The 67,391-nt window shown below is 34.7% G+C and overlaps 2 protein-coding genes across 4 annotated transcripts in view; one reads left to right on the top strand and one right to left on the bottom strand.

The window, feature by feature from the left end:
* The first annotated feature begins 13,686 nt into the window (after positions 1-13,686).
* Rad23 (UV excision repair protein Rad23) lies at positions 13,687-49,412 on the top strand. Its single transcript, XM_089100647.1, has 8 exons — positions 13,687-13,816; positions 20,931-21,012; positions 21,958-22,168; positions 31,625-31,739; positions 36,325-36,457; positions 37,492-37,680; positions 43,184-43,290; positions 49,074-49,412. The coding sequence occupies exons 1-8, from the start codon at positions 13,751-13,753 to the stop codon at positions 49,182-49,184; spliced, it is 1,014 nt and encodes a 337-aa protein (XP_088956773.1). The 5' UTR covers positions 13,687-13,750; the 3' UTR covers positions 49,185-49,412.
* Positions 49,413-56,144: 6,732 nt separating this feature from the next.
* The window catches only part of Sec71 (ADP ribosylation factor guanine nucleotide exchange factor Sec71), a 201,612-nt gene continuing 190,365 nt past the window's right edge, over positions 56,145-67,391 (bottom strand). For all 3 annotated transcript variants that reach the window (XM_089100054.1, XM_089100055.1, XM_089100056.1), the window contains one exon: positions 56,145-58,351. In XM_089100054.1, coding sequence (XP_088956180.1) covers positions 58,172-58,351 — 180 coding nt within the window. In that variant the 3' untranslated portion in view covers positions 56,145-58,171. The remainder of the gene's footprint in view (positions 58,352-67,391) is intronic.

Raw genomic sequence — 67,391 nt, 5'->3', positions numbered from 1 at the left:
CTTCTCACTCTCTTCCGAATAACCAGATCACTCGAACCTACTGCAGCAGTCTCACTTGTTTGTCTTCCTTGACTTTCATGTTCTGCGGGGGGGGGCTCCACTAATGGTCCAACACCTTGTCTTTCTTGACTTTCATGTTCTGCGGGGGGGGGGGGGGCTCCCCTGATGGTTCAACACCTTGTCTTTCTTGACTTTCATGTTCTGTGGGAGGGGGGGCAGCTGCACTATTGGTTCAACGTCTTCGATGCAGCTACCGTATGTCATCTGATCGAGAACTATTTGGTGCTCCTGGAATACAGCAACACTTGCAGCAATCAATTCAGCTTCAATTTCGTCTGGGCACAAGGAAATTTTCATATCGCCAAGGAAAGGATCAATGTTATTACGCAATATTTGGTGTGTCTCCAGTGGCTTTGAGATTAAATCAGACACAACACTAAAAAATGATGGAAAATCTGCATCATTGGAAGCATATTTGACTTGGCTTACAACAGACATTGGTTCGAGCTTACTATATTTCTTTGGCCTAGCCGTATCCTCACTCTCACTAGTGCTTCTGCTGTCGTTGCCATAGTCAGCATAGTCGGTATTCTGTCTGATCTTCATAGCTGAGTACTTATTATCCCTTGGGGTACGCTAGGGAGACTGAGCAGCCAAATCAGCAGCTGATACTTCGTCAGTCCTAGAAATTTGAAACCATTAAGTTTGGTCTTAAGAAGTGTCGATTTTTACAGTGGTTTTGCCTACTAGCCTATAACAGTTATTCTTACTAGTTACTCCACCAGACCAGCAGCTCTTATTAGGTTAAATAGTTTCAGCAGTGTTTCCGTTGAGAAAACCTTAAATGTTTGCTGTCTGTTTATAAAAAATCTGCAACAAATTTAACATTTTTAGAAGTAAGCTTATCTTTTGCTAGAGTAACTAAATCAGTGGCTAGCACTTCGTTGTTTCTGGAAAGTAACACCCACACTAGGCTGCTGTTCAGAAATGTTGCTTTTATACCAGTAATTTTACTTTTTATACCAAGTTGTTTTTACCAATTATATCACTAAAGCAGCAGGTATCTTAGGTAGTTTAGTGTAGGCTAAGTGTAGTTAAAATAGGCTTAGACATATTAGGACACACACAAGTACCTCCTATGATATAGGCTACTCCAGCTTCCAGTGTAGCCTACCTGATCAAATGAAACTCAGTGAACACTAAACTTCCTTGGTAAAATTTAGTCCTCTGTTCCTAGCAAGAAAGTGTGCGTTCAGTGTTTCCAAACCTATCAGAGACAGAAAAAATTGAAAAAGTGTTCATTAATGGAAATTTTTGAACCTCAAAGGGAAGTTTAGACAGCCTTTTACCTTCCTAAGATTTGTTCTTTCCTCTCTTTTTCTTTCTCTTTGCTACAAGTTCTAGTATCCGAATAGTATATAATCATCAGGTTACTCAAATAGGGTCGTAGGTGAATCATCTTTAAGTGTGTGCAATCATAATACTATACTTTCGTGTTAATTTAAATTGAGGTACTGAACAAATTCTCACACAATTTGTAAATAGACTTATTTTAGCAACTCAAAACCATTTATAGGGTCAAAAAATTTCCCACACTTAGAGTTGGAAAGAATAGAATCATCATAAGTTCAAATAAAAACAAAATTAAAGAGTTTGAAATTGCACTACAACAAGCACAGCCTAGAATAAACGCTCTAGAAGGGCAATATAGAGATGCCACAGTCACAAGTAGGCTTCCAAACTTATTTGTGGAGCAACCACCTCCCATCTCGTTACTGACATATCCAAATGAAATCCATTCGTGGATTACTACCCTTAAACAAATACAAAAGAGTTTAGGAAAAAAGACATTGCTAGAATTAATCAAACTATTTGTTATACAGGCGGAGAAATACAAGGATTCGCAACGAGCTTAGACATTCCTAAAATGAAAGATAAGTCAAGACCAACTAAGGATATTTATTCCATGTCTAAATTTAGTGAAAGAAAAAACTCTCGCATAAAATGCTGGACTTGCGGGGGTCCATAGACAATCGGAATGTAAAAATCTCCAACTTGTATCCGCTGTGGTGAAACAGGCCACAAAGTAAAATATTTTTTAGCCCCAGCCCTTATAAACCATCCCCCAAAAAATTTTTAGGGCAATTTTGCCTAAAGTACTGTAGCCTCGGAGCAATGGTCAGGGACCCACCGGAAGGCACAGGCCCAGATTCCGTAGTTTTGTAGATATAGGTTAACCGTTAGGAGTAGACCTAGCGTGACTAGGAGTCACAGACATGTCATGATATGGATTAATGTACTTCAGAGGGAGGTTGGGAGGACACCTCTTAAGGATGCAAAAAATGGTTGCGTCTACCTCTTAAGGAAGCGAAAAAGGTTTGCATCCATAGGGATACAAAAAAACTTGTATCCTAGCGCGCAAACGGAGCCTATTACCACTTTTGGGACAAACGATAGGGTGCGTTGCTAGACTAGCAACGAAATGAGATGTAAAAAAAAATCTTCATGAATTAGATTATTTAACAGAAAAAAAAAAGAAAGGTTAATACACATATCGGACCGATCTATATCATTAGTGAGTGACCTCGACAGGGAATTAAGAATGGAAAGAAACAAAAGTTTAGAAATTTTAGGAAGAACATCCAAGCGAATTATCGAATATATATCCAGAGGGATTAATGAGATAAATTTTCTAAAATTACAAATAATCAAGGAAGTGACAAAATGTTCGGAAGGGTAAATACTTCCGAACAAGTGTTAGCTTATGGAAGGTCATTTGTTTTTTTTGTGTTGTGTTGTTTTCGGAATAAACCCTTATCTTATCTTATCTTATCCGAATAAAAAAGTTTGTAAAGAAAATAGAAACAGTAATTCTTTTTACTCTTCAAGCAGATAATGAAAGTTTCCCATTTAAAATAATGAAATGAAAGTTTCCCATCAATTTTCGAAATTGAAAATTCACTACCAATAAGCTATAGAATATCGATTAATTATAGACGCTATGGCTTACTGGAACTTTATAAATCGACTAGCTGCAATGTGGCGACACAACAATTGAAATTGTTAGTTATCTGTGATTTCTCTATATCAAATAAACAATGGGTTCAGAATGTACGAAATGTTCAGCATTCCATTCCCAGTTTCAAACACTTCGTATTTCTTTCAAATTGAAAACGAGTTTAAATTTTTTGGGTAGAGTAAAGATCAAACTAGATATTTCTTAGAAGATTACAATATAGAAAAGGAATGTAACTTAAAGATTGTGCCACTATTATGCAACCACCAATTTCTTATTAGAAACATACAAATGATTTCCTGCAGTTTAGCAAACTACATGGAAAAGAGTGCATTAATTGCACTGCAAGACGGTGTGTGCAACCAAAATTATAAAGGAAAATCTTAATCCAAAGAATTGGAAGGGCAAAGTATATAATCACATCTACTTTCAAAGAAGAAATAACAATACATTTCGAATGTAAAACAGAGAAAAACAGTAAATTCACGTATATAAAGGGCATCTCAATAGTGGAATTGCCAGAAGAATGTTCTCTAACTGCAGAAGTGTTAAAGATAAACGGAATACATAGGGGACACATTACAAAAGAAATGGCACCTTCAAACATATCTATAACTAGCCTAAAGGGGAACCTCTCCCTAGCTGGGATAAAGAATGACTGGGACAATGAATTTGAAGATTTAATCTCTATATATTTCCGGAACAACTGCAAGACGCAGATTGGCATAGATGAACTGAGGAAAATGCATAAGACAGAGGAAAGACTTACGATAAGACAGAGGAAATAATATAGCTAATTATTGGACATTTACTTTCAATATTTTTAATCTACTTATCTCTTTAGTTGGACTAGTTTCTATAGGAATAATATTTAAAAAAATTAAGAAAACTATGGCCTCTTTTTCGGTAAACATTTGTGGATTGAACAAGCAGACCCATAGAATATTAGACAACAGGCCTAGAAGAGGATTAGAAGTATTCAAAATAATTAGAGTTAGAATATTTTCCTTTTATTTCCTTATAAAATAAATATCAGTTGTCACTGGATTCTGGGTACCGATCGTTACCCAAGCCTCAGTCATAAAACGCTACCAAAATTTTCATCCCAGATAAGTAGGGGCAACCTTACATAGGCACAAAATTGGCCAGCTCTCCATTTGTGATGCTGGACTTCCACAAGAGGTTTATACGTTCCCAGATAGAATAAGCTCTAGAAGTATTGGGAGGCTGCTGCAAGATAATTCTGGCAAAGCTGAAAACTATTCAGAAAATGGCAATAAAGTTGGCAATGGGCCTTCCAAATCATAAACCAAGTTATAAACTTAGAATTCTGTCTGGAATGCCTAAAATACAAGAAAGAAGAAATATTTTGATTGTTAAATATTTAATAAAGATCCAAGCAATTGGCTATAATCATCCAGTTTTTGAAATAACTTTTGCCTCTAGTCCTTTGGAAAAAGCAGATGTCCAAAGTAGGTCTTGGGTGCTCTTTACTGATCTATATTTGACATAGATATATGAGGTCATCCAATTTAACCATTTTCAGGAGCCCCCCAAATGGAAGTTTGCACTAGTTGATCTTGCTTGGAGCTTATTCCAGGCAAAAAGTGAAGCTTCCCAGTCAATCTTCCCAGTCAAGTGAAAGCTATTTTCAAGCAAAAAATGACAATCTTCTTCAGGAATTTCATACCAATATTTACAGATGGGTCACTTAAAAGAGGCAGGGCAGCGTCAGCTGCGGTGATTCCTGAATATTGCTTAAATATATCAACTAGGCTTCCAAATGACACATCCATCCTTACGGTTGAGCTAAAGGCTATATTTGAAGATCTAAATGCCATTAATAAAATGCCCTCTGAATCTATGAAGGTGATCTTGCTATCAGACTCTAAGTCTGCCTTACAGCTAATGAGCCAAGTCCATAGACCAGTAATGCACTCTGATATAGCAAGTTTCAAGAAATTAACATGGAGCATTCAAGAAAGAAATATCGAGCTTTATTTCTTGAATGCTCCATGTTAATTTCTTGAAACTTGCTATATCAGAGTGCATTACTGGTCCATGGACTTGGCTCATTAGCTGTAAGGCAGACTTAGAGTCTGATAGCAAGATCACCTTCATAGATTCAGAGGGCATTTTATTAATGGCATTTAGATCTTCAAATATAGCCATTAGCTCAACCGTAAGGATGGATGTGTCATTTGGAAGCCTAGTTGATGCTTCCAAATTGTCATTTGGAAGCCTAGTTGAGTGATTGTATACTTTGCCCTTCCAATTCTTTGGATTAAGATTTTCCTTTATAATTTTGGTTGCACACACCGTCTTGCAGTGCAATTAATGCACTCTTTTCCATGTAGTTTGCTAAACTGCAGGAAATCATTTGTATTTTTCTAATAAGAAATTGGTGGTTGCATAATAGTGGCACAATCTTTAAGTCACATTCGTTTTCTATATTGTAATCTTCTAACAAATATCTAGTTTGATCTTTACTCTACCAAAAAAATTTAAACTCGTTTTCAATTTGTAAGAAATATGAAGTGTTTGACACTGGGAATGGAATGCTGAACATTTCGTACATTCTGAACCCATTGTTTATTTGATATAGAGAAATCACAGATAACTAACAATTTCAATTGTTGTGTCGCCACATTGCAGCTAGTCGATTTATAAAGTTCCAGTAAGCCTATAATTAAAAGTCTATAATTAATCGATATTCTATAGCTTATTGGTAGTGAATTTTCAATTTCGAAAATTGATGGGAAACTTTCATTTCATTATTTTAAATGGGAAACTTTCATTATCTGCTTGAAGAATAAAAAGAATTACTGTTTCTATTTTCTTTACAAACTTTTTTATTCGGATAAGATAAGATAAGATAAGATAAGGGTTTATTCCAAAAACAACACAACACAAAAAAAAACAAATGACCTTCCATAAGCTAACACTTGTTCGGAAGTATTTACCCTTCCGAACATTTTGTCACTTCCTTGATTATTTGTAATTTTAGAAAATTTATCTCATTAATCCCTCTGGATATATATTCGATAATTCGCTTGGATGTTCTTCCTAAAATTTCTAAACTTTTGTTTCTTTCCATTCTTAATTCCCTGTCGAGGTCACTCACTAATGATATAGATCGGTCCGATATGTGTATTAACCTTTCATTTTTTTTTTCTGTTAAATAATCTAATTCATGAAGATTTTTTTTTTACATCTCATTTCGTTGCTAGTCTAGCAACCCACCCTATCGTTTGTCCCAAAAGTGGTAATAGGCTCCGTTTGCGCGCTAGGATACAAGTTTTTTTGTATCCCTATGGATGCAAACCTTTTTTGCTTCCTTAAGAGGTAGACGCAACCATTTTTTGCATCCTTAAGAGGTGTCCTCTCAGCCTCCCTCTGAATTTCATGAATCCCTGTCATGACATGTCCGTGACTCCTAGTCACACTAGGTCTACTCCTAACGGTTAACCTATATCTACACAAACTACGGAATCTGGGCCTGTGCCTTCCGGTGGTTCCCTAACCATTCCTCGGAGGCCGCAGTACTTTCGGCAAAATTGTCCTAAAAATTTTCTTGGGGTTGGTTTATAAGGGCTGGGGCTAAAAAATATTTTACTTTGTGGCCTGTTTCACCACAGCGGATACAAGTTGGAGATTTTTACATTCCGATTGTCTATGGACCCCCGCAAGTCCAGCATTTTATGCGAGCATTTTTTCTTTCACTAAATTTATACCTGGAATAATTACCCCTAGTTGGTCTTGACATATCTTTCTTTTTAGGAATCTCTAAGCTCGTTGCGAATCTTTGTATTTCTCCCCGTGTATAACAAATAGCTTGATTAATCCTAGCAATGTCTTTTTTCCTAAACTCTTTTGTATTTGTTTAAGGGTAGTAATCCACGAATGGATTTCATTTGGATATGTCAGTAACGAGATGGGAGGTGGTTGCTCCACAAATAAGTTTGGAAGCCTACTTGTGACTGTGGCATCTCTATATTGCCCTTCTAGAGCGTTTATTCTAGGCTGTGCTTGTTGTAGTGCAATTTCAAAATCTTTGATTTTGTTTTTATTTGAACTCATGATGATTCTATTCTTTCCAACTCTAAGTGTGGGAAAATTTTTGACCCTATAAATTGTTTTAAATTGCTAAAATAAGTATATTTACAAATTGTGTGAGAATTTTCTCAGTACCTCGATTTAAATTTACCCTCAAATTTAGTATTATAATTACACACACTTAAGAATGATTAACCTACTGATTAACCTGATGATTAATATACGATTCGGATACTAGAACTTGTAGCAAAGAGAAAGAAAAAGAGAGGAAAGAACAAATCTTAGGAAGGTAAAAGGCTGTCTAAACTTCCCTTTGAGGTTCAAAAATTTCCATCAATGAACACTTTTTCAATTTTTTCTGTCTCTGATAGGTTTGGAAACACTGAACGCACACTTTCTTGCTAGGAACAGAGGACTAAATTTTACCAAGGAAGTTTAGTGTTCACTGAGTTTCATTTGGTCAGGTAGGCTACACTGGAAGCTGGAGTATATCATAGGAGGTACTTGTGTGTGTCTTACTATGTCTAAGCCTACATTAACTACACTTAGCCTACACTAAACTACCTAAGATACCTGCTGCTTTAGTGATATAACTGGTAAAAACAACTTGGTATAAAAAGTAAAATTACTGGTATAAAAGCAACATTTCTGAACAGCAACCTAGTGTGGGTGTTACTTTCCAGAAACAACGAAGTGCTAGCCACTGATTTAGTTACTCTAGCAAAAGATAAGCTTACTTCTAAAAAGGTTAAATTTGTTGCAGATTATGTATAAACAGACAGCAAACATTTAAGTTTCTCATAACGGGAAACACTCCTGAAACCATTTAACGTAATAAGAGCTGCTGGTCTGGTGGAGTAACTAGTAAGAATAACTGGTATAGGCTATTAAGTAAAACCACTGTAAAAATCGACTTCTTAAGACCAATCTAATGGTTTCAACTTTCCAGGACTGACGAAGTATCAGCTGCTGATTTAGTTGCTCAGTCTCCCCAGCGTACCCCAATGGATAATAAGTACTCAGCTATGAAGATCAGACAGAATACCGACTATGCTGACTATGGCAACGACAGCAGTAGCACTAGTGAGAGTGAGGATACGGCTAGGCCAAAGATATATAGTAAGCTCAAACCAACGTCTGTTGCAAGCCAAGTCGAATATGCCTCCAATGATGCAGATTTTCTATCATGTTTTAGTGTTGTGTCTAATTTAATCTCAAAGCCACTGGAGACACACCAAATATTGTGTGATAACATTGATCCTTTTCTTGGCGATATGAACATTTCCTTGTGCCCAGACGAAATCGAAGCTGAATCGAGTGTAACATTCAAAGTATTAGATGTTTGACAAAGGTTCAGCAATATAAAATCATCCGCAAATTTAAAAGAGTTGTCAAAACCCGGTAAAACATTATTTAAAACTATTAAAAATGCTAAAGGACCTAACTTAGTCCCTTGAGGTGCTCCAGAGAAAATCGAGGAAAAACCCGATGAATCCCCGTTAGGAAGGACTACACATTGCTCACGGCCAGACAAAAAGCTAGCTAACATACGTAAAACAAAATCTCTTGCACCTAAAGCCCTTGCATTCAAAAAAGGCTAAAGCCTCAGCATTGCCTAAAGCCCTTGCCTTGCATACTTCACGGAACGCACGTTCCAGTTTGCTATCTTCAGGCTTTCCCTAGGTAATTTCACTGAAGCATCATTGGCTTGCTGATTTTTCATCAAGGTCACCACTTTCCATGGCGCGTCACCTATCGGGAACGCCGTAGCATGATTTGATCTCTTTTGGTCCAGTTTTTGTATGATATTTAATAGGAATTTGGTTAACCGATGGTTCCCCAGGTTTTCGGTCACCCTAGTGCGTCAGAACATTTTGAACTGGATGTAGGCAGTTCGCAGGGCGGTTCACCGTTCCACCGGTTTGATGTGTACTTAGGGTAATCCCTGTTGAAGAACAGAGACGGGGACAGTACGCTTGTGCCCAGCCACGTGGCCCCACATTCGCCACCTTTGCTAGGAATATGACTTGCCACAAGATCCAGTCTATCTCTGAAGGGTTAAGAAGGGTTAGGATCTATCCCCGAAAGGTTAGGAACATCATAGAGAGATGCTTAAGAGCCCATTCAAAAGCTATTTCTTATATGTACGTGGTTTATATAGATTCTGCCGTCTGCAAGTGCCATATGGCACGAAAAAAGACACTTTTTATGCCGTTCCTCGAGAGCTGGGGCTACCAGAACATCTTAGATAGTTTTTGATAGCTCATATTAAAAAAATTGCTCATACCTACTTTCTTTCTATAAATTCCACCACTGCAAGTTTCAAACGGCACTTAAAAAACACTTTTGGTGCCATGTCTCCAGTGGAAAAGTTTGTTCTAGTGGGCCGCCAGAACTTGTCAGAGTGATGTTTAATGGCTCATTTGGAAACTTTTGCAGTACTTGTATGTTATATAAAACAGACTCGAGAAGTGAAGTTTTGTGAAAATAGAATATGATGAAAAGAGAATACTTTATTAGCAAAATTGTGAAGGTCATTTGTGAATAGTTAAATTGGGAGCTTCGGCGTCGGCTGACAGTCTCAAAGACAAAGGAAAGTTCATTATTAACGCAATTCTTGACCTAGTTCAATTTAGTTCAATACCAACGTGATTCCTGAGGACACCAGTTAGTTTTCTATGACTTTTGATAGAACATAGTGTCTCACCATGGATGTTCAAGGATCATTTAAGATTGTTGGAAGGACTACAACATAACTGAACTGGAACAAGGAGGTTTCACTCATTTGAAAGTGAACCACAAAAATAATTTTGTCTACCCAGAAACCGGTTCCTCTACCCAAAAAGTAGAGAGAATGTGTGGTCCTGCAAAGTAGAGGAACAAACGACACCGAGGTACATCCCACCATCGTTTACATTCATACTTAGTAGGGCACATGTGGCGGGCGGCAGTAAAGGCAGAAGGCAAAGTTCATTTTGATGCGATTCTTGAAGACATTTCTGCGGTCTGGGAGCATATTTCCAAGTTGTAGTTTTTTCAATTTTGCTAATAAAGTATTCTATTTTCATCATATTTTTTTTTCATTACGCTAAACAGGATTGGTTTGGTTAAAATAAGTTTGTTTAGGTTACGTATTTAATTTATGCTCTGCTTTACCCCCCCCCCCCTCAAACGTACAATTATATAGCCCAAATTTGTTTCTAAAGTATTATATTTTCATCATAATTTTGTTTTATTTCATTAGCATTCACCAAACTTCACTTCTTGAGTGTGTTTTATATAATGAACAAGTACCCCTCTTGCTCATATCTACGTGTTTTTTTTTTCAATTCTAACAGTCGTAAGTTAGATATAGCACTGAAAACAACACTTCTGGTGCCACTTCTTAAATGGAAAATCTTTGAAGCATAAAATGGTATCTTTGAAATAGTTATGGTCCATAAACACTTAACTGGAGGTGTAAGACCGCATTTTAAGAACCAGCAAATTCCTCCTCAAGGTCCCCTTAATAAACTACGCAATTAAAGTCCTACAAAGACCAATATATTAAATTACATTACTAGAGGCGTGGTTCTACTAATACAACGCTGGACTTCAAATGAGATTATTAGGCGTTCGATTCCAGCTTGTTTTTTTTCAATCATGGTTGTCCCTTCTTATGATTACTTTTCAGATAATCCACTATTTTTGCAAATGTGATGCACTCGTTTTTTAAAGCATATCCCGGCAAGGCTCATTTTAAATCTATTTCTCATATCTAAGTGCTTTTATTAATGTTGTCATCCAAAAGTGCCATATAGCACTAAAAACGGCACTTTTGGTCCCAGTTCTTAAGCGGAAAAGTTTGGAAGCATAAAATGGTACCATTGCAATAACTATGGTCCAAAGCCCTGAACTGGAGGTTTATAAAGCCCCTCACACAAACTCCCCCTCCAGACCCTCTTATTAAGTTCCATAAATCACCTACTCATCTTAAAAGTAAAAGATTATTGCGAAAAAAAAATGAACTAAAACTAAAAACTTTTCAACTGAAAATCTACCAAAAATTAAGCTTGAATGATAAACAGTTTTGAATTTAACCTTCAAACTTCACTCTGCGATGAAGCCTGTGTGAGTAGTGGGACCATACTACATTCTACGGGACCAATACGGACTACTCCTATCTTCCATTGGTTTGACAGCTCAAGAGAGGTTTAACGGCGATTTAACGACTCAAGAGTAGGTTTAACGGCGATTTCCTCTATTGGCGAGTTTGATGTTTATGTTGTTTGGTGGTTGTGTTTGTTGGTTTCGGATATTGCTGATGGTTTTGGTTGTTGGTTATGTTTGTTGGTTATGTTGTTTGATGTGGTTTGTTGGTTATGTGATCTGATGGTTATGTTGTTTGATGTTTGTTGGTTATGTTTTGTTGGTTATGTGATTTGATGGTTATGTTGGTTATGTTGTTTATTGGTTATGATGGTTATGTGGTTTGATGGTTATGTTATGATGGTTAAGTTGGTTGTTGTTTGTTGGTTATGTTTTCAGGATATATTTGAAATAAATGCAATTACTAGCCAATGCCACCCCCTTTTCCGATCACCTCTTTTGTTTTTTTTCTGTGGCATCACGACAGCCTTAGGATTGGATTTCTAACGGTATCCTATGACACACCCCCTTCGTTTTTCTGTGAAATCCTGACAGCCATAGTATTGGATTTCTAACGGTACCCTATGACACACCCCCTTGTTTTTCTATGACAAGCCATCTGATGTCATGTGACACACCCCAGTTTGAAGCGCACGTTATATCACGCGACACACCCTCGCCTTTAAAGGGTCAGATAAGTGGAGCTACTAATCCCTCATGCCGTCACACTTACGCAATGCGGTTACCGGTTCTATGAAAGGGAACACAGTTGCTAAATGTCTGCATACTTTTTTTTCGCCCAAAAGCCTCAAGATATTTTCTGTTTCGGTGTTTCATTTTTCTACTCGAAACCCCTTTCATGTTTTTTCTTTCTTTTTCTTTTTCTATAGTCCTTGACCCCACCACAACTATAAATGTTATTCCCTTTCAATCGAACACGCTCTAACTGAAAGAACTAAAAAAACATTCCTAATGTTCTGTATTAGAGAAATACTTTCAGTGATTAACACAAGCCCCTTCGACATCTTGGAGGCCATAGCATGCGCCGTAATTTCTCAATGCATCTGCATCTTTAGACGTGAATCCCGGAGAGTATTGATTTTCAGAGACAATTTCTGACGAGGTGTTTATACAAAGGTGAAATACATCCTTTCTTCATGCGGGATATTAGATTTCACACTATCGTGACAATACGCCCCCCTTCCTAGCATGCAATACTGGGGGAACAAGCTTGATATTAGGTGCAAGTTTAGAACACATTAAGAGCCCTTAACAAGAATGCATTTTTTTCATACAGGACAATGCAAGTGCGAAAAACATGAAATGGCTTATAAAAGGATAAAATATAAACAATAACACGCGAAATTTAAGGAAAGAGGATGGGAGAGGACTCCAGGGGAGGAGACAGTCTGTGGAGGGGGGAGGGCCGTTTTTTCCGTCGCCAGCTCAGCACTGCCCTTTTTATAATTTTTATTTCGCTACGCAAAGCAGTAATTTTAAAATGTATATTTATTGTTATCCAGCCTCCGTCCACTAGGGTACCGGCCCAGTCTGCTGTTGCATATTTGCCTAAAATGAAAAAAACAATTAATGAAAAAGCAAAAATTTAATTTCAGTTTAAAAATGTAAACATAAATGATGAAAATAGTGGAACTTGACACATTCTGATTGGCTGTAATCGAAAATCCTATACATTGAGTTCTAGAGTGTAGAGCTCAATGTCTAGCCAAGTGCCTTGTCTAGCATGTCTAGCTAAACGTCGAATTTTATTTGTGAACGGTCGTTGCCTAGACATTTAATTCTGGCTAGACACGTGTCTAGACATAGAATTCTAGCTAGACACGCTTATGAACGCCACTTTACCAAACCAAAATAAAATCTGTCCCCGCTTCTGAGAATAGCCAACAGTTTTAGCTTGGCAGAAACTTAGTTGTTGGGAATATTGGTAGCTACATCTTGGCTCATACTCTTGAGTTTCCACGCTAAAACATTTGTTAAAACAGATGTTTTGCGACATCTGTCAAATTTCATTTCGACTACAGGCTAATTTGTCATAACGGTTCAACGGCTGCGTTGAAATGTTGCTAGCGAGGTGTTAAAAAACGCACTTGTTTTGGCTAGGCTGTCTAAATGTCTTTCTGACTTCAATTTTTCCCATGAGCCTTTTTTGGCGTGAATATTTTCTGATCATTTTTGCAATTTTCCAGGACCCATTATCCCTAAGCCGATTTGCATTAAAAAAAAAGGTCGTATCTGTGTAAAGTGTGAACCAAAGGTAAGAGTTTTGTTTGGACAGCGGAAAAAGGCACTAGGCAGACAATATTACATAGAAATAAGAAAATAATTAGAAAAATTGTTTAGTGAGCAAAAAAAAAAGAAATAATACATTTTTGACACCATTTCAAAATTAAATTATTGAAATATATTATTTCAATGAATTAATTTGTAACTCATCTTTAGGTTTATTTTACATACATTTTAGAATTTAAATTGCCATCTATCTTAACTTATTTATAGTAAAACTTCATGTAATTTAACCATATTTTAAAAATGAAAATAACAGTCAAGACTCTCCAAAATCAAACATTTCAATTAGAAGTAGACACATCAGTCACCGTAAGTATGACCAGCCCACAAGTCACCATGCATATCGAGATAGTATGTAAATAGACTGGCTAGGCCTAGGTTACTTTGCAAAAATAAGTTAAGATGAAATATCAGTGGGAGCATAATTATGTTGAAGAAGCATCACATCAAGTTGGTCTCTTGGGTAAGATTTTAGTTTAGGAGCTTTTTGCTATCTTAGAAAATAGTTGAGCAAGGTGAATTCAACTCTTGTGAATGTAGGCTAGCTTATCCAGAATCTTAATGGTCTCCTTCAGTGATATTTTGAAGCACCCTTTTCTGCTCCCTTTCTCTTAAGAGGGCATGACCTTTAACAATTTTGGTAAATATTGAGCAGTTCATATTATTGACATACAAATAGGCTAAAGTGAACATAGGCCTGCCACTAGATGCCACTTTTTATGTTCTTTCTAAATATAGCCTAATAATCACTTTCCCTGCCAATTCAGTTTTAAGCCTTTTTTGGACCTTTGAAAATGATAATTTCTTTCTATGTTTTTGGTATAAAAAGGGTTGAAACATTGTGTTCAAACTTATTATTTTGTTATCAAATCCATTTTGTCAAAGTTATAGAATCTGCAAGCATTGATTTGTCAGAATTGACTTGGATAAGAAATTCAAAATAATTTCTCCACTTTTCCATCTGTCATGTTTCTTCTGTTGACTTAGATATGTTTTTACATATATGTGAAACAGCAGTTTTTAAGCAGCCTAACAGAATAAGAAGAAAATATGGCTTGACAAATCAATGTTTATGAATTATACAACATTTGCTAAATTGATTTATAATAAAATAGTAAGTTTGAAACAAATGTTAGCCTATAACTAATTTTTATGATCAAAAAATATAGAATGAAACTATTAGTTTCAAGGGTCCTAAAAGGGCTTAAAACTGAATTTGTAAGAAAAGTGATTATTATATTAAAAAAGAACATAAAAAATGGATTCTAGTCATATTTTCACATTATTTGTAGTTCAATAATATGAACTGCTCAAATTTATCACAATTATTGTGCTAAAAAAGTGAAACTGGTAGGAAACCATTAAATATTCAGCAGTTCAAATAAATAACTTAGAAATAAGTGAACATACAACTTGATACCTTTTTTTGCTCTTTCTGAATATAATAATTATTTTTGCTGCAAATTGAATTTAACCTAATATGTAGCCCATATTATATATTCCCAGTGTGTTTTTTTTGTTCCCAATTTTGTCACCATTAATGCAGTTTACAGGTCAACTGAAGAAACATGGTGGATAGAAAACTGGCAGAACTGTTTTGACTTTTTTTTTGTTTGAATTGTTGTGAGTTGTTGCCTTTGAATTGCATAATTTTAACAAACTGGATTTATAATCAAACAGTCCTAAGTTTGAAACTAATATTTTAATTCTTTTTAACTCAAAAACTATAAATAAAAATTATCATTTTCAAGGGTCCAAAAGGGCTTAAAACCTTTGAATTATATAATTTTAACAAACTGGATTTATAATCAAACAGTCCTAAGTTTGAAACTAATATTTTAACCCTTTTTAACTCAAAAACTATAAATAAAAATTATCATTTTTAAGGGTCCAAAGGGGCTTAAAATTGAATTTGCCACAAAAGCCATTATTATACTCAGAAAGAGCATAAAAAAACATTGAGTGTTATGTTCTCTTTATTTGTCCTTTAAAAGTGATGATTATATCAGTGATTTTAGTATCATTATCCCTAATCAATTGAAGTTCAATAAACAAGCATCAGCTGTGTTGCTAGACCAGTCTCCAATTTTTTGCACCAAAAGACTTCAAATGATTTAACCTGCAAAGCTTCAGTTCATTGTATGAGGCATTAATACAACCTTTTTTGAATACTGCTTGTCTTTGCTGTATCCAACAGGAAAATTTGAGTCACAACTCTTTGAGAAAGCTTAAAGACAAGCATCTAAATTTATCCCCTACTTGATACATTTACCTTATGAGCAAAGGTTATGCAGTCTTAGCCTACCATGTCTGTAACTCAGAAGAGATTAGATTTGGTTAACCCTTTTTGAATTGTTAAATGTACTGATGTAGTTCATCTTGTGATTTTATTTCAGTTTAGTAGTTATTAACCTACACAGCAGATTTCAATAAAATTGTGCCAGCCATAAGTTTTAAGGAAACTTAGACGTTTTCTTTTGTAAATTATTCCAACAAATCATAAACTTTGCCAAAGGTCAAGGCCAAGTCCATTGATTTTTGAATTAAAATCAACTTGGGGAAAGTGGATGAAAGACTCAAGAGTTATGGCTAATTGGAGTAAAGCCAAGACAGATAGTCTCAGTGAGGAGCAAAGCTGGCATAACCCTTTTTTAGAATTATGTAAAAATTATGTAATTTCACCAGTTGGTAGATAGTCTATGATCCATCCTAGGGCAGAACTAAGGTATATAGGCATAGAGTAAGGGTAATTCAAATGAGCTTTGCCTCATATATCCAGGGATTAGAAGAGCAAAGGGCATGGATACAATTTCAGTGGTAGGGGTTATTCTGTTTGAAAGATTTGCTTTTAATTTATAAGGATAGTCTTTTCCACTGTTACCCAAATTAGATCTTAGAAACATGTTTTTAGCAGTCAGTCCTCTCCATGACTTTGACAAAATCCACCAATTAAGAGGAGAGGGAGAGGGGTTGTAACTGAACACAGCAAAGAGTGATTTATTGGGCTTGATGTCATGAAGTGTTTGTTCCAATGTTTGCTCCAGCATTTGGTCCCTGCATCTGTCCCTTTATTTGTTGCTATGCTCCTTTACTCTTTCCTTCCTGTGTTGTTTTGAAATTCTAAACAGAAGCTTTTGAGCCCACCAGCTCTTTTTGTAAATGGAAATGATCCACAGCATCCCACAGGACTTCAGAGATAGAACAATGGACACCACACAGATAATGGAGTAGTACAACTGCTTCAAAGGCAGTCACACATCTTTGGAGAATGAATCACATTTGGGTAGGCCCTCAACATTCAGAAATGAGATAATTATTGAGCAAGTGAGGACCCTGGTGATGTAGGATTGTCAAAGCACAATCAGAGAACTTACAAATAAGGTGCCCCTGGTATTGGATCTGTTCACCTCATTTTGACAAGGATTTTGGCCTCAAGAGAAATCTGAGCAAAGTTTGTGCCATAGTTGCTAACCATCACACTGAAGCAACACCATTTTGAGATTGCATAGGACATGCTAGGGACTCAAACAATGATCCCAATTTCTTCAACACAGTGATCACTGATGAGGACACCTTGGTTTATGGGTATGACCCTGAAGCCAAGTTGCTGTCATCACAATGGAAGCATCCAACATCTTCAAGACCAAAAAAGCAAGTCAGGTCTGGAGCAATGACAAAGTCATTCTGACTGTCTTCTTTGATTCCAGTGCTATGGTTCATCACCAGTATGCTCCATGCAGCACAGCCATCACCAAAGGATTTACCAAGAGGGTTCTTGTTGCCTTTGTGAGGCTCTAAGATGCAAATGGCCAGACCTGTGGGCAGCAGGCAATTGACAGCTCCATCACAAAAACACCCTTGTCCATTTTTCTTGGCTAAACACCAACATACCTGCACTTAATCAGGCTCCCTGCTCTCCCAACATGGTTCTTTATAACTTCTGGCTTTTCCCCAAGCTGAAAATGGCAATAAAAAGAACAAGATTTCAGTCCAGAGATATCATGCACAGTTTGGCAGACCAGATTAACATCATCTTAAAAGAGGTATTTCAGTGCTGCTTCTGACTCCAGTGGAACTGTTGGGAGAAGTCCTTGGCAGCCCAAGAGGACTACTCTAAAGTAGATTAGTATGAAAATGTTGTATCTAATTAAGAGTTTGTTTAATGAATAAGTGTTGGATACTTTGTTAAAGAATCTCAGAGCTCACAAAATAGCCTTTGAGTTTTCTTTTTTAGCTGGAACCTTGTAAAAAAGGTTCTGTCGCAATAGTACTCACCATCAATAGTAGCCAAGCTGCCAAAAATGCAGTTTCTGTAAAAAATTTGTTTCTGTTTTTGCTCCAGTTTTCAACCCTGTTCCTGTTTTTGCTCCTGTATTCCTTTGCTCATTCTTTCCTATATCTTTTCATATTTAGTTCCTGTTTTTGTTCTGAATTTCTTATTCTGTTATGATGGGTATTAAAAATTTTAATATTTATTGACTTGCTGAAATATTTTGGTTTTGATAATCTGAAATTTCATGGAATAATTCTTGAGTGTGTTTCTGCAAACAATCTTGTGTGTTTTCCTTTGCTCTTCTTCTGTGTTACTTTTAAAGTTTTCGAAACACCTTGTGCTGCATCATTTTATATGAAGAGGCACAAAAGAAAGACAGAAAAAAATATTCTTTTCTTAGAAAATGTGTCTTACTTTCCTCCAATCATTTACATCTCTTGAAAAGAGACTAGTACTTTCAATTTTCTATCAAAGGAGGCCTCTCCTAAGTTTTCTATGACCACCCTTTTATGTAAACCTGCTGAGAAAAAAAGTTGTGCATAGAGGCCACATTTTTTTATTATTTTTTTTTTGCTAAAGTTTCTTTTGATTGTCACTTTGATTGGTTGGCTAACTGCTGCAGAGTCCATTTCATGCTTTAGAGTTTAATCTGTATGCTGAAGAGCTACTTTGTAAGATGGGGGCAGGGGCTAAACCTTCTGGTTAAAGTTTTAGGCTGTAAAAATTTTATTATTTATCTTAGAATATCCATTTCCTAGGCTTTTTACCCTCTTCAAACTGCATAAATACCAAAAAGTGTAGTTTTCTGTGAAAGATTGCAGCTCATTTTAATGCATTTACTCTTTAAAAAAGCATTACAGCTTTCAATTTCCAATTGAATGAGCCCTCTCCTAAAATTGTTTTATCACTCCTTGTGTAAAGTAGCAGGAAGAGAAAAAAAAATACATAGAGATCACTTTGACGTTATTCTTAATATGGTCCTGAGTCTGTTTGGCAGAGAGAATGATTGAGAAGAGTTCTATTAAAAAGGAAAAATTCAAGATTACCTTAATTGTAGGCTTGAGAAAATATAAGGGTATCCATGGTTAGGAAGACTTCTATATCTTCCCACAAAATGGTATCATGCCATTTAAAGTTTTAAAAATGACACTGGTATCTAGTCTGAAAAGCATCGACTTTGTGTAGCTGTGCCTGAGTTTTCAAACCAATGTTACAAGACAATATTTTTTTTTGCAATAAATTGTGGCAGAAGAGAGTAGGAGCAGACAAGAAGTGCCATATTGTTACCAGCTTGACATCACTTCTTGAACTGTTGGGGAAAGGTGACCCAAGTACCCACCCTTACCACAAGCTTAACTATTCTGGTGGTTTTCTAGTATTCATTGGACAGGCACAAGTCTGAAATTTTCTGTGAAAATGGCAAAACAATACCCTAAGAATGTTTAATCATGGGTAGCACAATAGCGCTGCGTTAGAGGAGGCTCATTTGAATGGAATATAAAGTTATAGTTCCCTTTTAAGAGTTGAAACTGACGGAGGGCAACAACCAGGGGCAAGGGTTGTAAGCTATGCCCCAGGGTATGCAAAAATTTTTATGTAACAGGTGGTTGTATAAACTTTGGATTGGATGGGGCTCAATTCATTGGAAGTCGGAATTTCTAGTGCCCTTTTTAAGAGTAAAAAATGAATAGAGGGCAACCAGCCTCCTCTACAAGCCTATGATTCCCCAAAACACATCTGATCAAAATTTTAAGAGTGCTATTTTGTTCAGTATTTTTAAAAGGTCCAGTAATTATGTCTTTGGGGATATCAACCTCCCCACAGGACAAGGACTGTTAAGTCAAGCAATTTGTTCATTGTTTACATATACTATTTGTTATTGAGAAAGGTATGCATGTATGAACTTTACTTTCAAAAAACACAAAAGGCATTCAGGTGGAGCCTTTCAGAGAATGTTGAGGGAAGTGTTGAACTAAATCAAAGCATGTTATGTGTATTTGGATTGTCAAAAGGTCGTAAATTAGGAATGACTGAGTATATTAAGTTGAAACTTTCAGGAAATGGTAAGGGAGATGATCAAAAAGGCAATATTTGCATGCTACTACTACAACTACCACCACTACTACTACTACCACACTACTTCATTTACAATATTCTGAAAGTATGGAATAAAATTTACGCTGAGATGAGGTAATATTAAGGTTTCAGGTGGTGATGCTTGAGGCAACAAATGTTTTCTCTTTATTTGATCACTCAGAATATACCTCAAAACTGTCAGGGAAATGATTAGAATTTTTCTTGTTGAACATTATTTGTACTTCCTCAAGAAAGTAATATGATTTGCCTTATGGCAATAGGTGGAGATTGCAATGAAGTTTGTGCATCCCCAAAGTGTTGGTTATGTAAAAAGGTAGCTGTTGTAGTAACCATGTATCCAATTTGAAAATGCTGATCAGAAGCTTTCTCAAGCAGAAGGAAAATATTGACAGGTGTACAACTTTTTTCTGATATTTGTTCAAAAGCAATTTTATGCTGTCCTGTAGTAAAACAAATGGTAATGCATTTCAGTAGTACTCGTTCTTAAGTAGGAAATATCCATGTCATTTCATTTTTGAATCTAAAATAGGTCCAAGAAATTTTGGGATGTGAGTGATTGGATTCCTGGTCCACGTGTAGGCAATTCAGAAGACTTTGTAATCTAACTGAAAGACAAAGCTAATGTCCAGGTATTTTACTGCTCATGAAATATCTAAACTTGTGCTAACTACTAGAGCATGTTTTTTTACTTTCGGTTTTTTTGGAACTTGGATTTTGCTTCTTTTTTTAGAGAAGGAGGGGGTTAAATTATTGAAAGCTTTTGCCTTTAAGGTTGTTGAGTTCTTGCACCTTTATTTGATTGTTTAAAATATTGCCTTATTCTCTAATAAGCAAAAATAAATCCATGAAATTCTCCTGCAAACCTGAATTGAAAGTAATTTGCTTTTCAGAAAACACAACTGAATTTAGCTAAGATATAGAATATTTTTTCTCAATCAAACAAAAGCTCTTGCAAAAAGCTGAGACGTTTTTGTGCTGTTATCCTATCTTGTATTAGACTATGTCTGTGCTTAATTATATATATATGTATATTTGCCTTTTTTGTGTTTGTAGGTGCGTGAATTTAAGCAACAAATTGAAAAAGAAAAAGGGCCAAGTGATTATCCAGCTGCAGGACAGAAGTTAATCTATGCGGGTATGCTCTCATTTATTGTTATGCAATCTATTGTTTTTGGATAAAGGCTTGATTATGTTAACAAATGCACAAATGAGTTTAATGCTTCCCCTTCCGCCTTTCAAGGTTAGTCAAAGGTATCCTAGTAAATTAATACATATTACACATAAAAAGAAATGTTTTTTTTTCAGTTTATGTTTCAATCAATATCTGATTTAAGTGACAAGTATGATGAAAAAAAAATAATGGATCAAAATGTGTCTGGTGCTATTACATTGCGAAAAAACTAGATATTTTAGAATACTTTATCAACAACGTCAATATTGTAGATATTGCACTATTCTAATTTAATGCATAAATATACCAGAGAAAAATCAAAATTCAGCTGTATTGGGGCAATAGTAGCTTGATAGTTTCAAAATTGACCTGGTTTCCTTGTATATATATATATATATATATATATATATATATATATATATATATATGTGTATATATATATATATATATATGTGTATGTGTGTGTATATATATATATATATATATATATATATATATATATATATATATATATATATATATATATATATATATATATATATATATATATATATATATATATATATATATATATATATATTTATATATATATATGTTTTAAGTTTTGTAGTCTTGTGCAAGTCCTGTAAATTAAATAGTTACCAGCCGTGTGTATGCATAACTTCTACTAGAGCCCCTCTTATTCAAAGCATAATGTACAAAAATAATAAAGAGAAAATGTGGATAAGGGATTTGGGGAGATAGGATTCTTCAAGGATTCATTGAACCAGGATTTATTGCTCTTGTAGGAATAACATATGTTGTGCAATATACGGAAATCGGAAAGTATTTAATAAATTAAGGTGAGTAATTGTTACTTAATTTTTCATTAGACAAAAGATTGTTTAATTGTTATAATTACGTTTCTAGGTAAGATATTGAATGATGATAACAAACTTAGCGATTATGAAATAGACGAAAATAAATTTATTGTTATAATGGTAACAAAGCCCAAGGTTGTGCCATCAGAAGCACATGTCATGGCTCCAGCAGAAGCAACTGTGTCTGCTGAACCCACACCAAAACCAGCAGAAGCTGAACAAAAATCTGAAACAACAGTTACAGATACAAGGCAGGAAGCGTAAGTGTTTTAATCCTTGTCTAGTATTAATCTAGCTGTTATCTGAGTTTTCTTCATTTGCCATGATAAACGTCTTTAAGAGGGATTGTCTGAGGACGATTTTGGGAATGCGGGTTAGTGCTGAGGCCCCAAATATCTACTCTAAATAAAATGGTTTAATCCCATTTAGTCTGTCTACAATGGCTTTGGCTTGGATATGTCCTCCGAATGCATTGAAAAAATCTTCAGACTAGTCCTGTATCTAACCTGTGAGGAGATTAGCCTACTCTGTAGGTTAGGCTGGGATGGGATCAAACAGTTTAAGTAAGGAGTAATTTGTCGAAAATCTGAAAAGAAGTTGTGGTAACAGTTTTTGCATTAAGAGAATTGGATTTCTATGGTGATTCATTAAAAAAAAACTGTTTCCACAAAATAAGTTTTTCAGAAAAAAAGTAAAGAACTCCATTAAACCAAAAATGAACCAAAATAGAATCAAATAATCTACCAAGCATACAACTACCACAAATCAGTATCACTAAATAAATAAAGCCCAAAACAAACAGAAATTAAGATATGCCCTCTGATCACTTTGACTCTTAAAAAGAGTACTGGAGCGTCTGATTACCAATCCAATGAGCCCCCTCCGAAGTTTATATGACCACGCTTTCTATAAAAACCTTATATGGCCCCAGGGCTGAACTTACAACCCTTGCCCTGTGGGCTGAGTGGATTTGTTATCCTCAAAGACATAATTTCCAGACCTTTCTGAAACTTTAATTAAAATTATTATCTCATAATTCGGACTGGAAGCATCTGAGGTTACTATGGGCGTGGGGCGGGGTCATAGGGCTTTTAATCACTTTTTCCTAAATAAAAAAGACCCTAGTCCATTTCATTTCCAATCGAATGAGCCCCTTTTGAAACTTTTACAACAAAACTTTCTATAAAAACCTTATATGCCCCAAGGGCATAACTTACGACCCTTGTCCTGAGGGCTGTGGGGGGAAGGTTGTCGTCCTCAGAGAGATAATTTGCAGACCTTTCAACTACGTTTAACAAGAAGGCCATTTCAAAATGCTGATCGGAAATGTTTGGAGAAATGATGTGCGTGGGGGGTGATTCTCCCTCCGATTACTTTCGACTATTGAAAAGGGCAATAGCTCTCTCAATTTCCAATCGAATGTTCCCCTTTTGAAGTTTTTACGACAACGCTTTCTATAAAAACATTATATGCCCCCAGGGCATAACTTACAACCTTAGCCCTGAGGGCTGTGGGGGGTTGTCATACCCAAAAACATAATTTCTGGACTCTTCAACTACGTTCAACAAAATGGCTATCTCTAAATGGGGAAATGATGGGCCTGGTGGGGGGGGGCATTGCCCTCCGATCGCTTTTGACTATGAATAAGGGAACTAGCCCTCTCAATTCCCAATTGAATGAGCCCTTGTTGAAATTTTTGCGACATCGCATTCTATAAAAACCTTATATGCCCCCAGGGCATAACTTACAACCTTTGCCCTGGGGTTTGTGGGGGATTTGTCATCCTTAAAGACATAATGTCCGGACCTATCAACTACGTTAAACAAAATGGCTATCTCAAAATTTTGATTGAATGTGTTCGGGGAAATAGTGGGTGTGAGAGGTGGGCTAGTTGCCCTTCAGTCACTTTCGACTATTAAAAAGAGCGCTAGCACTCTCAATTTCCAATCGAATGAGCTCTTTTGTGAAGTTTTTACAACAACGCTTTCTATAAAAAACCTTATTTGCCCCAAGGGCATAACTTACAACCCTTGTCCTGAGTGCTGTGGGGAGTTGTCATCCTCAAAGACCTAATTTCTAGGACTTTCAACTACCTGGGGGGATAGTTGCCCTCCAATTACCTTCTACTATTGAAGAGGGCACTAGCTCTTTCAATTTCCAATCGAATGAGCCCTTTTTGAAGTTTCTACGACAACCCTATCTATAAAAACCTTAGATGCCCTCAGGGCATAACTTGCAACCTTTCCCCAGAAGGGTGTAGGGGGTTTGTTATCCTCAAAGACATAATTTCCAGAACTTTCAACTACGTTGAACAAAATGGTTATCTAAAAATTTTGATTGGATGTGTTTAGGGAAATGGTGGGAGTGAGAGGGGGTTAGTTTCCCTGCAATGACTTTCAACTTTAAAAAAGGGCGCTAGTCCTTTAAATTTCCAATCAAATGAGCCCTTTTTGAAGTTTCTATGACAAAGCTTTCTATAAAAACCTTATATGCCCCAGGGTATAACTTACAACCCTTATCCTGTGGGCTGTGGGGGGGGGGTGCCATCCTGAAAGACCTAATTTCTAGAACTTGCAACTACGTTGAAAAAAATGGCTAGCAAAAAATTTTAATTGCATGTACTTGGGGAAACGGTGGACGTGAGAGGGGGTTAATCCTCCAATCACTTTCTACTATTAAAAAGGGCACTAGCCCATTCAATTTCCAATCGAATGAACCCTTTTTGAACTTTCTACAATAACTTTTTCTATAAAAACCTTATATGCCCCCCAGGGCTCAACTTAAAACCCTTAGGGCTGGGGGGGTGTGTCATCCTCAAATACCTAATTTCCAGAACTTTCAACTACGTTGAACAAAATGGCTATATTCGTGAAAATTTTTTTCTTAATTTCAAGAATTTTGCGAAAATTTTATTCAACAAGCAGAAAAAATCACTTCAATCATGACTTTCGCCTTTCCAGAGAAAGATTGCTAAAAAAGTTTCCGAAATTATCAACAAACAATGCGGCAATACCTTCGTCAAGTTGAACCAGTGTGTTTAATTTTTCATCAAGAACTTTAATAACACAAGAACAGTCAGTGCTAGAAAAGGGTCCGAAATTTTGTTTTAAGCCTGATAAAGTCCCCGTGGAAGATAATATCTCTTCAATAGAAACATCTTTGAATAAAAACTCAAACCTAATAAAAGATGTTAGCTTAGTAGGAGCTTCTTCCGGAAAAACCCTTTCTAATTTTGTATTGAAACCGGATTGAAAAAAGGAGGGTGCAATTACCATTACAAAAGCAGATAAGAGTAACACTTCAGTTGTGATGAATATTGAGGACTAAATCAAAATTAAGGATTTTACTAAATGATGAAAAAACATACAAAAAGCTATCATATACTCCGAAAGACTCTTACAAATAAGTTTAAGAACAAGTTAAAGTGTTTGAAGGATGAAGGAAAAATTACACATCAACTTTATTATAAATGCCTGCCATGCAGTTCCTTGTGCCCTAAATTATATAGACTTCCCAAAATCCATAAGCCTAACCTACCATTACGACCAATTGTGTCAAGTACAAGGTCACTAACAAGTGTTTTGAGCAAGCGGTTAGTGTCAATCTGTAAACCACTTTTTATGTACACAAATTTCGTACATTAAGAATTCTTCGAATTTGGTTGAAAAAAGTAGAAATTTCTTCAAGTTCTTTGCTTGCAAGCTTCTACATTGTTTCACTGTACACAAATATTTATATAGAAGCAGCCGAAACTCTTCTAGAAAGAAAACTGTTAAGAAATTTGGACTTGATTAGTGGTAAAACTAATTTGGAAGTTTCTGTAATTATGTATTTAGTAAGGTTTTGCAATAAGTTCCTTATTTTTTTCAATTCAGTAAGGAATTTTTCGAACAAGTAAATGGTTTACCGATGGGGCCCCTCTATCTCCATTATTAGCTAATATTTGTGTGGAGAATATTGGAACAATTGCGTTAGATTCATATTTTTTAGAACATATTTTTTGGGGCCGGTACATGGATGACATACTTTCAGTATGGGATCATGGGGAAGAGGAATTAAAAGGATTTTTGGAACATCTTAATTGTTTGGGGGGAGGATTCAAATTTTACTGTTGAATTAGAAGAGAATGGGAAACTTCATTTTCTTAATGTTCTTCTTTTAAAAAAACGAAAATAGTCTGGATTTTAAAATTTTCAGAAAACCGTATTGGCTAACAAAAGAATGTTTTAGATTTTTGTTTTGGTTTTCCCTTTAGGAATCAAGATTTTGGCTTGCTAGTTATATTTTGGACCAAATTTTACAACGAATTTTAATAATAATGTTGAAAACTTTGAGTGTAGATATATATTAACAGACTTTGCCCTGAAAGTTTCAACTTCATTCCCTTAGCCGTTCCTGAGATAATGCAAATTCGCCCGTTTGACAACCTTGGATACTCGTAGTGTTTTTGAGTTATTTTGACATCCCCCTGAACGTGTTAAAAAAACTCACTAGAGGTACTTGAAAAACTTTATTCTTTTTGGAGACCTCTAACTTGTACTAAATTGTTTTGGCGAAAAATAAAAATGTCACCAAAGTCTGTTCATCTTTGGGATTCAGAATATGTACAGTGATTTGCTTTCAATAAGAAGGCTTTAGAAAATATAGCCTAATTTTGGGTTAACATACAAAACCCGACCTTTTCTAAACGGCTGCGAGCTGGTGTGCCCAAATATTCAGAACCAGCAATTGATTACCCTTGAAAATGACTCTCAAACCAACTGCAGCAGATATATATATATATATATATATATATATATATATATATATATATATATATATATATATATATATATATATATATATATATATATATATATATATATATATATATATATATATATATATATATATATATATATATATATATATATATATATATATATATATATATATATATATATATATATATGTATGTATATGTATATTACCTCTTGAAAGATAGAAGCCTCTGGATCACAGACTGTGGGATGAGAAAAAATGAAAATAGATTTATGCTTCCTTTGCAAAAAGGTGATTTTCCTTGTTGTTCATGTTGGGGGACTATAATTCTCTTTTTTTGGATTTTTGACTGTGATGATTAAAACTATGCATTTTTCTTTTCGATACGACACCATTTTTGAGCGGTTTCAAGTTTTTTTGAAACTCTCATTAATTCTTTTTGCAAAAACATTTACTATTAATGTTAATACAAATAATCGCTACCATTCATAAACTAACTTCCAATGGAAATTTTTCGCACCAGAAAGTTTTTTTTTCAAACGTGTTGTTAAGATTTTGGTTACTGTGGACTGTGGTTCCTTCTTCACTAGGTTGCAGCTATTGCTGCAACCATGATTCCTCTGAATATGATGATAAACGATACTTCTGTAATAAGTTGACTAGCATTGTCCGCAAGCATTGAATCTCTTCTGTGCGAAATTGACACATTCATTTTTAGAAAAAATATAGCGTGTGTTTGGGATATTTCTCGTTAAAAATTTAAAAAAGGGTTGTTTTTGTAAGTGAAAATAGAGAGTATCATTAAAACTGAAAAAAGTGCAGAAATTATCCCGTACTTCTATGACGGGTGCTGTCCTCTAAACCCTCTTTTCTATACTAAAGTTTGAATAATATTTAACTGAAAAATGTTGGAGTGCGTTAATACAGCTAGTTGATAATTGCTAGTGTTTATTGACTGACTGCCTTTCAAAAAACTTGAACTAAAAATTTTGTTGTTTAGGGCAAACAAAAATAAAATGTCACATTTCTTTTTTCATAAGATAATCTTTTCTTGGAGTATTTTTGGAAAAAAAAACTAGACTTTATCTTAACCAGTGGGGGGGGGAGGGAGTTAGGGGAGGGCTCGGAGAATAGCAGGCCGACTCATAGGGAGGACAATTCTGTGCATTTTGGGTTTTAATGCTACTCTACTCTTATGTTAAAAGTCTTTTTTTAAGTTAATATCTGTTCCTTTTTTATATCAAATTTCCGGTATTTCAAGGATACTCAGGGATGGTTTTACCTTCAGAATAAAAGTTTTTGAATATTTCATTCTCTCTCATTCGAATAACTATTCTGACTTTTAATATCTTATCATATTTTGCCAATATGGTAACTCCGGCCAAAAGGCAAGGAAGTGGCCTTGCTATCCTCTAATTACTTCCAAATCATACAAAAGCACTGAAAATCATAATTCATATTCGAGAGACTTCTCCTCCAAAATTTAGTGACCATCAATTCGATGTGAGCAGCCCCTTTCATTTTAGCTTTTGAGGGATACAGGATGACATAGTCTGTCAATGCAGGCTTACACCTCAGTGGCTTAATTTCATCAAAATCCTGGGGGAGGGGGGCAAAGTTGGAGGCAATTTTCCCAAATCAAGTGAAAATGACAGTGGAAAATAAAAAATGAGCCATATAGTACCATTAAGGCAAAGATATACTACAGAATACTGACCCGTCTCTCTGTACGCTTTAATTATGCAGGCTTATCTTAGTTTCGACATGATTTTTGAAGAAATTGAATTTCAGCTGGGGGGGGGCAAACTGGGGTTTGGAGGGGTATTTTTCCCCTGCCCCATAGCAAATTACGTCCCTGCTATCCCTTCTCTCAAGGTTATATTGACAATTTTACGCTATGATCACACTTCCTGCGAAGTTTATCAATTGAACTATAAGAACAGACTGTCGGAAAATGGGCCTCAAACTATGTTATTTGGGGTTGTTGGTGACCAGAGTAGTAAATTATTGGCGGAGGCAATTAGTCTAGTTTACAAGGTTTAAAAGGATGTTTCACAAACAAGAATTATTAAACAAGATAATTTTTATCATTGGGTGAAAAAGTTCAACAGAATAAAATATGTAAAATTCAGTTAAAATTTGTTTGCTTTGAGATTTACTATTCTTATTGAAGCCGGGAAAGGAATAAGAAATATGTTGCCATCATCGAACGTAAATAACACATGGACAGCTCCTAATTTGCTTATTACGTGGGTGACATTTGGAACCTCTTCATCATAACAAATAGTAGTTAATTATAATTTCAATGGGAAAAACACCCTTAATTTACGCTATTAGATCCCATCCGATTTCGGGCCATGTCCTGCCTAGGCGTTTCTTAAATCCTGATCCCCCTTTCTAATATTTAAATTTTGTTATACCAAATTTTAGATGCATTCAGCCGAAGGAAGCTTAAAAGGTCATTAACTTGGTATCTTTTTTCGGGTCCTCCAAAAGGCATATTTTATACTAATGAATAATATTGTCTCAATACGTCACCTTTTATACTATATATGAAGTCATTGCAGTACTATAATGTGTCTTATAATGTGACATCATTCGCATGATTTTTTTTTTTAATTAGGTCTCTAAAGTATAGTCATCCGAGGGGTGCATGTCCTGTCCGTGACCCAACAAAATATTGCCATGCCCCCACGGGTGGGGCCTGCACCCCACATTGAGGATCACAAATTTACACATACAAGTAGGGAAAACATCAATTGTTTAGGCTTTTTCTGATAAAGAATAAAGATTTAAACGTTGTAACTGGTTTTTCAAGTAAGTTCTGAAATTGTAGTTCGAAGAAAAGAAAAATTGATTTTATAAGGGTTATTATACTGGTAGGCCACAATCCCACCAGTATTGGCGTGGTAATATATGGGTGTCACCACTTATTGGAAGGGAAAGCCCCGGCCCCAAATTATAATGTGATGCCCGCGTCTACCACACCGGTTCTGCAAATATCGGGTTTGGTACTACCCCATTTACAATATACCCTGTCCCAGGGTATGATAACGTGATCAAGTGGTCAAATGGCCACTTTCTAAAGCCAAGTGTATTCGCCCTGGGCTACCACTGAAAATCTATAACTCTCTGCTTGGAGGTAACGAACCCCCCTGTCAATATAATAATAACGGTATCTCGTACCTCTGTTCCTACCCTACCTGGGTTCCGGAAAAACTAGTACACAATTTGTAGAAAATACCTTACTTGTATTCTTCCAAACGGTCACATATAACAACCAAAACATATGCATCCCCGAACAGGGTCTAAATGCAGACTAACTCAAAAATAATATTCTTTACAGCAACCGTTCATAGGGGTGGACCTTCAGTTGGCCGAGCCAATTCTCCAAATCCCCAATCAAGACCCATTCTACTTTCTTAGCTTTATTATTCAATGAGCCAAACCAGGAGGTACGAAATAGAATTTAGTTCAATGCTTACTTATTGCAAAACAACTATAGCTTAGCAACGAGATTTTAAATTGTCATTGAAAATTATACCATAGGCAAATCTAAGTAAATGTAATTACGGAACAAAACCAGGTCATTTATCTGAAAAGAAAAGAAACAGGGGTGGAACCCCAACAAGGGTCAACCTGTAAAACAATAGCAGGCCTCCCACTGGATTCATAATTATGAAAAAAGATCATATTTTTAACCTAGGCTCATAAATGGTTCATAATTTAGAAAAAAGGTTCATAAAGTTCATATTTTTCTTGTCATCAGCTGGAAAGCACTTGCAGTTGCTGTCTTTTTCCTTATAAAGGACAAGCTGAGACAAGAACAAGCAACTTTGTGAAAATTGTTGGATTTATGCCTTTCCGTGTGAATACTGAAGCTGCCATTGACAAATGGAACTTGCTCCAGCTGGAACTGAGTTTGCCTAAGAACATGAATTCAGCAAGGATTGATGTTTTATGGAACTAGGTTTTTAGTCTGAAAAACCATCAAGGACAGACAAAATACCCCTTGTTTCAAAGATAGTAAAAGCAGCTCTCTGCATGTTGCATGGGCACGCGGATGTTGAACGTGATTTTTCCCAGTCAGGACGGATCATGACCAAGGAAAAATCATCGATGAAAGTCAAAATGCTCAATGCTAGACTGATAGTCTCTGACGCTCTAAAGAAGTTCGAGAACAGGCCCAAGATAGTCTCTATTACCAGAGAGCTGTTGAATTTGGGGTGAAATTCGTGCCAGAGTTATAAACTGTACCTGGAAGCTGAGCAATCTAGACAGGATGAAGAGGAGTCCAAAAGGAAAGAAGAAGAAGAGGAAAAAAAGAGGATGTTATCTGAGAAGAAAACCATTGAACACCTGGAAAAAGATTTGATTGAGAAGAAGTCAGTTGAAAAGGAGAAGAGACAAGTAGCAGAAAGGCTTCTTCAAGAAGCTAATGAGAAGCTGAAAAAAGCTATAGATGCCAAAGACTTTGTAGAAATAAGCCTCACACAAAGTATTATTGAGGCTTTGAGCTGGAAGATGTGCAAAGAAGATGAGGCAGCCAGAGAGGTTGAGCAGATACAGAGCAGGGTAAACAAATGAAATTCTTCCTTAATTTCGGCATATTTTGCCAAAACAAGGAACAAGAAGAGTGGATTATTTTGTACTATTGTATTTTGTACTTTTATACAAATTAAACGCATTTAACTGAACTCATGAAAAAAACAAAAAAACAAGAAGAATATGTGCACCAGTGATGAAAACACCAACTGCCACTTTTTGTGTCCACGGACAGTTTCTGAGGTGCACATATCGTAAATTTAGGTTCATAATAGGTTCATAAAAAGTGCAATCAAAAGTTCATATTTTTGTGGTCAAAAGTTCATAAGGTTCATATTTTTCACAAAAAATCTAGCGGGAGGCCTGCAATAGTTAAAATTCAAAGGGTGTGAAAACTTTCCTATTTTCAGGTTACCCACTGTTGAGACATCAGCCGCAACAGCTGAACCTTCGATTGCTGTTGGTGATGAAGAAACTAATAAAATGGTGCAAAATATTGTAGATATGGGATATCCACGTGATCAGGTAAACATCCTCGATTATAAACGTAAATGGCGCTTGATTATTTGTCCTTTTTCCTCTCTAAACAGAAAAGTGATATTTCACCTAGACTTTTTTGAAAGTCATTAGCATAAGATGTATCTGAAAAAGTTGTGAATTTCTAAGCTTATTAGGAATCAACCTTTAGTAGTGGATATTTTAGTCCTGCATATTTTAGTTAATCTCTGCTACACTCTCGTTTTCAAAATTTTGGTGCATCTTCTACTATTCATTTGGGGTTCATTCATTCATTATCAATAAATGTGGGTACAACAAGAGCAAAGAGAAACGCAGAACACTAATTCTTGCGACAAGAACAAAAGAGTAAACAGAATAATAAACATCATATGTCAACAACTGTTGTAAAATCAAAGACTAGCAATCGGCGCTATAGTTTCTTTTTCCAATTCTTAATGCTGTGCCGACGTGAAACATATCTATTGCTTTTTGATGGGCTAAGCGCAACAGGAATTTTGCGTATTTATAATAGACTAAACTTTTAGCCTATGCTTAATCGTAAAAATACGTCCAAATGGACTAAGGTAAAGATAATTGGGCAAGACCATCCAAAATAGGCCAACATACGCCAGTCAAATTTTTGCTTGTTCGCCACTATCTGGTTACATGTAAACGAAGCCTTCTTCTGAGAGTGAGATAGTAGTAACTACCGTTTCCTAAGTGTTAATTAAGTTATAATATAAAATGTTTGAACGAGCTGAGCAAATGCGCATGAGGTATGCATTGGAAAATTCCTCTAAAAAAAACTTCTAAAAAACATCTAAATAAACTTCTAAAAAACTTCTAAAAAAAACGTCTAAAAAAAATTCCTCTAAAATAGAATTCCTCTAAAAAAAACTTTATGGCGATTCGATACCTTAAAGGATCACCCTATATCGTCCTTGAAAAACTTATTTAGCTAGTGTAGTCTAATTATTTGGAATGGATTTGGTTGTCTTGCCATAACTTGGATAACAGATAACTACCTTGGATCCGAATAAACGACAAAACTAAAAGCCGAACCCTACTTTGCGGAAAATCTTACAAAAATCATGTAACTTTTCTTGTATTGTGCTGGAGTAGAGATATTTATTTTCAATGAAACTTACACCATTAAAAATTGTAAATTTTTTTTCTATTAAACGGTGCAGAATCTTCTTTTTAAACTTCAGAAAAGGGCTGTCCTTAAAAATTTTCTAGCATACCTATTAGGGAAACGCTAAAAATCATCTCGATTGAAATATCATTTGAGCAATTTGACTGCTTCGAGAGTTCCCTATGGTGCTACCCGCTTTGATTGAAAATTTTTCCGACATAGGGAACGTAAAATTTTCTTTCCTTTCCAATCAAATTTCATAGTCAAATCACAGATTCTAAATCAAACAGTTCGTGGTAACGAATTGTAAGTAAGGAGCGACCCGGCTCAATAGTAACCGAAACTCTCAAAAACGGAATTTTGATACGAATAGATGTATCAAAAGGATTGGCTGCTTATGCTGATTTCAAATATATAAATTTTATTAAGTTTAGTCTTACCTATCAAAGGTTACGAGTCTGAGAAAATTTCCCTGATTTTCGAAATAAGGGGAAACACCCCTTTAATAGTCAAGTGATCTTAATGAAAATCACACCTTCAGATTCAGCGTATCAGAGAATCCTACTTCAAGCTCCTATCTGCAAAAATGTGGAATTTTTTATTTTTTGCCAGAAGAAAGATCACGGATGCGCGTTTATTTGTTTTTTTTTTCAGGGGTGATCGTTTCGACCCAGTGGTCTTAGAATATTGTGAGAGGGCTCATTTGAACGGAAATTAAAAGTTCTAGTACCCTTTTCAAGTGACCAAAAAAATGGAAGGCAACTAGGCCCCCTCCCCCGCCCCTTTTTACCCCCAAAATCGTCCGATCAAAATTTTGAGATACTCGTTTTGTTCATCAAAGTTTTTAGACCCAATAACTATGCCTTAGGGTATAACATGACCCCCACAGCCCCAGGGGTAAGGTCTTTAAGTTATAATATTTGCCCATTGTTTATGTTTAGTATTTGCTATTGGGATGCATACATACATTTTCGGGTGGGGGGGATTTCCTGCTAAGGGTTTTTCCACGGGGGAATTTTCCATGGGGAGGGAGGCTTCCAGGGAGTGAACTTGTCAGGGGAAATTATACACTCCGGGAATTTGTCAAAATTCTTATACAAAATTCTTTTTATATGTCTTGTTTTCTCTTTTCCGTCTTAATTTTACGCACGGAGTGGTTAAGAGTAATTGTTCGGGGTAAATTTTCACCGGGATTGAATTGTCTAGAGGATATTTCCGTGGGGAGGGGCTTTCTCCGCGGAGGTGGGGCCAGATTTCCTGGCATTATTTAAAAAATGGCCAGAAATGAAATAAAAAACAAGTTTTTCCACTGAAAGTAATGAGCATCATTAAAACTTAAAACGAATAGAAATTATTTCGCATAAGAAGAGGGTCTCCCCTCCTCAACACCTCGCTCTTTACGCTAAAGTTTGAATTTTATCCCCATTATTTAAGAACGAATCCTGAAACACAAGGGCTGTTTAATTAGAACATCAAGAGGCTTTTTTAAAAGTACTAAAAAACTTTACCTAAAAAGCGAGGTGTTGAGGAGGGAGAAACCCTCTTCATATACGTAATAATTTCGGTTCGTTTTAAGTTTTAACGTTGATACTTACTTTCAGTTGAAGAAACTTGTTTTTTTTATTTAATAGCTCTCAATGGTTGCTAGCCCCTGTCAGAATTCTTTAATGGACCCTTTGTTCTTGAGACGGTCAGCCGAGATAGTGGCTCGCAAAAATGATTTTAAACTATTGAATCCCGTTAAAGACTGTTTTTAGGGATCTTCTCTGCTAGGAAACCATTCAGCCTTACATGTGGAGGAGGAGGAAATATATAAATTTGAAAACACCGCCCTGAGCCTATTCCTGGCTGTAGGTTCATTCGTGGAGATTTTTTTTCTTCTTTTTTCTTTTTTTTTGTGTTGACAACAACTTTTGGTGGCAATGAAAACCCTAAATAGTAATTATGCAAAAAAACACCTTGAGCCCTATTTGAGTTTTCCAGTTTAATCCTGTTTGCTTAATGTTTGATAGGTGTAGTAAAACTATTTTTGAGGTTTATTAAAAGCATCTAAACTGAAATTTTACCTTTGCCCAAAAAAGTTAGTATATTGATTAGCAAATCTGATCCTTGTAAATTTTGCATTTTGTGATTTTAATATAAGAGATTCGGTCTTGTTTGCTGGGAGTTCGTAAATGATTACTGGACGAAGCTATTTGCCAAATATTCCCGCTTTTGAGTCTCAGTACGATTGATGCAACTACAAGCTACTCTATTAGTCTGAACATGTAAATAAAGGGTTTCCTAGAGAAAATTCGTTAGTGGAAACAGTGAATTATATTAAAAATTGATGATTTTAGAGCAGTACAACATCCATTGCAATATATTGACATAGGAATGAATTAAAATAATGTTTATAAGTCCAGTTAAAAACATCTGTTTTTACAATGTTCGGACAATCAAGGGGTCTTGATTTAAGAAATCTCGAAATACCAAATATAGCCTAATATAGTGAGTTACCTCGTACTGTGAATATATTGAGCCATCTGCACATGATGTTTTCGTACGTGAATCACTTGATGTCGTTTTGTCCATTGTCGATTGTCGTTTCCATTATTTTACAGTATGTATTCAAATTAAACAAGGATTGCTAGCCAACAAAAGTTGAGGGTCTCGAACAAATTCGTCTCCTGTACATTAATTGCTATTATATAAATTGCTTTGAAATTCGATCCACTGGACCGCTGATGTTTTTTTTTTTTTGGGGGGGGGGGGGAGATTCAAGCCATAACCTTGTTTTTTTCCTGGTCTAACTTGGTATAATACCAACATCAGCCAATCAGGTATAGCTCATTCCAAGCTTACTGAAAACGAAAGTGTCTAGTAGTTGTATAGTGTCTTAGTTGTATAGTACGAAACGTTGTCTTAGTTGTATAGTAGGTGAAGTACCTCAGTGAAAGTTGGCTTTTCAGATACAAATCTTTGCTGGGAAGACTTTTCCAAATACAGTATTAATGTACTATGTGACTGTAGAATTGTTTGATTGTAAATGGGACAATAATATTGTGGACAATAATAAGATAGTGGACAATAGTAATAAGAATATAAGATAATAAAGAATAATAAGAATAAGATAATATAAGAGAATAATAAGTAATAAGATAGTGGACAATAATGGGTCCAAACATGCCAATAACTCACTACTCTCATCGTAGCATGATTTACGAGGTGACATTTTAAATATTTAAAAATTGTTAATTGCCTACTGTTAGTGTACAAAAAATATCAAAAGGAGTAATTATTTATTGCGAAAATAGTATTTGCTCTGAAATCTGATCTACTTGACAAGCAATCAATTTTTTTGAAAGAAGTGATGCTAAGGTTCAAGCTCTCACCAGATTGCACTCACTGAAATTATTTAAATCTTAATGTCAACTAACCAGTCGTAGCTCATACTGAATTTGCTGTTCAGTCTAATTATTTAATCTGCAATTTCAGGTGGTAAAAGCATTGAGAGCTAGTTTCAATAACCCTGATAGAGCGGTTGAATATTTAATAACCGGCATACCAGAAGTTCAGCCAGAAGCGCCACCCCGTCAACCATCGCAGCAAGAAACCCCTGCAACTAGAGGTATTGTGCATGTTCCAATAAAACTAATCCTCCTGTTTTTACAAAGTTATTTGTGGAAAAGGTTTATACGGTATTTTATTACAGAACAAAATTTGTATTTTATGCATTTGGTTAATATTGATTCTGTAGCATAAAAAAGGGATGGGTTCAGTTTGAAATTTATTTGGTAAAAACTGGAAAATTTATAAGTAGAACTGATCACCTCTTTGCGACTGATTTAAGGTCACCTCTTTGCAAATAAATATCGTATCAAAATATCATGGTTTATACTTCGTGGCGTTTGTTATCAATTTTGAGTGAGTTGTTTTCTCAGCGTCTTCCCTATTTACAAAAAAATATAACCTGGCCTAGTAGCTTGTGATTTATCGTCTTGTAATTTTTTACTTTGAGGACACCTAGAGGCGCAAGTATGATATCATTACCCCACAACCCTGCAAGTTCTTTAGGAGGCAATCACACAGGCAGTCGCTTCCGTTCCACTGGAAATAACACGAAGAACTTTGGAAAATTTCCGCAAAAACTGTAACAATTGTTTACTGATTTTGGACACCACTAACTGGACCTAATTTTTTCAAACCAGGTAATACAAAATAGGATAGCATGTCATTCACAAATAAAAAACACACATTTTAAGCACACACTGTTCTGTAGATACTTGCAAATTTTATGAAATGTGCACTTTAGCTCCGTTTTACTTACTAAGAATTAATAGTAAGTTCAGCTTATCCACTTTAATGTTGACGTGACCTAAACCAAATGATATGATTCAAACGTTTTCCACAAATGAGTTAATATGCTCATGAAATACTGCTTGTAACTTTAATTGACTGTTCACAATTACAGACAAAATTATCATTCATTCAGGGGTGGGGGGGAGGGGGAGGAGGAGTCGGTAACGACTAAGACAAGTAATTTTGAATAACCCGAGCTGGGTTCGATGGGGAAATTATGCGTTATTACATGTAGTTAACTGTAATTAAGCAAATTATTGCATTAATTTTGAAACATTTAAATTGTTTTTACTTTTTATCTAGGTGGTGGAGGACCTCTAGATTTTTTGAGAGATCAGCCTCAGTTTCAACAGATGCGAGACTTAATCAGGACAAATCCCCAGTTGCTCAATGCAGTTCTCCAACAGTTAGGAAACACCAATCCTAGGCTTCTTGAAGTTATTGCCCAGAACCAAGAGGAATTTATTCGGATGATTAACGAACCTGCTAGAGGTAGTTGAACCTTTCGCATTATTGTTAAAAAAAAGAAATCTGGGTTATTGGATCCTGCAGATGCGATGAGCCTTGCATTATTAGAAAATAGAGATGGTGGCAACGCTGCCACTATTACAAAGTTTAAATGCCGATTATTGAAAATTTTGGAATAGCCAATCGATTGTTCATGGTTGCGGCGTCAGGCACAATTTAGTAAAAAACTAACTCTAGCCCACAGTAACCAAAAATATGAAAAAGAAACGTTTAAAAAAAAATTATGTAAAATGAGGAAAAGTTGTCCATTTGAAACGGATTCAGGGATGGTAAAAGTTATTTCTGTTAATCTTCTTGTTAAAAGTTTGTTGCGAAAACGAATTTGTGGGAATTTCGAAAAACCTATAATTGAAAGAAACAAACTGAATCGCTGTAGGGAGTGACGTTGAAAGTTTAGTCTCGTCAGCATTTGACGTTGCTAAGGAATCGATGGAGACATTGTCTGTTCTATAGCCATAGCATTGTCCCTCGTTTTTTTATGCGTTTTCTTCAGTAAAAAGATTCATGACTACACAAGCATGAGCAAGATTACATTCAAGGCTATTGCACGATAAAATTACACTTAACTGAATAAGGCCGAAAGAGCAACTGCTATTTGTGTAGCGTCCTGAAATAAAATTTCGATAAACATACAAATACTGACAACGCCTTTTTTTCTACAAATACTCTCACAAAAACTACATATAATAGTACAGATATTTTCTTGGCACTTGCTAATGTTGTGACAAATGATTCAACATTACGGTAAAATCCATGATCAAGAGTGCTCGTTCGCAGCACATTCACTTTAAATCCACTTTCTAAATTATCATTCTGATTTATCATTCTGTTGATGATAATTTCTTCCTCAGTTGGATGAAGGTGAAATTTCGTCTTCCACTTTTGAAACTTATTGAACTACATATTCACTGAGTCGATAGTTGTTGTTTTTCGTCGATTAACTTGGCGAGCCAAGGAATATCAGTTTGCAGACAGGCATGTATGTTCTATAGGAATAAAAGTTTGTTCATTCAAGATAGCGTCTATTAGTCAACGCTGAAATTTCTCCTTAGGTTGTACTGTCGACACAGGGACCTTTATGCTGAGCCCTGGTTATTGTCTTTGCTTGGGGATTAGATTACATGGGACTGACTAAATATGCGTTTTTTGCATGGGTTCTAGTGCTTGCTCTTAATGTAACTACCGGAATTTTTTCATCACTAAAGGGGAAGTGGGAAATCACAGTTTAAGCAAAGCCATACCTGTAACTTCTCTCTGAATCCAAGTGCAATCCTTGCATACTTAGGGTACCACCATTGATTTCATTTGTTGCTCTGAAGTGTCCTACTGGTTGCTGGGCTACTGTATTCAGGACAGTAATATTGGGGCGTTATTAAGGGTGCCATTTTCCGTTGTCAATTAATTTGGGTAATATTTTCACCTGTTAGAAACCAGTTTTAATTCGTGTATCCAAATTGTAAGGGAATATCTTTAATACGGGTTAGTTGATCTTGGTTCGGTAACAGTTTAATCCGTCGCAAAATATTTTCAAAAACGCTATAGTAACTACGGTTACTGAGTTTTTCTAATTTTACTGGAGTTTTAAATTCAATAAATCCGAAAAAAGAATCCGAATCCGGATTCTAAATCAAGAGAGACTACGCAAGACGTAGTCTGCGATTTTGCGATCGAGTTAATAGACGATTTCAAGTTATGAGTTCATAACTTGGAAAGATAAAGGACAAGAGAAGGCTATTATGACCCAAAGAGTTCCACATAATGCAAATTTTTGGATTGGAAAATAAAAAATCTCATGATACGAAGACGTTAAATGACAATTCCACGCACATGCTTGAAATCCAGACCGACCCAACTCTTTCGAAGTTGATAACAACAAATGACTAAAAATTAATTTGCGACCCATCATTCCCAATCTCCGTCATCAAATTATCATCAACATTAAACGCATTGTTTTCTGAATCACTCGGTCTTCCGACAAAATTACTACTGAGATCAACAGAAGTAGAAAAACAGGAGACACAAAAACGAAGAAGAAGATAAACTCTACGAGACTACATATTAAAAGTATTTGAACGCATTCTGAAAGTGGGATAATTTGACGAGCCGCTCGCCTGCAAGCATTGTGAGCGCCTAATCATGATCTGACTATACATTTTAACACTTGACTTGTCTCTCCTAAACTCAGAATATCCTCACGGTGCTTTATTAGGGATTCAGAAATGAAGATTTTAGATCCAGCCGATTCTGATATGACTGCGAATACTTCACAACTAGAACATTTCACAAATACTTGGGCAAGTTTAGGATTCGCCGACCCTTGAATGCTGAATATTAACCTATAAACCAGTGAAAAATCACGTTTAGAGATGCATGAAAGTCTTATTTTTTGTGACATTGAATTCAGAATTGTGGACTTCAGATCAGCACCCGGTTGCTGCTTGACGCAATCAAAAATAAGAGTTCTAAGTCATTTTTCTCATAATCATCAATTTTCACATCTATTTTTGCTTTTGGTTCTCTAAATTTTCAATCAGGTGATTATGTATCAACAATTGCTTTTAGCTTGGGATCAAATTCCAGTTACACCGACGAGCATGTTTCGCTCAACCTGGTCTCAAAGAAAGTTTTGAGTAGGTGGTCCTTTCCTCGCTTATTCCGAACTACTTTTTAAATTGTGCGCATTATTGACTCTTTTGTTTTTGTGATTTCATCCTCAGTTGCGACGATTTTTTGCAAGTAAACTTTCGGTAGATGGTTCGGAGAATTCTTATCTGGGCTTTGGATAACTTCTCTAAACGCAATTTCAACATTCCTGTCAGTTTTCTTAGAAGCGTCTCGATCATTATCCTAAAACGAAAATGAGACTGTTCTCCATAACTCGTGTTTCTTTGAGGTAACATTAAAAATATTAATAAATATTCAAAGTAATTGAAAATTCCCTTCTTATCCTTTTCACTTGAATATTCTACACTTGCCATAGGGGATAGCCATTGAAATTCGCTGTCGTAAGCTGAAACTGCTTCAATTTTGACATCTTGAGCTATGACGATGTGAAAAAAATCAACTTACTTTTAAGTGGACGGGCCCACTGCAACAGTGCCATTCAGATATTTTTGACTGACCCGATGGTCTGCAGAACGTGTGCTATTTATCACCGTACTCAAACATCACATCATATGTACTATACAGTAACGAAATTTCCTAATTTCTCCATTAAAAAATTTTGGGACACAGCATGTATCGCACATTTCTTTTTGACTGCGCTTCGCGCGTGCACAATGACGAATTTTTGGTGATAGCTGGTCACCTGTGCTGTGTGAATGAAGATAATACGAAATTAACCAATAGTTAGGTGCCCTGACCACCCTCTCTTTGAGGCGCTATGGTGTGTCCCATTTGTGAAACAAATTTTTGTTAATTTATACACCTATGCTGTGTCTGACATCTTCATTTAATAAATCTAAACCAGTCCAAAAGTCTTAATTCACTTCCGCTAATTCAGGTAATATTTTTTTTCCATATCCCACATGTGCCCCATTAGTTCTGATTAAACTGCTTTTCAAAACACAGGTACAAAAATGGAAATTAGTCTTTTTTCAAAGCACAGATACAGGTAAAATATATGTTAAGAGGTCGAGAGACTGAATGAAACTTTTCAAGAATTTCGTATTTAACGGTCAATAATGACAATGATATGTAAGATTTATGAATCATTTTTATACAACTGAAAAAGTTATGTCAGCGTTCCCTCTCACATAGACTATCTGTTTTGGCTTTACTCTAATTAGGCTCTCAAGTGTTTCATCACTTTGGCCAAGTTGATTCAATCCCCTATACCAAGCGTGGGATATTCAGTGGATTCAAGTTGATCCGAGTTTTTACAAATGAAATTTATTTTTGGTTGTAAAATCAATAATAAAGTTATGTAATCGGCGATGAAAGTCCTGTTGAATCGTGTCGATGATGATAGCGATTATTAAAGATGGTCTGCATAGTGGTGTTCTATTGGAACATGATTAGTCCTTCTGTGAATTCTAATCCCTGGCGAACTTTTTAAATGAAGTCATTGTCCAACGGCCTGTGGTAGGGAAATTTGGCTTTTTATACCCAACTGTTCTAAATTTATACTAAAATTAAGAACGTTGTCGCAGATACAGTATAAGGGAGGAAAGACGGCATTGCTGGACTTGGAGCATCAATTTACATTACAGTAATTTAAATTATAATGCAAATATACAAATTTGGGTCAAATAATAGAAAGACCAAGAAACTAGAATAGTAATAGAAAAGGTCAAGCATAGTATTAAAACAGAATTGCTCCATAATTAGATATCTATCTGTAACCATCGACCATCTATAAGAAAAATATAAAAGCATAAAGATCCTTCTGAGCCATTGCTGCTGCGCATAGGGCGTCGAATCCACGTTTCAGTTGATGGGTCTTTTTTTACATGGACAAGTAGCAATCCTGTCGTCCAACCTTGCTGCGGCTGGGATCGAACCCCAGTACCCCATATTGCTAAGCAGAGCATCGATCTATTCTGCTACAACACGCAATTATATATTCGTAGAAAACCTTCAGTCACGAATTCAGCATCATATTTTCGCCCCTTTTCGAGATAATTTGCACCCCAAACAGAACATTAGGCGTGAAAGAAAAATGAAAACTGGTGCTTCAAGAAAACTATATACCGATTATTGATTGATTCAATCACCCATTTGCGCCTTATTGTCTTACTGTTCCTTATTGTCTTATTGTCTTACTTATTACAGTCTTAATGTTCACAATCAAACACAATCAAAAACTCTGGTATTTATGCTTGTTTACTCTTATATTGCCTTGATATAAAATAATTTAAATCATGCAACAGGAGTTACCCCAACTAGATTATGACCAGCCCTGAACACATTCGAATATACAGCAGATTCAAGATAGACATTGCAACATTCTCAACCCCTTGGAAAATAAAAACACCTCTTCAAATATGTCGGTGAATAAAGTTCCAATTTAGGAATATTTCTCACTCACGAAACCGTTTCCATAAGATTTTCAGACGCAATATTTCGTTTTGGATACGGAGCAATGTCAGCTGTAAACCATTGTGGTTAATAAATGTCATTTTTCACGTAGAAATCAAAAGAGTATAAAGAAGCTGATTATGTTCCCAGCTAATGAAATTAAAGTACTTGCTTGATTCTTGCTTTAGTAAGAACGACCTGCAGAATAAGCAACTATTATTTTTCAATGATTTAAAAGACAATGAGAAAACTAGAACAGTTGGGAAAAACGTTTCTTATTTTCTTTTTGATTGTTTTTAGCTGGTATGTATTTTATGTAGAACTTTGTATCTTGTAGACTAAACCTCATATTCGAGAAATGGAATTAAAATGCTCTTACGTTGCAAGATGTGGAATCAAAGGGCGATTAAAGTATAAGTTTGATTTTAAGATTAAATATTTCTTGCAGGAGAAGGCACGGAGCAGCCAGCCGAGGGAGTTGCCGAAGAAGCTGGTCAGGGTGATATGATGACTTCCATCCCTGTAACAGCTCAAGAAAGGGAAGCAATTGAAAGGGTAAGCATCTTACTGAACAATTTTAGTCAATGATGTACGTTTTTCGAATTAGTAGTCATTAAGTGAACGTCAATGTCTATAAAATAGCGCAGTATAAATGGGGTAATAGTGAAACAAATAAAGGTAACATGAAGTTGTTTTTATTTCAGAAAACAAATATATTTTCTTAGTTTCAGAATAAAATATGGTATGGATGCAACCATTTTAAAGTACCGACGACATCAAAATGGGAACAATTCTTGCCCCCCCCCCCAACCCCTGGACCCATCTTAGGTCTAATCATATATGAAAACTATGATTAAAAAAAAAATCTGTGGATCGCTTAAAAGTTGAGAAGCTATTAGGGCAGTACCAGTGTTGCCACGGTGAATCGTGAAAATAAATAAGTAAACTGAAATACGTAAGTTTGAAAATGTTTCTTGTCTGTAAAAATTTGACAATAAATACCTGTTAATTGCCAAAGACAAGTACGGCCTTCAAAGGGAAGCTTCGACTTCTTAAGTTGTTTGATCCAGTCTGTTTTCAGCTTATTTTTTCACCCACGTTTCTTTTTTTTTATTAAAGTCTGGTGCCAATTACTACAAAAAAATTTACTTGGCTGCATCTTAATTTTTTAGGTTATATAATATAGTTGTTAAAGTACGCACTTAATCAATTTCATTCAGTAAAGTTCGTTTTCACTGTCTTGGTAGTATGAATACCTTCATCCAAAACACAAATCTAGGGTTTAACGTTGTTTTTGCATCATTGCTTAAGCTTTAGAAAAAATATTTTGTTTAAACGACGAACTAATAATGTAAGATAAGATATTTAAAAATAAGAAATACAAATGACTTAATAAATGCAACTCAGTGATGCCACACGGGCTCCATGGCTTTAGATATTTTATCCGAAAAGCTTCAAAAATCTGTTTATTTTTTTTCTCCTTCATGGGAATCGCTAATCATCAGTCTGCAAGAACTATAAACCGACATTTACACTACATTAACACTTGCTATCTTTGTGTGAAATCAAAACACAAGAAGTACATTTTGCTAGAAAATTGAAGAGAATTCTTGGGAATATGCACTTCAAATGCAATGGAATCGCAAACAAGGGATAAAGCAGCGAAAAAATTAGAATAAATACTTTAAGTAGGTTAGTTATAGCTACTGTTGTTATTAAATATCCTGTTGCCTCAAATAAGTTGTTTTATTATCCATTTTTTAAAGTCGTGGGATCTGTATTTTTTTCAGATCTAATTGTAAACTCACTTGCATTTTTCAAAACTCAGTATATAGTAATTAGACCCCGGCGCCACGCCGATGAGGGAAGACCGGCGGCGGCGAGGCCAAAAAGCGTGCCGCCGCCGCGCCGCCGGTAAGATGTCGGTGGTGTGCCACCGGCATGATCAACGTTGACCGCAAACATTAATGTTTTAATCAGTCTTTCTCAATCAGAGCTTAAATTTGCCACAGATTTGAGCCTATTCATAAGTTCAAAAACTTCACAAGTCCCTAGCTGGAAACTGGTCCTCTTCGTTATTCATCAAGAGAAGTAGAAATTTGGTAGAAACGAAATGGCTATGGCGTCTCAGAACCCTTGCATAATACGAGTAGTTGAAGTATCTATTAGCTATATATTCTTAATATAAATAATTATCAAAATTAGTAGTTTTTTCTCATGAAGCATTACTGCATACAAAACTTCAAATACCGTATCACAAAATTCGTCAGTTATCTGGGTAAAAACTTTGAATATAACTTTTCAACTTAATTTTTTGAAAAATGCAGCTTAATTTTTTCATAATGCCCTTTGCCTATATCTGTTGTCACCTTTAAAACAGTTGAAATAAGCGACTTTGATATTGATTGTTTTTTTTTTGCTCTTTTGGATTCCTAAAAAGCCTTATTGTATTAAAAACTGGTTTTTAATAACAATTAAAAAAAAATGAATTTTAAATTTTTTTTTGCTTTTTTACAAAATATATATCCTGTATGCTAAGGCTGAACGGTTGCTTTTTTATTGCTTTTGGCTGCCCTTATGGATATTATTCATTTTTTCTTTCGGGGATTTGTTCCAAAAAATAAACTAATAAATACCTAATAGCAGTCAAATGATAAACTGCATATAAAAGGAGTAAATTTATCAAATTGAAAAATACATGGTGAACACTTCACATGAGAACACTTCAATTACAACGAAACAAAAAACGCTTAATGGTTTATTCGATATGAAGAAAAATGAAGTGCCAGCTCTTTTCTTAGGTAAAAAATGAAAAGCTCATCCGTTTTAAATGTAATTAAATGAAATAATATTTAGACTGAAGTAGCTCCAGGAACATGTTGGGATTTTCTTCCTAGTTCGTCACTTTTAATCCTAGCAAAATGTTAGGACACTTAGTATCAGTTATTGAGTTTAAGCTTTGATTTCCAAATGCTCATAAAAATTACCAATTTAAGAAAGTGGCAACAATAAGTCACCTGTCGTCAAAATACTCAAAGACTCCTCTTCGATCCCCACCCAGGATCAAAGCTTCTGCTATGGTCGTATCCATGGAAATCTCCAAAGAGTTTCTTTTTAAAATAGCTTTCAAGCGTAGTTAGGAGTATTTAGCCTTTTTTGCTTTTCTTCAAAGCTTTGAAAAAAGTGTCATAATATTCCAAATGTTACATTTGTTTTATTTGTGCATATTTTTGGTAATCATTCGTGGGGTAATCTAATTTTTTAAACCACTGTAGATACGAAAGAACGTTCCAACATCTAGTACCCTGAGGTCATAAGAATGTCAAAGACTCTTCCCTGAACCTCCCAAATTGAAAGCTTTTATTATAACCTGGCCTTTTAATGTAACTTGGGCACTGGACCAAGGGCGCCATTTTCACTCGAGCGCAACGTTAGGTGGGGATGTCGATATCGCTTTCGTCACGCCAATTCGTTTTAGTGTGAATCTGCCTAATACTTATGAATGAATGTTTTCAAAGTAAACCCGTTTCATCAATAAGAAAATACGGGTTCGGCGCATATGTCCCTTTCCCTTTGGACGATAAAACTATGCAATTGTGGTATCAAGTATAACTCACGAAAATCTTGTTAATTTTTGTCAACTTTTCAACTTTTTCGCATCCCTGCTTTCAATAAAAAAAAAATAAAATAAAAAAAAATCAAGGTACTATTACTTAAATATAATAACTCACTATGCCCCCCCCCCTCTGAATACTATCATGATAGGATACCGTCTCTGCTTTAAATAAAAAAAATTAACTTATTGGCATCCCTGCTTTCAAAAAAAAGAAAGTCGAGGTATTATCATTTAAATATGATAGCTCACTACCCCCCCCCCCCTCTGGATACAAGCTTGATAGGATACCGTATCTTCTTTAAATTAAAAGAAAAATTAACTTTTTGGCATCCCTGCTTTCGATAAAAACATTTCGAGATATTATCATTTAAATGTAATACCTCCCTACCCCCCCCCCCTCTGAATACCACCTCGAGAGGATACCGTCTCAGCTTTACATTAGAAAAATAACTTACTTAATAATTAACTAGGTCACTATATGGTTCAAACAAACACACAAAATGACGTTAAACAGCTTAGTGTTCCTTGAAAAAAAAAAAAAAAAAAAAATAAATGAGGGTATGAGTAAAGGGGTACAAATACAAAAACAAAAATGTCGAAATTATTCAGATATACCTCAAATTATTGGAAAACTGAGTCATAGATTCGTCGTGGCATTCAATAAGATCCAAATAATCTAATTAAAAGGGAGCACACACAAAAGCCAAATTAGGCCAGTAGCTTATGAGAAATCGCAAAATACCCAAGACAATGAACCAATCCCAATGGAGGGAATTTGATATCATTTTCTTCTGTCTCCACTTTAAATGAAAAAAATGATTATCTTTTTGGCATCCCTGCTTTCAGTGAAAAAAAAATGAGGTATTATCATTTAAAAATGATAAAAAAATGATGAATAGGCAATAATTTACAATTTATTTATGAGTCATATTTTTTGGGGTAACTTCCGTTTCAATCTTTAATTCCCCAACCTTCTACATAGCTTAGTCTATAGCTAAATTTTGTCTCAATAGAAGGATTTTTTTTTTTGGGGGGGGGGGAAATATTTCTTCCTTCTTTCTGAAAAAATATTTCAGAAAGAAGATTGTATTTTCTATCAGGCGTTCAACAATTGAGTATTAAACGTTAAGAAAATCTTATCTAAAAACAGCAAAAGAAAAACAAATCTGTAAACTTACAATTCAGCTGTAGAACCAATCTGTCGGCTGTCAATTTCAAAATCCAACTTAAGGCTGAAGCTGTATAGTAGTGAATGCGTTCTATTATTCTATTAAGCATGAAAATAAAATTATTGACTACGAATTATGTTAGAAGTAGCGATTGGGAAATTGTATTCGAAATGATTCGAACTCATTTCATAAACACGATACTTTTTTGTCAGCATATGAAGAACTGTGTATATTGTAATATTTGCAATTGCATATTGCATCTGTCTGGTTTTTATGCAAAGTAACAAAAGAGACGAACATTAACGAATAAGAGAGTAGTGAAGAATTTTGGTATGCAAAGTAATATTTGGCAGGGAAAGCCACTGGTGACAAATCGCCAGGGGTGGCACCGTGATCGCGTGATTTTCATGGATTCGGGGAACCAATTTTTTTTTTCGGGGTGACACATAGATTTTCGGGGGAATACCAGAAAATTCGGGGATAGTGCAAGCCCTGCTTGATTTCTAATCAGGAAAATCGAAATCTCCGACTTTGTGGTTGACGCAATAAAGAATTGCCACAAAATTAATTTAAAGTCGACCGAACGCCGCCACCTCTGCTGGCGGCGACGTTGCGATACTTCGGCGGGGGTCGACCGGGCCCCTCGTGGGCGGCGTTCGGTCGATCCGCCGGCGCGGCGCTGGAGTCTAATAGTAATGCAGAGCTACTATCATAACAAAACTTGGCTATTGACATAAATAATATGGTCATATCCCAATCCTATTATAAACTGTAATCACTATAATTAACCTGAAACGTGGAACACAGTTGATCACAGGTATTTTGGCGATTATTTATGTTGAAAATTAAAGAACCAGAGGAACTTCCAGTCGGTTTCTCTTTGCTACAAACGACACGCGTCTAATCGGATGACACATCGGGGTCACAGCCATCAAAATATACGTAATTTGCTTTGATTCGGATTGCATACTATTTTCTACCTATTAATTTATGCATATATGTATCTAATTCTTCTGGGTCATTTGCTTTTCGGAGGGAGTATAAGTTTTTCTCTGTCTACTTTCCATAGCTGAAGCCTGGAGGCAAGTGAGAAGTGTATTCAGTTAATTTTTGTCATAGTTTTGTAAGAATGCCTGGTTTTGCCTCATGGCTGGGGGATTAAGTTTCAACTTTCATGAGGTATTTTGAGGGTAGGTGAACGGGATGTAAAATTTTGCGTTTTGGAAAGGGTTCAAATTGTTTCATATCTGTTCCTCACAGAAAGTATACGATAAAATTTGGAACCAAAATTCGTCTAAGAAAAAAAAACAGTGCCACCTAAATTTCTAGAAAAAAATAATCCTAAGACTACCTTTTTAATGTGTACCTGTACTAACCCGTTGTGTTACATGTTATCTTTCTTAGATCATCTGGCCGATATTATACTGTCTGTGGTGCTAGTATTTTTTAATTCACACCCATGTTAAAGCACCAAAATTCTACTTGCGTTCGGTTTCATGTTTTCCATGTGATAGACGTTTCGCAGTTGATCTCTATTTATTTATTTTTTCTAGTTGAAGGCCCTTGGCTTCCCTGAAGATTTGGTAGTTCAGGCATATTTTGCGTGTGACAAGAATGAGAACCTGGCTGCTAATTTTCTTCTGTCTCAAAACTTCGATGATTAACAAAATGATATTGACACTGTTTCCACTATATTTGTATACAGACACAAATGTGCTTCTGAAACTTGAGTTTTATGTAGTTTGTTTCTGTTAAATTACTGAGAGATTGTTTGGAATGTTCCCATGAGGAAAGGCAATTACAGTTTTGGGCAGTAAAGCTTGTTTGACTCTTAATTTAAACTTTTGTAATTATATTTACCCAATACAAGTTCCGACAAATTGGTTAAGCAATGACTCGTGGACGTACTTAAGTATGCACAGATGTAGATATTATACCCGGTCGTCTTGAGCTAAATGTTTGGCCGGGAGGGGGGATATCTTCGAAAATGTATAGAATAACCATAATTATACTGAAAGCACATTCTAAATTGTGGGGAAAGTCGTAAAATATATATAATAGGTAATAAAATATATATAATATATAATAGGGTCTAGTCCGAATCCCTATCCCATCATCCCCTGCGTTTGTATTTGTATCTTTCGCGTATCTAACATATCTGTGTAAAAAAAGATGATTTATGACTAATAAAATAATATTAGTCATATAAGAGTAGATTAAGGGCTGTTTTGGGATCCAATAGTTATCTGCTAACTTTTAGAAATCGTTCTAAAATGCACAAGAAATAAACTAGTGATAGGGGTTTTAAATAGTGATATGAAACAAGGCTTTAATAAGAATTTTTCTGAATTCCCTATGGCTCCATAATAATCATCAATTGTGTAATGTGTTCTGTTTAATCTTACCGTAATGTGGTGGTTATAAGACTCTTTTAGATTTTGAAGATGTGAGTTCAACTTTACGGTAACGTATCTTTCCCTCTTCATTAAGTAAAATTTTATAGAGTTAATGTTACTACTAGCACGATTCCCTCGTTCCTTACAAACTTTTTATTAACAAGCATGACGTAAAATTAGAATAAAATCTACGACATTATCATCACCTTCGTCAAAAATCCCTTATCGAAGGTTTATGGTGAAACTATGGCCTATTTTTTATTTTGCTGTGGTTTTCAGTTTCGTTGTAGGTTGCGGTTGTCAATATCAATATTCTTGGACAGACATGCCATTTTTATTCTGTTCCTTCAGAAGGAAACTTTCTGTTGGGATATTTTCTGCTGTTTTTCACTGCTTTGAGAGGTACACCACGTAGATTTTGCTCTCTCTTTTTGGTTCATCCTCTCGATTCAAATTACTGTTATCAAATATCCCTAATCCTATTGATATCTTGCTTGTAATTCTTTTAAGGTTCTATTGCACAAGAGATAAGCCAAAAGCAGATTGAGAAGAAATTCAAGTCCCATGAATTTCGGCTGTAGTGTTTTGGACTAGTAGGATTTTGGAAACTTAGAAGTATCTGGGACTGCCTTCGAATATCAGACTTTAAAGCCTGAATTGGTGTAAAACCTGCAGAAGAGTGTGCTAGGCGTTTTCCCCTCGGGAAATTCCCCCTTCCCGGAAAATCAACCCACTCCCGTATAATTGCCCTCATTTTTTAGCCAAATGCATCCCCTCAAGACTTTAGATTGCCACTTGTTTAAAATAGTCCAAAAATCAAATAACCATACCTCCTGGGTTGACAAGCTCTCCCTCCCCCCAGTCCCCGGGAAAGGGCTCTACGTTATGCAAATTGCACATTGTAAAGATATTAGGTTTTTATGGGATTCGAAAGCTTCAATTGGAAATCGAAAGCTTCAGTGTTTTTTAACATTCAAAAGTGCTTGGAGAGCAACCACCACCAACGCCCATTTCTCCCGAATGCATCTAATCAAAATTTTGAGTTAGCCATTTTGTTCAAAAGTCCAAATGTCAAACAACTATGCCAACAGGTTTGACAACCCCCAGTCCCTGTGCTAGGGCTGGGGGTAATATCATAGATTAGTTTTATTTATAGTACAATTAAAATTGAAAGCCACAAACGTAATCTGTCTAAGGAATTTGTTTTTCCTGTAATCTCAATTATTATCGTAATATTCTCCTTTCTAATACCGATGTTTTAATAAATTAAAGTCATACGGTTCAAAATGAACGTCGTTTTTAGTAAAGCACAAATGACACTCGTACCTTTTAGAAGGTTCGAGAGAGGGGAAGGGGGAGCTCCATCCTTATCTATAGTAGCTGTTGCTACTATATAGTATGCAAGTTGCTCATTGTTAAGATACTAGACTGACAAACCTGGATCTTCTAAAAGCATAGAGTATTAAGGTGAAATTTTAAGGACATGTTGAGAGAGATGCCAAATACAATCAAAACACACTTTGTCCTTGCTGTTGAGAAAAGGGTATATATGCAATATCTAAGCAACGGCTGATAGTATTGGGTTGAAACTTTCAATGTATGTTGAGGGGGACCTGAAGATAGATTGGAGAGCAACCAACCCTATCTCTCCTTGGTCTTTTTATGTACCCCTCTCCTTAATAATGGCCAAAATTTTATAATTGTCATTTTGTTCAAACTAGTCAAAAGGTTTAACAACTATGCCTCCAGAGATTCCATGCCCCCCCCCACAGCCCCGGGGCAAGAATTGTAAATTATGCAATGTAACTATTGTTTGCATGCAAGATTTATGATTAGGAAAAGGGGAGTTTTGCTGGTTGCACCCGAAAAGGCCAGCGGTATTAAGTTGAAACTTTGGAGAAGTTAGAGGGGTATCTTGAACTAAATCAAAAGAACTGTATACATCTAGTTTGTCAAAAGGTGGATCCGCGATTTCTTAAGAACGGCTGAGAGTATTAAGTTGAAACTTTCAGGACATTAAAACAAAAAAATTTTTAAACAAGAAAAACGGGTTTTAATTTTCTATAAAGCAGTGAAATACAAAACAATTAATTATGCACGAAAGCTCCGAATATTTCGGCCCCACATCCGGGAGCCTTTCTCAACGGAAAAAAAAAAAAAAAAAATAAATAAAAAAAAAAAAAAAAAAAAAAACTTAACTTACATCACAATAAAACTTACTAAACACATAAAGAGAAAGAAAAAAACAAAAGAAAAATATAAATAAATAAGAAACAAAACTCACATATTAAATAAACACTTCCATGCACTGAATGTCTATATGATTCAACTCGCCTCCTCCCAGTATATAAATGGAAATATATTTCCATTTATATACTGGGAGGAGGCAAGTTGAATCATTATAGACATTCAGTGCATGGAATTGTTTATTTAATATGTGAGTTTTGTTTCTTATTTATTTATATTTTTTCTTTTGTTTTTTTTCTCTTTATGTGTTTAGTATGTTTTATTGTGATGTAAGTTAAGTTTTTTTTTTTTTTTTATTTTATTTATTTATTTTATTTTTTTCCGTTTATAAAGGCTCCCGGATTTGGGGCCGAAATATTAGGAGATTTTTTGAATAATTAATTGGTTTTTATTTCACTGCTTTATAGAAAATTAAAACCCGTTTTTCTTGTTTAAAAATTTTTTTGTTTTAATGGAAAAGCAGTGTGGTCTAAGAAATTATTTCAGGACATATTGATGGGAATGTTTTAAAGTGGTTGGAAGAGAGGCAGCTCCCCTCCCTATCCCTCTTTATCTCCCCTCTCCCCAACTACATTCAGTAAAAATTTTGAAATAGTCATCTTGATCAAAATAGTTTAAAGATCAAATGACTATGCCCACGAGAATGGCATAACTCTTCATAGCTTTCGAGAGGAATGCTGAACACACTTAAAAGATACTATGTGCATCCAGTTTTCAAAAGGCGTATCTGCAATATCTCGAGAACTGCTGAAGGTATTAAGTTTAAAATGGGTTCTCGGGAAATATGTATATATATATATATATATATATATATATATATATATATATATATATATATATATATATATATATATATATATATATATATATATATATATATATATATATATATATATATATATATATATTATTTCTTACTCTTTTTTGACGGTACTAATGATGCCCTAAAAAACAAGGACAAAATACAATAAATAAAAGTTGAAAGCAAAAGCTCACTACATGCTCCAAATTTAGAGCTTACTCCTTTTATAACGTTTCTGATGCTTCCCCACGTAAAAAGGACTAAATAAAAGTTGAAAGCAAAAGCTCACTACACGTTCCAAATTTGAAGCATACTCCTTTTATGAAATTCTAATGCTCACTACACGCTCCAAATTTGGAATTAATTCCTTATAAGACGATTCTTATGCTGCCCCACGAAAAAGGGACAAAATAAAAAAAGACATGAAAGCAAAACTTTACACTGCACGACTCAAATTAGTAACTTACGACTTATATGACGGTTCTGGTGCTGCCCCACGAAAAAGGGGAAAAAACGAAAGGAAAATCTCACACCAAACTCTCTAAATTTGGAGCTTACTCCTTATATGACGGTTCTGATACTGCCTCACAAAAAAGGGACAAAATATAAGTAAATATAACTTGAATATATATATATATATATATATATATATATATATATATATATATATATATATATATATATATATATATATATATATATATATATATATATATATATATATATATATATATATATATTCAGCTTACACTGCACACTCCTAATTTGGAGCTTCCTTATATGGGGGTTCTGATGCCCTCCTCCCCCCCCCCCAAAAAAAAACAAAACTTGAAAGTAAAGTCTCACACTACACGCTCCAAATTGGGAGCTTACTTCATTAATGACAATTCTGATGCTGCCCTACAAAAAAAAGGACGAAATAAATTAAATATAACTTGAAATCGAAACCTCAGACCACACGCTTTAAATTTGGAGCTTACTCCTTTTATGACGGTTCTGATGCTGCTTCCCCATAAATTGAAAAATAAAATAAATAAACCTTGAAAGCAAAACTTCACAACAAACGCTCCGAATTTGGAGCTTGCTCCTTATATGGGGTTCTGATACTGCTCCACAAAAAAGGAAACAATAAAATAAAATTTGAAAGTAAAAGCGCACAGTAAACGCTCCAAATTTACTTACTAAAAGCTTGCTTCTTTTATAACGGTCCTGATAGTCCCAACAAATAAGAATAGAAAAACAGAACGAAAAAAAGATTGAAAAATAAGTTAACATTACACGCTCCAAATTTTATAACCCTGTAGTGATTTACGAGTAAACAGATTAGCGTTGATCAAGCTTATCAAATGTTCATCATAATGATCATATTTTTTCGGAACAATTTTTTACCAGAAAATTCATAGCTCAAAATGGAACTTTATTTTGTATTTCAGGCGCAAGTAGACATTTATGTGGTTCTATACACCGCGTATACTGTAAAGCGTTTTCAGTTCACGATCCTGGTTTTCACTTTGGACTGTCGAATTAAACGAAATAGAATAAAATTGTCATAATCTGGATTGTTGTGGACAATCCAGCCTTCAGCGATCAGACCGCTCAGATAGACTATTCGGACAAAAATTTTGTGTAAAGAAAAAATCGACCAATAAAATCAGTAACATTTCCTTGCAATAAGAATTATAATATGAGCTGTCATTAACTTCTTTTTATATAAATTGAAAGGGAAATGGATTTCATCTATATACAATCATAATAATGTAATTGCCTATAACTGATTCTTTCTAGCTTTGTAAATAAAAGAAATAAATTATGAAAGCAAAACGAACAATGCGGTACTTATTTCAAAACGAATAGCAAAAAAGGAAAGAAAAACATTTGTCCACGTTCATTATACTTCGATTTGTTCGACAGATTGGTCAGTGAAATCAAATTCTACTCTCAGAAAGAATACCTATAAAAGCCATAACAAACTTGGTAAAATCTTATATATTCTTAACAAAGCCTTTTTACAATAAAATCCCAGCACAACAAAACATTTCCTAGTTTTTCAATATTTTATAGGATAAATCCAGTTCCGCACATTTTCGAGTTCTATTCAAACTGTATACGCTCGTATGGCTCAATATTTTAAGCACTTAGTTTTAAACCATATCTCTAAAGAATAACATACAATGAGAAAGAAAACAGGAAAATGGAATGTGAGCTTGTAAGCAGATTAACAACCATGTGCAAAATATTACATAAAGATGTTTTGTATCTTCTTCTTCTTATTATTTGAATTAATACAAAGACGCTTCTGCATAATCTCATCACTGAATCAAATTTCGGGCCCTGCAGTATGTTGCTACAGCTAGGTTAGATCTCTGGTTCCCGTATTACCAAATTGAGGTCTAACCTACTGTGCCACAACAGAATAGATGTTTTATATATCTTGTAAAAATCAAAGACAATGGGGTACTTATAAGAGTGTGAACTAGCGCTAGTGTCGATATAAAAAAAAGAAACTATCAGTGTCACCTAGCGTTTGGCAACACTGGCATTTTTTCCGGTCTAATAATAAGAATATTTAACTTAATTAGTGTAGTTGGTAAAAATAGGGTAGCAATGAGTGTCTGATTTCGGTTCCTCACAAAAAACGACAAAAAGCTTGGAAAATCCAAAGCGTCGTCAAGAGCTAGATTGCGTTGATGTTTACCCTTTTGTCGACACTATCGCCAAATTTCACACAGCTTTAAATCTGTCTCACTACATGGACCAAGAAAGGGTGCATATGTTCTTTTGTAAAAAAAAGTTTTCACTGCATAAGCTTATGAATAGAAAAGCAGAGGTCATTTTGGAGTGAGCAAAGGAGAAAAGATCATCCCGTAATTTTCAAAGAGTTACAGGAAAGCTTGCAGGTAAATTAAATTATTATCGTATAAGTGTTAAGGTGCGTTTTAGCCTGAATGGACTCAGCACAGTGCTCAACATAGGGAAAAATATTAAATCTTACGTTTTAAATACAGATGAACAGCTTTACAGACGAAAGGAAACGAAACGAAAAGAGAAAACAAAGAAAAACGGGATCTTCCAAGAAGAATGAACCCAATGGGGCAGTTAGTTCATTAAAAAAAAAAAAAAAAAAAAAAAATAAAATAAATTTAAATAAAATAATAAAAAAAATTATAAAAATGATAAGTGACAGATTCCTTAAAAGAGTTTACGAAAAAAGGAGATACGGCATCATAGGAAATAGTTTAGCATAAAATATAACAAAGGTTATTTTTCTAAATAACTAAATAGATGTTACATTAATAAATAAATAACAAATAGTCTAAAAACTAACAGCAATTGACTTGACTATTCAGCAATCAATTCTTTAACTCCAATTTTATGCCAAGTCAGCCTCACTACAGGAATTAAGAGTGACAGCCTCACTATTTTTATTTACCTTGGAAGATGGACCTTGTCATATGTCCGTTTAGTCTTTTATTATTTTTAGTTTTCTTATTGTAGAGATAGAGAAAAAATTAGTGAGGGAGGGCATTTCCGCCGTTCCTGATTTCATTTTCAGTTTAAGAGCACTCAAATATACTCATTTGATGCATTGAAAAAAAAAAGTGAAATATTGCATCTTTCACGAATGATCACGAAATTTCACGAAAAATCAAGAATGTGTGTTAATTAGTTTTATTTTTTCCCCAGGGATGATAGTTTCGAATCAGTAGTCCTAAAAGATCGAGATAGGGCTCGTTGGAACGAAAACTAAAAGTTCTATTGTCCTTTTTAAGTGACCAAAAAGATTGTACGGCAACTAGCCCCCTCCGATATCTGTTTTTTTTTTTCTCAAAGACATCCGATGGAAATTTTGAGATAACCATTTGGTTCAGCATATTTGAAAGACCCAATAACTATGCCTCTAAGGATGGCATGATCCCCCCCCCCGCCCACGGCCTCTGGGGAAAGGTTATGTTATTTGCCTATTATTTCACATAGTATTTTTTTATGGAGAAATAAATGAAAATTTTTAGGGGAGAATTTCCTACGGTGGGGGGGGGGATTTTCCACAGGGACAGTTTTCCTTGGGGGAGATAGTTTCCGGTGGGAATTTTACATAGAGGGGAGAAAGGGATTTCCTGGCATGATTGAAAAAATTGTCAGAAATTATCTCGCTCGCTCTCATCTCATCTCTCGCTCTTTACGCTCAACTTTGAATTTTTCTCGATGTCTTTAAGAACGGCTTCTGAAACACAAGAACCATTAAATTTGAAGGAAAAGTATTTCTAAAGAAAGTTAAGACTCTATTGTAAACAGCGAGAGATGAGGAAGGGGCATCCCCTCCTCATACGGGGAAGAATTTCTGCTTGTTTGAAGTTTCAATGTTGCTCTTTACTTTCAGTTGAAAAAACTCGTTTTTTTTAGTTTAACAAATAATAATTATTGAAATATTTGCAAATTTTTATATCATGTGCAACCCTAAGCCCAGTCTAAATAATAAACCACGGTAGTCTCCTACAATATTAAACCTTTGTTTCTTCGAGTAAAGACGCATCCAGAAAACTGAACCATAAAACTGGAAAACTGAACAACCATATGAATCTCTATATTTATTTGATTTCAAATTTTTTACAGAATTTTTAGTGTTGAAGGCCATTAGATTCCGTCTAATGCACTAGTCTATTTGAAAAAAAAAGGCACAGTACGAAGCACTGCGGTTTTTCCCTATTTCCTTAAAGGAGCAGGCATTACTTGAATCATGTTATTCATGGGCGAAATTATGTAATTATGTAATTTATGGACGAAATAGCAATCGATAAGCTGACCGACCGATCAACCAAACTGTTACAATAACCCCAAATATATCCGGTAGAGACGAAATTGATCAGACCCACTTTGGAGTAGAGCCCCTCTTAACCCTGTCCCCCCTAAAAGACTGTTTCTTAATGTTATGACTGTCCACGCCAATGTTCAGAAGGTTCCAAGTACTCTAAATGAAGTCATGTAAACTAAAATCTGAATACAGTATGTAAAAGTATGGGGTAATTTGATTGAGCACCGAGCAGTGCTTGAGAGAGGAAAGCTAGCGAGATTTTAATCACTAGCGAGTTTACACTCAAATAAAAATAAAAAATCTAAAAAAACTGCTCAATAACAACTTATTTTTGATCACTTCTAAATATACTCCATCTATAAGGCCTTGATTGCACGGATCTGGTACCCAATCCGATCACAAATTGGGACTAGATGAATTAGGAAAATAGCTTTCACCGTTACCACTATAGTGAATACCAAACACTGGTCCAATACGGAGAAAGATTCGTCGCACCACTGATCGGAGCTCCGGTTTCAGATCACTGGACACGATGTCACACAAGAGAGGGTACCAATGTGAAATATGAGTGCGAAACTGAAAACAGAGAAATCATAAAAAAATATTACGAGGAAGTAAATTTTATACATTTTGGAGATTTTAGCGTAAAAAGCAGTTGACTGACTTCTTAACTTTGTTCCTGATGTGAATGGCCCTATAAAATGAGAATTAATGCAACAGAAGTATATATATATATATATATATATATATATATATATATATATATATATATATATATATATATATATATATATATATATATAAAATTCAGCCACCCAATAGCAATAGGAAACAATTTTCATACTAGCCAATTTGACCATGCCTATACTAAAAAGGACTTAAACTGACTTTTTTATTTGTACTTGTTGAAAGTACTGGGCATCCCCAGCTGTTCAAGCCCACAAGAAAATTAGCACATCAAAATCTCAACAAACTATGTGTGTTCTTTTTTAATATTCTCTATTGTTTCTTTAATTAGCTTGGGCAATCTGGGTTCGGAACAGTTCAAACAGCTGACAATGTTCAGGAGGGAGCAAAGATAATGTTCTTTTCTGAGATTTTTACGCGAACATAAAATTATTCGGAAAAGCTCCTCTGGGCGACAAAACTGTACGCAATTTAGCTTGTGACATACAATGTACATCTGTTTCTTATAGAGATTAACCAGTTCATAATGCTCTTTTTTATATTTTGTTTAAATTGTATCTTAGATATATGCCACACCAACGAGTTTCTTAGATTTTCTCTCTTTAATTCTTTGTGCTTTAGATGTTTTTTTAGGCGGGAGTATTTTCTCTTTTTCTTTTTTATCTTTATTTTATGGTTGATTTTTCTCCTTTCCTTTAATTTCATGATTTTTTTTTCAGTTGATAGACATTCGGCTATACAAGTTTTGTTTATGTATGAGTGCTTTCTCTTTACATTTTTTGTTTTCTACTATGTTATGTTTTTCTTTTTTGTTCCCATTTCATGATTTTTTTTCTCAGTTGATTATTATAAATTTCAGCTATAAGATTTTTTGTTTAGGTGTGAGTGTTTCCTCTACTAGGCGGGTCTTTTATTTCCCTGTGAGGGTTTTTCTTTCTTTCTATTATGCTTGTTTTTCTCTCATTTGTGTGTGTGTGTTTTCTCATTTTCTTTTTTTATTTTTCTATTATGTTTTGCATTCTGTTTTTCTTTTAATTTTTTTTTTAGTTGAAAGACAAAAACTTGGACACGAATCAAACACATTTGGAATATACAAATATATGTATATATTCTTTTACAGTCTTATACTTGTTTCTAAATGCTGTTCTGTTTATTTGTTGTCAAAGAAATTAGTTATCAATTTTGGGCAAAATATACTTATTAAAGGAAGAAAATCCGCGTAAATTCGGTAAATTAATTATCTACTGTGTTAGAAAAATACGGAAAATAATCAATGAATAAATTCTATATAGACTAGAAAGGAGAAACGCATTTGAGTAGGTTTTTATTTTTAGAATAGTAGCCAATACAATCTTACTAACATTTTTCCGTCCCGCTTGGCTAACCAATGAGTCAAGACTTTTTTTGTCCAAACCCAATAACCAGTGACACCAGGACTCAAACCCCTGTCCTCACGTACAAAGGGTCTCAAGTCTAGCGCGTTAGGAACTCTTCTAGGACGGTTCAAAATATTTACCTACTGGGGGAGATATTTTGTCCAATGCCTACTCAGAAAACCAAATTTTTAATGGTCATCATTAAAATGTTGTTCATCAGATAAGAAACAGCCTGCAAATGTGTCATGTAGATGTAGATGTAATGTAGAAACCAAATTTTTAATGGCCAACATTAAAATATTGTTCATCAGATAAGAAACAGCCTGCAAATGTGTCATGTAGATGTAGATGTCATGTAGAAACCAAATTTTTAATGGTCATCATTAAAATATTGTTCATCAGATAAGAAACAGCCTGCAAATGTGTCATGTAGATGTAGATGTCATGTAGAAACCAAATTTTTAATGGGCATCATTAAAATATTGTTCATCCGATAAGAAACTGCCTGCAAATATGTCATGTAGATGTAGATGTCATGTAGAAACCAAATTTTTAATGGTCATCATTAAAATGTTCTTCATCAGATAAGAAACAGCCTGCAAATATGTCATGTAGATGTAGATGTCATGTAGAAACCAAATTTTTAATGGTCATCATTAAAATGTTCTTCATCAGATAAGAAACAGCCTGCAAATATGTCATGTAGATGTCATGTAGAAACCAAATTTTTAATGGTCATCATTAAAATTTTGTTCATCAGATAAGAAACAGCCTGCAAATTTGTCATGTAGATGTAGATGTCATGTAGAAACCAAATTTTTAATGGTCATCATTAAAATATTGTTCATCAGATAAGAAACAGCCTGCAAATGTGTCATGTAGATGTAGATGTCATGAAGAAACCAAATTTTTAATGGTCATCATTGAAATATTGTTCATCAGATAAGAAACAGCCTGCAAATGTGTCATGTAGATGTAGATGTCATGTAGAAACCAAATTTTTAATGGGCATCATTAAAATATTGTTCATCCGATAAGAAACTGCCTGCAAATGTGTCATGTAGATGTAGATGTCATGTAGAAACCAAATTTTTAATGGTCATCATTAAAATATTGTTCACCAGATAAGAAACAGCCTGCAAATGCGTCATGTAGATGTAGATGTCATGTAGAAACCAAATTTTTAATGGGCATCATTGAAATATTGTTCATCCGATAAGAAACTGCCTGCAAATGTGTCATGTAGATGTAGATGTCATGTAGAAACCAAATTTTTAATGGTCATCATTAAAATATTGTTCACCAGATAAGAAACAGCCTGCAAATGTGTCATGTAGATGTAGATGTCATGTAGAAACCAAATTTTTAATGGTCATCATTAAAATATTGTTCATCAGATAAGAAACAGCCTGCAAATATGTCATGTAGATGTAGATGTCATGTAGAAACCAAATTTTTAATGGTCATCATTAAAATGTTCTTCATCAGATAAGAAACAGCCTGCAAATATGTCATGTAGATGTAGATGTCATGTAGAAACCAAATTTTTAATGGTCATCATTAAAATGTTCTTCATCAGATAAGAAACAGCCTGCAAATGTGTCAGGTAGATGTAGATGTCATGTAGAAACCAAATTTTTAATGGTCATCATTAAAATGTTCTTCATCAGATAAGAAACAGCCTGCAAATGTGTCATGTAGATGTAGATGTCATGTAGAAACCAAATTTTTTATGGTCATCATTAAAATATTGTTCATCAGATAAGAAACAGCCTGCAAATGTGTCATGTAGATGTAGATGTCATGAAGAAACCAAATTTTTAATGGTCATCATTGAAATATTGTTCATCAGATAAGAAACAGCCTGCAAATGTGTCATGTAGATGTAGAAACCAAATTTTTAATGGTCATCATTAAAATATTGTTCATCCGATAAGAAACTGCCTGCAAATGTGTCATGTAGATGTAGATGTCATGTAGAAACCAGATTTTTAATGGTCATCATTAAAATATTGTTCACCAGATAAGAAACAGCTTGCAAATGTGTCATGTAGATGTAGATGTCATGTAGAAACCAAATTTTTAATGGTCATCATTAAAATATTGTTCATCAGATAAGAAACAGCCTGCAAATATGTCATATAGATGTAGATGTCATGTAGAAACCAAATTTTTAATGGTCATCATTAAAATGTTCTTCATCAGATAAGAAACAGCCTGCAAATATGTCATGTAGATGTAGATGTCATGTAGAAACCAAATTTTTAATGGTCATCATTAAAATGTTCTTCATCAGATAAGAAACATCCTGCAAATATGTCATATAGATGTAGATGTCATGTAGAAACCAAATTTTTAATGGTCATCATTAAAATGTTCTTCATCAGATAAGAAACAGCCTGCAAATATGTCATGTAGATGTAGATGTGATGTAGAAACCAAATTTTTAATGGTCATCATTAAAATATTGTTCATCAGATAAGAAACAGCCTGCAAATATGTCATGTAGATGTAGATGTCATGTAGAAACCAAATTTTTAATGGTCATCATTAAAATGTTCTTCATCAGATAAGAAACAGCCTGCAAATATGTCATGTAGATGTCATGTAGAAACCAAATTTTTAATGGTCATCATTAAAATATTGTTCATCAGATAAGAAACAGCCTGCAAATGTGTCATGTAGATGTAGATGTCATGTAGAAACCAAATTTTTAATGGTCATCATTAAAATGTTGTTCATCAGATAAGAAACAGCCTGCAAATGTGTCATGTAGATGTAGATGTCATGTAGAAACCAAATTTTTAATGGTCATCATTAAAATATTGTTCATCAGATAAGAAACAGCCTGCAAATGTGTCATGTAGATGTAGATGTCATGAAGAAACCAAATTTTTAATGGTCATCATTGAAATATTGTTCATCAGATAAGAAACAGCCTGCAAATGTGTCATGTAGATGTAGAAACCAAATTTTTAATGGGCATCATTAAAATATTGTTCATCCGATAAGAAACTGCCTGCAAATGTGTCATGTAGATGTAGATGTCATGTAGAAACCAGATTTTTAATGGTCATCATTAAAATATTGTTCACCAGATAAGAAACAGCTTGCAAATGTGTCATGTAGATGTAGATGTCATGTAGAAACCAAATTTTTAATGGTCATCATTAAAATATTGTTCATCAGATAAGAAACAGCCTGCAAATATGTCATGTAGATGTAGATGTCATGTAGAAACCAAATTTTTAATGGTCATCATTAAAATGTTCTTCATCAGATAAGAAACATCCTGCAAATATGTCATATAGATGTAGATGTCATGTAGAAACCAAATTTTTAATGGTCATCATTAAAATGTTCTTCATCAGATAAGAAACAGCCTGCAAATATGTCATGTAGATGTAGATGTCATGTAGAAACCAAATTTTTAATGTTCATCATTAAAATGTTCTTCATCAGATAAGAAACAGCCTGCAAATATGTCATGTAGATGTAGATGTCATGTAGAAACCAAATTTTTAATGGTCATCATTAAAATGTTCTTCATCAGATAAGAAACAGCCTGCAAATATGTCATATAGATGTAGATGTCATGTAGAAACCAAATTTTTAATGGTCATCATTAAAATATTGTTCATCAGATAAGAAACAGCCTGCAAATATGTCATGTAGATGTAGATGTCATGTAGAAACCAAATTTTTAATGGTCATCATTAAAATGTTCTTCATCAGATAAGAAACAGCCTGCAAATATGTCATGTAGATGTAGATGTCATGTAGAAACCAAATTTTTAATGGTCATCATTAAAATTTTCTTCATCAGATAAGAAACAGCCTGCAAATATGTCATGTAGATGTAGATGTCATGTAGAAACCAAATTTTTAATGGTCATCATTAAAATGTTCTTCATCAGATAAGAAACAGCCTGCAAATGTGTCATGTAGATGTAGATGTCATGTAGAAACCAAATTTTTTATGGTCATCATTAAAATATTGTTCATCAGATAAGAAACAGCCTGCAAATGTGTCATGTAGATGTAGATGTCATGAAGAAACCAAATTTTTAATGGTCATCATTTAAATATTGTTCATCAGATAAGAAACAGCCTGCAAATGTGTCATGTAGATGTAGAAACCAAATTTTTAATGGGCATCATTAAAATATTGTTCATCCGATAAGAAACTGCCTGCAAATGTGTCATGTAGATGTAGATGTCATGTAGAAACCAGATTTTTAATGGTCATCATTAAAATATTGTTCACCAGATAAGAAACAGCTTGCAAATGTGTCATGTAGATGTAGATGTCATGTAGAAACCAAATTTTTAATGGTCATCATTAAAATATTGTTCATCAGATAAGAAACAGCCTGCAAATATGTCATGTCGATGTAGATGTCATGTAGAAACCAAATTTTTAATGGTCATCATTAAAATGTTCTTCATCAGATAAGAAACAGCCTGCAAATATGTCATGTAGATGTAGATGTCATGTAGACACCAAATTTTTAATGGTCATCATTAAAATGTTCTTCATGAGATAAGAAACATCCTGCAAATATGTCATATAGATGTAGATGTCATGTAGAAACCAAATTTTTAATGGTCATCATTAAAATTTTCTTCATCAGATAAGAAACAGCCTGCAAATATGTCATGTAGATGTAGATGTCATGTAGAAACCAAATTTTTAATGTTCATCATTAAAATGTTCTTCATCAGATAAGAAACAGCCTGCAAATATGTCATATAGATGTAGATGTCATGTAGAAACCAAATTTTTAATGTTCATCATTAAAATGTTCTTCATCAGATAAGAAACAGCCTGCAAATATGTCATATAGATGTAGATGTCATGTAGAAACCAAATTTTTAATGGTCATCATTAAAATACTGTTCATCAGATAAGAAACAGCCTGCAAATATGTCATGTAGATGCAGATGTCATGTAGAAACCAAATTTTTAATGGTCATCATTAAAATGTTCTTCATCAGATAAGAAACAGCCTGCAAATATGTCATGTAGATGTAGATGTCATGTAGAAACCAAATTTTTAATGGTCATCATTAAAATTTTGTTCATCAGATAAGAAACAGCCTGCAAATATGTCATGTAGATGTAGATGTCATGTAGAAACCAAATTTTTAATGGTCATCATTAAAATATTGTTCATCAGATAAGAAACAGCTTGCAAATATGTCATGTAGATGTAGATGTCATGTAGAAACCAAATTTTTAATGGTCATCATTAAAATGTTCTTCATCAGATAAGAAACAGCCTGCAAATATGTCATGTAGATGTAGATGTCATGTAGAAACCAAATTTTTAATGGTCATCATTAAAATATTGTTCATCAGATAAGAAACAGCCTGCAAATATGTCATGTAGATGTAGATGTCATGTAGAAACCAAATTTTTAATGTTCATCATTAAAATGTTCTTCATCAGATAAGAAACAGCCTGCAAATATGTCATGTAGATGTAGATGTCATGTAGAAACCAAATTTTTAATGTTCATCATTAAAATGTTCTTCATCAGATAAGAAACAGCCTGCAAATATGTCATATAGATGTAGATGTCATGTAGAAACCAAATTTTTAATGGTCATCATTAAAATACTGTTCATCAGATAAGAAACAGCCTGCAAATATGTCATGTAGATGTAGATGTCATGTAGAAACCAAATTTTTAATGGTCATCATTAAAATGTTCTTCATCAGATAAGAAACAGCCTGCAAATATGTCATGTAGATGTAGATGTCATGTAGAAACCAAATTTTTAATGGTCATCATTAAAATGTTCTTCATCAGATAAGAAACAGCCTGCAAATGTGTCATGTAGATGTAGATGTCATGTAGAAACCAAATTTTTAATGGTCATCATTAAAATGTTCTTCATCAGATAAGAAACAGCCTGCAAATATGTCATGTAGATGTAGATGTCATGTAGAAACCAAATTTTAATGGTCATCATTAAAATATTGTTCATCAGATAAGAAACAGCCTGCAAATTCGTCATGTAGATGGGACACATGGATTATAAACAAAATGGTGTGGGTCCGAAACCAATAAATAATCCCCCACCCCCTTCCCTCCAAGAATGATTTGAAAGATCTGTTTCCCTTAAAAATTAAATACATTTTCCAGTTTCAGCTCGATAATGCTATACTTTCTGTGACACTGGTAGTTTAAAGGAATTAAGTAAACTATGGATATAATTTTTGACAAAGGGCAAGTACCTAGTGATTTTAGAAAGAATGCAAATCACTTAGTATGAGAGAGAGAGAGAGAGAGAGAGATGATTAATTTATTAGAAAAAACACAAGATATAAAAATGGTTAGCCATTAAGCCATTTAACCATTTCGTATTTCATAATGATTCTTTTTTCTTTCATATTTTCAATTACTCTGCAATGCCATTTCTAATGTTCATTTGTGGGATAAATAATTAAATAAATAACGTTTAGTTCTATGACTATTTACCTTAGTTCTACCCTAAGATATATGGATGAATTTAAAAATATGTTTTGAAAAAAAACAAAAAAACTGTCAAGTGAGGACGAATCACCATTTGAAGCGGATTCTGGAATGATAACTGTTATTTCCGTTAATCTTAATGGTAAAACTATTGTAAAATATATTTATAAAAATCCAAAAATAGCTTGCAACCCCTCGAAAATGGTGTCGGATCGAAATGAAAATTGTACCATTGAAATCACACTAGCGACAAACACCATGGAGGAGAATTACATTCCTCCATTTTGCGCAACAAGGAAAACCAACTTTCCACATGGGAAGTACAAATATGTATGTGCTTCCCATGGGGATATTTTTTTACCAGGGAGATTGTACCGAACCAGTGGTAGTTGAATATTAGAAGAGGGCTCATTTGAGAAGAAATCGCCATATCTAATGCCTTATGTAAATATCAAAAGATAATATTAAAACAAAATGAAATTTTGGCAAAATTAAGGAAAGTGAGAGGGGGTGCCTTGGAGAGATTAAGAAGAATTGAGAAATGTATGAATGGTCAAACCCGTTTAGTACTAAGTTTTATAGAATACGAACATATATTTGGTTCAGCTGATAGAAAAGCTTTAATGTTGGTCCTGTTACTGTTCAATGTACCAGACATTAAAGTTATTAGTGCCAGAATATTACTGATGCTGCTAATGTGGAAAGTGAGGTTAGGAGTTAGTTCAGGGTGAGAGCAAGTATTAAGCATAGTTGTATTTTATCTCCGTTAATATAGATTCTTTTCAATAATTATGTCCAAGGGAACATTGCAAAGAGTATGGTATTAAATGGGAAGGGAGTAAGTCTCCTAGATTTAGATTATTCCTAGGATTAGATTGTCCAAGACAAAAATACTAGCGACATGAACGAGTTTTTGGAGATTCTGAAAAATAAGGGTACATAAAAATAATCGTAAAGAATTCCACGTCACTTAAACTAGATATAAATGACGAAGAACAAATGATGACCTTTACATATTTGGAAAACACTATTAGTAAAGATGGTGGATGCAGTGAAAATGTAAAAAGTAG

This window comes from Artemia sp. Qi Xiang Cuo, chromosome 14 (genome assembly GCF_049724085.1).
Source record: "Artemia sp. Qi Xiang Cuo chromosome 14, ASM4972408v1, whole genome shotgun sequence".
Lineage (NCBI taxonomy): Eukaryota > Metazoa > Arthropoda > Branchiopoda > Anostraca > Artemiidae > Artemia > Artemia sp. Qi Xiang Cuo.
This window is presented reverse-complemented; position numbering and strand designations above follow the sequence as displayed.

What these genes read in the sequence shown, in the direction of transcription:
- Rad23 (XM_089100647.1), top strand. Translation starts at nt 13,751, where the DNA reads ATGAAAATAACAGTCAAGACTCTCCAAAATCAAACATTTCAATTAGAA. An exon ending in AGAAACCCCTGCAACTAGAG is followed by an intron (nt 36,458 to 37,491) that starts GTATTGTGCATG and finishes CTTTTTATCTAG; the next exon opens with GTGGTGGAGGACCTCTAGAT. An exon ending in AAAGGGAAGCAATTGAAAGG is followed by an intron (nt 43,291 to 49,073) that starts GTAAGCATCTTA and finishes TATTTTTTCTAG; the next exon opens with TTGAAGGCCCTTGGCTTCCC.